The 72,089-nt window shown below is 36.2% G+C and overlaps 1 protein-coding gene and 1 pseudogene across 1 annotated transcript; both read right to left on the bottom strand.

The window, feature by feature from the left end:
- Positions 1–44,535: 44,535 nt before the first annotated feature.
- On the bottom strand, positions 44,536–61,045 carry LOC140754978 (odorant receptor Or2-like). The gene is made up of 6 exons (XM_073090138.1): positions 60,249–61,045; positions 46,511–46,572; positions 46,183–46,217; positions 45,539–45,643; positions 44,951–45,106; positions 44,536–44,589 (listed from the first exon to the last, which is right to left on the bottom strand). The coding sequence occupies exons 1-6, from the start codon at positions 61,043–61,045 to the stop codon at positions 44,536–44,538; spliced, it is 1,209 nt and encodes a 402-aa protein (XP_072946239.1).
- LOC140754952 (uncharacterized) lies at positions 55,130–55,918 on the bottom strand (annotated as a pseudogene).
- Positions 61,046–72,089: the final 11,044 nt, after the last annotated feature.

Genomic DNA, 72,089 nt, shown 5'->3' with positions numbered 1-72,089 from the left:
TGTATAGCTTTTTGAATATTGTTAATTTTTTACATTTTTTCCTAATAGCATTTTATAATATAACTATAAAATATTGTTTAGTATGTAGTTGCTCAAGCTGTTCGCACCTGTAATTGAGATGGCACTTAAAAATGTCTCAATGTTTTATCAAAATAATTTGTATGCATCAGTTCACCTTGTTGGTGCGACTTTTCAATAAATAAATAAATACCATCATTACGTGTACACGACAGTCCTGCATCGCTTGCACATAAGTCACCTGCATTACTTGCCCATCAGGAGCCTGCATCACTTGTCACAGCGACCTCTGCAGCGTTTTTGAACGTGGTATACGTGCTATCATATTGCAGAATGTAACAGATTACAGATACTAGTCGAGCGAAGTGTCAAAGTGTTCAAAGCCTACGAAGATCGCGTCGATTGCACCGCCTACCTATATTTCATAAGTTAACCAACTTTTACCATATGTTACTCGTACGTGCAATGGACACGAAGCCACGAGAACTGCGATCGTCGGAGCTGCCTGCCAGGGTTTCCGTACTTATTGAAAAAGTCAGGAGGGAAACAGTGAAACAAATAAAGATTAACAGTTATCCATTTATTTATTTTGAGAAGCGATAGTAGTAAACGAGTATGCTAATATGTCAGAAAATCCGACGCTATCTTATTATATTGCACAGTGAGAATTTCATACATCTACACTAATATTATAAAGAGGAAAACTTTGTTTGTTTGTTTGGTTGTAATGAATAGACTCAAAAACTGCTGGATCGATTTTAAAAATTATTTTACCATTCGAAAGCTACATTATCTACGATTAACATAGACTATATTTTATATGAAATAAATTGATAAATAGATTTTGATGCGGTACAAAGTTTGCCGGGTCAGCTAGTCATACGATAAAATTGAAAACACCAATGATAACGAAACAAACACTCGTGGATCGGAATGGCGAAATGAGTACAACACTTCATTTGTAGAACGCTCTCCCGACTGCGGCCAGAATAGCCACCACTGCCCCTGCTTGAGCCCACTGTGCTTCTCTTTGAGCTTTGGCGGCCCGTTGCTTGGCTGCCTCGAGTTGTTCCATAGCTTTTGATTCTTGTTTGCGACATTTAGCCGCATATTCTTGTATTTGTTCTTCTAGTCGGCGAAGCTCATAAACCCGACGCTCATCTTCTTTACGGAGCCTCTCTTCTCTACGAGCAGCTTGCAATTTCTCCTCCAAGGAGTCATGTGAATCCGTCATGATCAATGTGGTTGACGAAAATAGCAACTGGTATGTTAGGTAGCTTATTATTACGACAGTGTTTGAAACTAACCGAATTGTTTCACTCGTTATCGGAGTATGTATACGTGTGCCGGTGGAGGGAGTTTATGAACAAATGACGCAGGCATTACGACACGTGACCGCTCATGACGTCATCAATTCTCGGGAAACGCGTACTTTTGAGATAATTACATGTATATAAATATTTAAGGCATAGATATCATTCAGTTATCATTATTTTTATTGATTAGTCCTATTTTCTTATGTTAATTAAGTAGATTTGATTATTAAATTTGATTATTTCATATATGTCAGTGTTCTTAGTTTATTTAAACTATATTTATTAAGGAAAAATTAAAATATGAAGGTTATTTTAAAAAATATATTTTTTATCACTATGCTGTATAAAACTTAATACTAATCGATCTCTGTAGGCTCTTCCTCTTATTAAATCCGTTGCATACCTTCCACCTATACCTTCTATAACTTCAACTGGTTCATCTTCGGTAGTGTTATCTATAAAATAAAATATTTATAAAGTAATGTCAAAATTGTATTACTAACTACTTTTTACATGTAATTTATACATTTGGGAATAAATTTCAAAATCTTTTCAATTCTAAGGATATAGTAATAAGACAATAGAGGTTTCTTATAAAATAAATATATTTACCAATATTATCTGCTTCAGGTACAATGAAATCTATTGCCATATTATGGAGTGCTGTGTGCTTCAATTATTTGGGCACATTCTTTAGGCTTCTAGTGCAAAACTCTGTCTTTGCACAAGCACCGCCAACGATTTTTAGCCTTCCAAATGTATTTTCAATACACACTCGGGCTGTGCCATGTTTTTGATAATAGAGTGCCTGGGGTGTATTAGGCTGTACATTTAAAAATGGGGTCATCAGCCATGGGCGAAGCGGATCGCCAGAATCTCCTGTAATATTTAAAAATAGCATTATGTCAATACATTATTGGCGTAACATTTTACCATAAAATTGTTTAATTGAAATGCATCCAATTAACTATCAGTTTAAAGCAAATAAGAGAGTAATGTACAATAAAAAATTACATAATATCGACTTTTGTTTAAAAAAAATCGCTTAGACTAGACAAATATTCCAGACTTCCAGATACATTTATGTAAAGGAAACTGAACTTATTCCATACATTTCTGGGCCCGAACGTAACAAGATAAAAATGGTATTAATGGTAAATCCTTTTAACATATTGCGTGTTGTTGAGCATATCTTGAAGTAAAATTAAAAAATATAAACTAATGTAAAATTCAAAATGTTAAATATTATATGTCATAAAACTAATTCATTCTTAGGGTTCCGTACCCAAAGGGTAAAATCGGAACCCTATTACTAAGACTCCGCTTTCTGTCCATCGGTCACAGGGCTCTATCTCTGGAACCGTAACAGATAGACACTTGATTTTTTTTACAGAGAATATATAACGGTAGGCGCTATAACAACAAATACTAAAAATTAAAAATTAAAAAACAAAAAGGGGTCCCCATACAACAAAGTGGTATTTTTCAAACTGTTGAATCGTTATAGGTAGACAGTTCAAATTTTGACATTGTATGTACTTCAATGGCTCCTATAATAATAAATTCTAGAAATAACACACCAAAGACACCATGCACCCCACGCTTTTTTTACAATAAAAATATTTTTATCTTATTTACACTATTCTTAATTCAAATTTAAAAAAAAATATTTTCTATTTTCTAGTTGGATTTTATAAAAAGTGTATTTTTTTAGTTTTTTTAAACTATTATTTATTTTTCATTTTTTGGTTGAATTTTTTATAAAAGCGTATTTTTTAGTTTTTTTTTTAACTATTATTTATTTTTATTTTTTAGTGATTATTTTAGCGATTATTTTAACGATTATTACGTAGCGTATTATCAATTTTATCTTTCGAATCAGCATCAGCACCTTTGCTTAGCAGTGCAAAATTGAATATTGGGTCATTGTTTAACACAGCTGTATGAAGTGGTGTTTTACATTGGTGTTTATTTTTATTGTTAACGTGAAAATCCCAGAGGAGTTGTTGAATGACATCCGAATTGCCAATGCTAACTGCTTTCTTTCATAATTTATACCATATCCCAGGTCCTCTATCTTGGATAAAAGTAATCACGGAAAAAGGATGATAGAGCATCTTTTAAAAACAGGCGCTGATGGCAATACTCAAGAGAAAAACGGTCAACTGCTTTATATCTAGCCATTTCAAAAGGACGTCGTCCAATCATCGATTTAATATTACAGCATGATGATGTTAATATCAAAAATAATTCTAGAATTTCTTCTCTTTGTGTTGCTGCTGCCTGCAGAGATTTTAAAACTGTTAGTAGTTTAATTAATTTTACAGCTCGAGTTAATAATATAAGTTGTGACTATGACGATGAGCTGAAATCATATATTATGCCTTTACATTTGGCAGCAAGAAATGGGAACAATGAAATAGTGGAAATCTTGTTAAAGGAAGGTGCAGATGTTGAAGTGCTGAATGAATAAGGGTGATGAGACACCGCTTCATGATGCTATTAACAACGGACGCGTCGAAGTTGAGGTCAGGTCAGGTCAGGTCAGGTCAGGTCAGGTCAGGTAAGGCCAGGCCAGGTCAGGTCAGGTCAGGTCTTTTTTTTTTTTTTTTTTAATATTCTATACTACCTCTGGCATATCTATTTGTATTATATTACAGTTGTATATCTATTTCTATTCTATTACAGTTTGTATATCTATTTCTATTTCTATTATAGCTTCTATTTTTATTACAGTTATTTTTATTAGTATTATATTTCTATTACGTTTCTGTTTTATTGTTATTTCTATGCTTGTCACCTTTAATGTTGACACGTGTATAATTATTATACTCGTTCAACATTATTTCTTATCTTATATATTCCTATTGTTTACGGTTTTTATTATACTTTTGCAATATTCTAAGAAGTGCGTTCTTATGTGTTCGTTTTTTATTATTTTGTGTATGTTGTCTTTGTTAATGTTTGTCTGTAATTTATTTTCCGTTTCGTGTTTCAGGATCGCTGTTACTGGACACTCCGTTAAAACGTGCATCACTGTCTCCCCCATCCCGGGGTCACAGATGCACGACGGGCTCTCCTTACACTTGAATCGGTTCAAGTATTCGGAGAACCCGCCATGCCCCGTCAAGGTCTGGGCCAATGTGTTGTCCATTTCTAATTTCCGTATTATCCTGTACGCGCTTATGGCGTCGGGGAAGAAGACTTTTGTTACCGAGGCCGTGTCGCCGTTTCGGTACCTCCGGTCCCATTCGGCAAGAGACTCCGAGCGGATCTGTCTCTTGACGAACGAGACCGGCACGAGATCGTAGTCCGGTCTTCTTTTAATCCCCTTCGCCGCATTTTTGGCCAGCTGGTCGGCCCTCTCGTTTCCCTCCAACCCCGCATGAGCCTTTATCCAGAACAAGGAAATTTCCTTGTTCTGTGCCACACAGATCTTGATGTTGTGGCGCGCTGTAACTGCTAATGGGTGGAGGGAACGGGGATTTGCCAGCGTTTCTAGGGCCGACCGAGAGTCGCTGTAGAGCCCAAAGGTGGAGTGCCCGCCCTTCCTCATCTCCTCTGTAGCCCTGCATACAGCCAGGAGTTCCGCCTGGTAGACCGTACAGTATGACGGCAGCTTTAAACTTATCGACTTCGTCTCGGCCTCCCCATTCCAACAGGACAGGGCTGCCCCGACTCCATCGTCTGTCTTGCTGCCGTCGGTAAAAATACGGACTGCCTGGGTGTTATGCATGTCCACTTCGTGTCGGTCCACCAGGCTTACGAACTCCAGGCGCATATGGTCCTCGGGACGTGGGGTTCAGGTTCGGGGTCAGGTCAGGTCAGGTCAGGTCAGGTCAGGTCAGGTCAGGTCAGGTCAGGTCAGGTCAGGTCAGGTCAGGTCAGGTCACGTCAGGTCAGGTCAGGTCAGGTTAGGTAAGGTGATCGGCGCGCCTGGTAGATTCCTTTATTCGTCTTAACGCAGACCTTCCGGGTCTCAGGAAAACAAAAATCGCTGATCCTGATTATCCTAGTAAGGATAACTGGTCAGAATGTTTAAAATATTGAATTTTCATCGGTCCTTAATATGTATGCCAAATTTCGAGTTAATCCGACGTTTTGAAGGGGGTTAAAATCATGTTCAAAGATTCCGTTACATACTAACATACTAACATACCAACATACATACGTCTGAAGCTAATAAAAGCGTATTAAAAAGAATTAGACTTCGCTAATCTCTACAATGAATTAATACTTTTACCTGCGCATTCAGTAATTTTCTTTTTAAAGATTTTATTAAATAACTAGCAGACCCGGCAAAAGTGTTGCCATATAAATAAAAAAATGTTAAGGGTGAACAACCCTTATCACTTAGGGGTATGAAAAATAGATATATGATATAGAAAAGGATATCGATCTTATATATAAAATTTTCGTGTCACAATGTTAGTTACCAAATTTTATTTGCATATCCAGTAGGTATGAGAATCATACATCATCACTTAGGGGGTATGAAAAATAGAAATTCTCATACCTACTGGATTACAAAAAAAAATTGGTGAAAATCGGTAAAGCCGTTTCGGAGGAGTACGGTAACTAACATTGTGACACGAGAATTTTATATAAAAGATTGATTTGGACGAAACGCAAATGTAACCCTCTAAATATGCATAAATATTTTGACCTAAATACTAAGTGTAAACCAACCCTTAAGGGAAATGAAGCGTTATGTTAATGAATGTATTCACGCATTCGTTTTAATACAGCTTTGTATTGCAATGAGTTTGTTGATCTCGGAAAAAAGGAAAACTATTTTCAATTGGGTCAACAAACTCTTAAATGATATTGATTACGCAGTCAGGTTTAGTGACTCTGTTTTGGACCAGAATGCACGATTGGATGCACTAGTCATTATGCTCGTATCATCAACTTATTGCTGTCCCACTGCTGAGCACGGGTCTCCTCTCAGAATAAGAAGGATTAGGCCATAGTCCACCGCACTGGCTAAGTTAAAAAAAAGTTTTCAAAGGTATGTAAAGTCGTCACATACTTTGAAAACTTTTTTTTACATTTCACAGTTACGCTGGTTTCCTCAAGATATTTCCTTCACCGTTTTAAGCAAGCGATACTTAATTTCTAATACGCGCATAATTTTGAAAAATCAGAGGTGGGGCAAAAATTCATAGATGATGGACGATGACGCAGTAGGCTGTTTATTGGCCTTTTGATCCAGGACTCACGATCGAAGAGACTTTTGTTTAATTTGACATGCTCGTATATATAAGTAATATAATTATCTTCCAATATTCCTGATATTCAAATAAGCAGAAATTTTGCATACGCGTTTAGTTTGGATAATAATGTGTGAACTAAGTGACGTCATTCCAAATCTAATATGGCGGACTTTTTAAAATGGCGGTGAACTCAAATATCGATGCTTGTTAGGCTAAATGGAAAGATTGATTAATAATAACGGGCGATAGAAGATTTCTAGACAATTTATTATATTACTAGCTGACCCGGAAAACTTTGTACCGCCTCAAAATCTATTTACCAAATATATTTCATATAAAATATATAGCCTATGTTACTCGTGGATAATGTAGCTTTCGAATGGTGAAAGAATTTTTAAAATCGGTCCAGTAGTTTTTGAGCCTATTCATTACAATCAAACAAACAAACAAAGTTTTCCTCTTTATAATATTAGAATAGATTATAACGTACTACCCCAATAAAAAGTAAAATAGCGATGAGTACAAATGTTTTGACCTAAATACAACCCTCTGTTTATACAACCCCGAACAGTATGAATATGTATCACACATTCGTATTAATACTTACCCTTTTATGTATTGGAGTGTTTTGCTAAATCTTCGGGTAGGAAAAAACTACTCGAATAGTGAAAAGATTTGTCAAGTATTACTCAAGTGGGAACAGTATGTGTAGCTTGAAGAGGCTTCCCATTTCTATAATAGTAAGAAGAAACTTTCTTCACTTTTTCTGTCATAGTTCCACACTGAGATTTTCTGTGTCGTGGACACACACAAAGACGAATACATAAACACCCAGCCACAGAACAGATATCTAATTCATCATTCAGATGTTAATCTGACCCGAGATCGAACCCGTAACACTGCGCGTCAGACCGGTATGTTGACCCCATGAGTTGCAATTATCAGCTTCAGGTGACACTCTGTTCTACATTGAATTGGCAACAAATTGTTTTGTACTGAACTTAATCGATTTTTTTTATATTATATAGGAGTAGCAGACATGCGGCCCACCTTATTGTAAGTGGCTACTGCCCAAGGAGATTTGTAATCTACCTACCTGGGATAGGCACAGATGCGCCGTTACCCTTAGAGACTAAGCTGGAATGCCTCAGAAAAGTATGTCCTTACCACATCCTTCAATCCAGGACACAGCAGTTATTTGGCAGACATAGGTGTAACGGTGTCGCCGGAGTCTAACAAAAGATTCTACTTTCAAAACTATATAACTGTAGCTCATGTCTCACACTAAACGCGGATGAAACCGCGGAGCTTAACTAGTTCTTCAAAACACGTTAGAAGTCCCAGTCACGCGCCGGGCCGGTCCCCGACGCCGGGATATAAACTAGGATCTTGAGTTGCATATTTTGTTAGCCTAGCCTTAGTCGCCCTGCGGTTAAGTTAGCCTTAGAATAATAATACTTGGTGGACAATATTTTACAGCTCCCAGACCTCAAGTGTGCTTTAAATGTTAATAATCGAAACGAAACTTTGAGTCCTTCTCAGTATATGGAAAACGTTATCATTTTACAAAAGGAAACAACATCGATCATTTTTTATAACATTCTGGGATACCTGTAATTAATCCCAGATAAGATTAGTGTCCTATCCGGGATCGGTCACAGAAGCAACGCAACCCCTGACAACTGAGCTGGAATGCCTTGAAAAAATATGCCTCCCTTACCACACACTACAAACTAAAACAGAGCAGGGCTTAACACTTCTGTTATAACGCATAATTACGGAGGTGATGCCGCTAGAGTTTAAGAAAGGATTCTACCTTCAAAACTATATAACTGTAGCTCATGTCTCACACTAAACGCGGATGAAACCGCCGAGCTTAACTAGTTCTTCAAAACACGTTAGAAGTCCCAGTCACGCGCCGGGCCGGCCCCCGACGCCGGGATATAAACTAGGATCTTGAGTTGCATATTTTGTTAGTCTAGCCTTAGTCGCCCTGCGGTTAGGTTAGCCTTAGAATAATAATACTTGGTAGTAAATATTTCAAAGCTGCCGAATTCAAGTGTGCTTTAAATGTTAATAATCTAAACGAAACTTAGAGTTCTTGTAGAGTGAGTAGAGTAGAGTAGAGTGAAGTAATGTCGTACAGTTAGAAGTTTGATGGGCCAATGTCTTCAAATGCTCTTCTGTAGGACTACCATGAGTTTACAAAAGTATTACTCGCTAGCGACTGCGTAAAATAAATGTATGAAAAATTGTACAGCGCCTCTGGTGGTTACTCGTAGAACTAAAATCCGTAGTGACGTAACTCGATACGTAAAAAACCTATCGAAATCAAATCGCTAGCGAATGTCATTATGATCTATTGCCATACAAATTCGGTCCCATGAGTCATTAATTTGACAGACGTTGTCAAGAAATACCGTAACGATAGTAGTTATGTTATTCACTAGCAAAATGACAATAGTTTTCTATTTACCATTTCTATAGTGGCGTTTCTATGCCAACTCATGGTAATGCTACTGTACTTTGGATATTAAGCTGTCTAACGTCCGCTAGTTATAATCAATCTTAACCTATTTTTTCTTGCTATCATTTGAAAGTTAATTAGAATAAGAAAAAGTTGCCAAATTCGAACTTCGTTAGGCAAAAATTGGTTAAGAATTAAGATTGATTACTACGGGCGTAAGTTACGTTGTCAATTAAGGTATCCGCCACGTATTGCAGAAGTGTAGAAAAATATGCTCTAGTTCTTTCCCAGTAGTGATAAGAAACGCGTATACATACTTGCTGGAACTAAGAAATTTCTTCCAACAAAAAAGTAACAAACTTTGGAATGCAAAATATGAAAAATTATTAATACTTAACGTAATTCTAGCATATATTTTAAGGCAAACTTCGCATTCCTTTGAAAACTCTTTTTTTTGATTTCTCAAATATGCAGGTTTCCTCGGGATGTTTTCCTTTACCGTTTAAGCAAGTGATAATAAATTTCTAATACGCACATAACTTTGAAAAATCAGAGGTGCATGCCTGGGATTTGAACCTCGGACCCATCGATCAAGAAGCTGAGTTTCTTAAGCACTCAGCTATCACTACTTTTAAAACGACCACACTTTACACTATATTGTACGTCCAAGCTACTTCAAGAGCAAGTCACGTTCAGAATATACCAACGGGTTGCATATTTGTTGGTTGCATCCCGCATTATATTATATTGCATTATGAATTTTCTCATTATTTTTACCGACTTTTCATTCATCTTTTTCTAATTTTCAGTTAAAACAGCAGTGTTGAGTGCTGTGTTCAATTTTCATGTCGATAAAACAGATAATTTGACGGCGTCGTCTTATCATAAGTGCATTAACAATTATAAATATGAACCAATTTTTCCCTAAAACAATTTGAAATTTTATATTAATAACGTAATTCTTGCATAGATTTTAAGGTTAATTCATCTAACTAAAGCAAGTAGGTATACATTTCATTCTTTTAAAACGAACATACATACAATATATTGAACGTCCAAGCTACTTGAAGAGCGAGTCACGTTCAGAATATACCAACGGGTTGCATATTTGTTGGTTGCATCCCGATATTGCATTTTGAAATTTCTCATTAGTTTTACCGACTTTTCATTCATCTTTTTCTAATTTTCCGTTAAAACAGCAGTGTTGAGTGCTGTGTTCAATTTTCATGTCGATATAATTTGACGGCGTCGTCTTAACATACGAGTAAGTGCATTAACAATTATAAATATGAACCAATATTTCCCTAAAACAATTTGAAATTTTATATTAATAACGTAATTCTTGCATAGATTTTAAGGTTAATTCATCTAACTTTTTTTTTTTTTTTTTTTTTTTTTATGATGTAAGTTTTATTCATAATTTAATATACAATTATTATAATAATATAAACTAAAAATGGACTTATTTACAAAATATATACAAGAAAATTATAAATAAAATAAGCCATCTAAAATTGCCGTGTGAGGCATGGTTCCCAAAACGCTGGCGGCGTTTCCTTGCTGCACGGCAAGACTTAATCTTTGTGCAAAATAGCCGCCAGCTTTTTGGTCACCGGAAGCAGTGACAAGTTTGGTCGACATATCTGACATGAATTTTTTCATGTCAGATGACCATGGACCCATTGTCTCTAAAGCAAGCGCCGCAAACAAGTAATTGTCTAATAAATTACTATATTTACGACGCTTGAGAGTCTGGGCATGGTCGGCTGCAGCCCCCGCTTTCATCTAACTAAAGCAAGAAGGTATACATTTCATTCTTTTAAAACGAACATACATACAATATATTGAACGTCCAAGCTACTTGAACAGCAAGTCACGTTCAGAATATACCAACGGGTTGCATATTTGTTGGTTGCATCCCGATATTGCATTTTGAATTTTCTCATTATTTTTACCGACTTTTCATACATCCTTTTCTAATTTAGCGTTATAACAGCAGTGCTGAGTGCTGTGTTCATTTTTGATGTTGATAATGTAGACAAAACGACAGCGTAAGCGTGTTAAAAATAATCAATTTTAACCAATGTTTGCCTAACAGTTACAAAGCAAAACTTGTTAAATTCATTACAAAAAGTATTTATAATTAACCGGACAAAGTATTCTGATACTTTCATACCTTGATGACAGATGTTTTGGCAACAGTGACCATTTGTTATTAGGCGGATTGTACGCTTTGTCCCTGTAGTTCCGGTACCAGAGTAAGGCTACTAATAGGGTGCTTGCGGGGTTGAAGAGTTGGAGTTCGAACTGCCCGGCCAGCTCATCTGGGCGGAGCCCGATGGGGCTACGTGCTAAGAGGACCCAGTTGCGTTCTGTTGCAGATCCCGGAGTCCTCTACGCAGCGCCGAGGACGGCTACCGGCTCCCACGGTACCGGGTACCTTTTGAAGGTTTCCCCCTCGTTAAAAAAGGTGGATTGTATACTTAATCGCTACTATGATGTTACAAAAGAATCTTCCAATCAACCCCAAATAAGTTCAAGTCCTGAGGATGATCCCAGACGCGTTCTTACCCCTCAAGATTAAATTAAAACGTCTGGTACAATTGCCTCTTGCTTTCCACACACACATCAACCCATATATTACACATTTACATATCGTAATCGTAATTTAGCACATATATACACACACATTTACATACACACGTACATTTATAAAATGACTGTTGAATTACCAGTAGCAATATACCAGTACACATACACACTATGTTCACACATATAATAAGACCAAGCTGTTTGTCTCTCAAGTCACGTTCGGGATGTACGGGTTCCGCTAAGATGCATATTTGTTAGTTCTAGCTCTAAATATTGCTCTTTGAATTTTCTTGTCTGTGAAAATTGGAATTTTCCGTATTGAAGTCAACTGGGAGTAATACTGTGAGATATTGAAAATACTGGGTAGATTTTGATTGAACCGTGAAGGAAAACATCATGAGAAAATTTGGGAGATTTTTTTAAGAAAATAAGTACTCAAAAGTATGTGAAGTCTACCAATACGGACTTGGCCAGCGCTGTGGACTATGGCCTAATCCGTTTCATTCTGAGAGGAGACCAGAGCCCAGCAGCGGAACAGTAAAGGATTGACGACAAAACGTTTTATTCAATACCGTATGCTTTGACACAATGAAAACCGCTTACAAATCATACCCGCCCTCTTACCCCATACGCATATACCATCTCCATTATGTCGCGGGTAATAATGAAACTAGCAAGTAGTATTAAAACCTTGCTGCCTTAGGATAGCATATGGTTACTCCCATTATTTAGACGAATCCAAAGGAAAATTAAAATCCGCCAATCAGTTTGGGTAGTAAGGCCAAACGTGCCAAATAATGAGACATACATACATAGATACCTACATACATACACACGTACGGTTATACAAAAGGAACTGGAAGTAATGTGTACACACGGGAAGTAATACATACATACATACATAATGGATGTAATAAATACGGTCGAAAGACATTACCCTCTGTAGTTGCTAAAAATCGTTCATTCAGACAAATTCACATCCAAAACCTAATACATACAAATATGTTATATAAAAAGAAAATCGTGAAACTTTACAAACATTCCTCAAATCCAGGTAAAGATAAATAGGAAAATGGCCGAATAAAAACCTCAGCGGCCACTCGAGAGATGAAAATTCCTCCGTTAGAGTGACAGCCTCAAAGAGGAGGCTGGAGATTAAATTCATCTCCCTTTGACTTAGTAACGGCTAGGACTGAAACGAAAAAATGTTGGAAGTAAATGTTTGTGTAAAAATTTTAGATTCGTAGCTATAGTTTTTGGATATTTTGATTTGCCTTAAACAATACATATTTTTTCGATCATATTTATTTGTTTAGGAAACAGAAGATTTTATAATTAGCTTGAAATTACTTTTATTAAAATAAATAAGTGAAATTTCAACCAGTTAAAATCTATTATGATTAGTTTACAATTATGCTATATAATATATTAATAAGTAGATTCCACTATCTTTTTATTAAAGCAATGAATTTTGTTCATTAATCAATAAAATTAAATAAACATATTTTGTTAGTTACACTTATGATACATCTCATCAGAATAATATACGAGTACATAAAACATTTCTTAATAACGATTCAGTTTCTAAAGATCGTCATTAATGATAAATAATCCTCATATTATAATAAATTATTATGTTCTCTTTCAAACATTATTTCGAAAAACTATGTAATGTATCAGAAAAGACCATTCCGTTAAAGATAGTAGACACAAAAAAGGGTTTTTTTATCATGCGCTAAACACCTCCTTGAAAGAAGACGAAGTGTGGATAAAAAGATTTAAAAGTGTGAAAATGTGGGACCATTTTGAAATATTAGACAAAACAAACTGTGGAGCGGGCTAACACGTAAATCTCTTCGCAACTGAAAGATAACACGGAGTTTGGAACTGCGCACATTTGCATCGGATGGTATGGCGCGAGTGTTGGCGGATCGCTATTAATGCTTTGACAACCTTCTAAGCGAGAGCGTTTTAAAATATTAGATCAAAAGAAACTGTGAAGCGATAAACAAAGATAACAGCGAGTTTGGAACTGCGCACATTTGCATCGGATGGAGTGGCGCAAGTGTTAGCGGATCTCTTGTTAAATCCTTATGACTATCTATTCGGAAGCGTTAGAAATACTAGACAAAATATCCTAAGGAGCGGATTAATACGTAAATCTCTTCACAACTGGAAGATAACACGGAGTTTGGAACTGCGCACACTTGCATCGGATGATGTGGCGTGGTAGCGGAATAGTCCTACTTTTATGTAATTTTGGAGCATCAAAAGCTTTGCTGTTTAGCTGAAGGTAAGCGGTCACTGTCGCTCATGGACATCTGCGGGCAACTCCATATAAATATAAGAGAAGGTGGCTCTAGAATATTACGATTTTGTTAGAATGGAAATCTTGTCAGTGTGATGATCCTCTGTTCGATTTCTAGAACGGCACACATCTAAATCAATCTAGATCTAAATCATATTAAGAATACTTTTGTTCTGAGTACAGCATTAAATTATATTTGGAGCATTTTTTACTTTTTTTGTGGACAAAAAAGCCCCAGATAATAGAGTAAACATCTAACTTTTTGTGTATAAAAAATTCCGTTACTGCTATGTAATGACTTAATAAAGGCGTTAATAAATAATACACTTTTTTTTATAATATAAGAGTAGCAGACGAGCATGCTGTCCACCTAATGGTAAGTGGCTACTGCCGCCCATGGACATCTGTAATCAACCCCAGATAGGATTAGATATTCCTACCTGAGGTGGGCCACAGATGCGCCGCTACCCCTGAGGACTAAGCTGGAACGCCTCGGAAAAGTCTGTCTCCCTTACCACACCCTTCAAACCGGAACACAGCAGCGCTTAACACTGCTGTTATTAGGTAGAAATAGGTGTGGCGGTGGTGCCGCCGGAGTCGAACCACAAAGGGTTCTACCACCTTCAAACCACCATTTATTTAAGTCGCCAATAGTAACTTTAATTACCTCCCCGCTAGCAAAGGGAACAAATTTTTGAAATAGTGTCTGATAGTGTCACGTAGTGGGATAAAGGCGGGGCCATTTTGCATTACACAATTGCGCTTTATCTCCAGGCTTACTTGGTTTAACACCTCGAGAACCAATCTCGTTTAGTGCTTGGAATGTATCACTTTGTTGCTAAATTAGGGGGATAGATCTGCGAAGTAGACTAATCATCTTATCTTATGATTATTATAAACAGTCCACGGTTAAAAGCGTCAATACTCGGAAGATTTTATGGTCTTTTTAGGTTTCCGTGCCCATAATACATGTACCTATAAACCCTTTCTACACTCACAGCCCCACACTAGGATTCCCTGTATCGTGGGTGCCATGGACACACACAAAGACGAAGACACCAACACCCAGACTCAGAACAGATGCCTAAATTCATCATTCAGATATTTGGCTGACCGGGGATCGAACCCGGAACCCTTTGCGCGTCGGACCGGTCCTTCAGTGGCTATTATAATAATTAATACTAAAAATAAGAATAAAAAAATGTTGGAGGTACGGAATCCTCCGGGACTTCCACTAGGCCAATTTTTTTTGGGCGGAACCCTAATTGTTTTTTGATGCCGCGTTGGAGATTAGCGGGAACAAACAGACAAACAGACGGACATATTGCATTATAATATGTATTTTGTTTTGTATTTAGATATGAAAGTTCCATATTGCATTCAAAAATTACATAGACCTACAGTACCTATACACACCATCACGTGTGTTCCTGTACTTCGAAATACCCTTTAAACTATTTGATCTATGTCAGTCGTAATCATCGGAATAACAGTCGTTAAACCTAATCGGAGGCCTTATCGGCGCTTTGAAAGCTAACGTCACACGTTGGTTACAAACCTTAACCCCTCTCCAATTCACATTAGAAATTATTATAGTAACTTTTGATTAATGGGTCCGAGGTTCGAATCCCAGGCATCTAATTTTTTCAAAATTTGTGCGTATTAGAAATTAATAATCACTTTCCTTAACGGTGAAGAAAAACATCGCGAGGAAACCTGCATACCTTAGAGATCTTCAAAAAGTTTTGAATATTAAGTCAAATATACCAATACGCGCCAGCGCGGTGGATTATGGCCTAACCCTTCTCATTCTGAGAGGAGACCCGCGCCCAGCAGTGTGACAGTAATGGGTTGACAACAATTTAATAATTAATATTAAGCTCATTAAGTCAATTGTGTAGGTTGTGTGGTTAGCAGCTTTACCAAGAAAACCCCAAGGAAGCTTCAATAAATAATTCATGGTGACCTGAATTTCAAATTCCACTTCCGGATCTGACCTTTGAAATGGAACTATGCCATGACACACTCCATCTTAGTTTCTTAGAACGATGGGGGGTGATGCCATAGATTAGTTTGTAGTGGTTCAATTAGGCATGTTTAACAAATATATACGGATTTTTATAACATCCGAGGAATATAGGATAGGAATAGTATGAAAATGAGTTGCCACTCCTGAGGACTAGAATTATGGTCGCTTTTTATATAATATAGGTGTAGCAGACGAGCATGCAGTCCACCTGATGGTAAGTGGCTACCGCCGCCCATGAACATCTGTAATCAACGCCAGATAGGATTAGATAATGCTACCTGAAGTCGCCCACAGATGCACCGCTACCTCTGAGGTCTAAGCAGGAGCGCCTCGGAAAAGTATGTCTCCCTTACCACACCCTTCAAACCAGAACACAGCAGTGCTTAAGACTGCTGTTATGAGGCAGAAGTATGTGTGGCGGAGGTGCCGCCGGAGTCGAACCACAAAGGGTTCTACCACCTTTAATCAGAATCAGATTAACGTCGCCAGTCGCCAGCGACTGTTAGCAACTGCTGCTTCTATATGAGCTTACTATCGGTCATGTGTTGCTCTAGACACTGCAGTTATTGAAGAAATAGGTTTAACGGTGGGACCTCGGAGTCGAACCACAAAGATACCTTCATAAGTATGTAGTTGATTTTCTGTCTCCTATACTCTTTGTCTTATTGTGGGCACTACAATTTGTAGTTTCCCATAATTGCGATCGATGTCTCCCCAACTGAGTATGACAGTTTAAATTGCTTTCAAGTACGTGATTAAGGTCTTCATTACTGACATATTGAGAGCCCTCTGGAAACCAATATAATAAATTATTTACAACGATATTTCTAGATACGACGACATTGATAAGTTGTGTACACAATTTTAAGTGTACGTGTACACACATGTACAAACATGTGTAGACGTACACATGAGTGTTGTAATTTTATTGACAAATTAGAAGATAGAGCCATTTTGTGGTCTACGTCACTACTGCCACACCAACAGTACTGTTAAACGCTGTTGAGTTCTGGTTTGAAGGGTGTGGTGAGCGAGTCATGCTTTTCTGAGGTCCAGCTTAGTCTTCAGAGGTGTCAGCGCATTTGTGACCTAATCTGTATGTCCGAATGTCGCAGGGCTCTACCTCTTGTACTGTAATAGATTGACACTTTAAAGTTTCACAAAGCATGTATTTCTATTGCCACTATAATAACACATATTACAAAGATAGTGTAGAGATTTAAATTTTTTTAATTTTGAATTTACTCCTTTTATTTATAATCAGTATTTCGACCAGTTCTAAATACTGAACAGATAATAAATGAAAAATTCGTGGAACCCTCCATGCGCGGATTCGACTCGTGCTAAGCCAAATTATTATGTATTTGGCATGTATGTTCATTTTTAGAAGATTTTTACTTGTCATTTAATTGTCTTTAAAATAAATACTTCTGAATGATTTCTTCTTGATATTATATTAATCCTGTAGTATCCTATAAAATACAAACTACATATTAATCAGTATTGTAGTGAGTTATTTTCTTGATATCTCGTACATTTATAGTGTTAGCATAAAACGTAGACGTTGTAACTTGTTTAAATCGCCTGGGATTTCAAGTCAATTCAGGTAAGGCTCAAGATAAAACAGGTGTTATCGACTTTAGTACGAACCTGCAATATATCTGTCTGGTCTCTTTGAATATAACTTGCTATTATGATTAGGGGCTAAGGGAGATGATACATAGGCGACAGCCTACGAATATAGTCGCCGACGACCGACGATTTTTTTATATAATACTAGTTTTTGCCCGCGTCTTCGCCCGCGTTTAAAAGAAAATAATATGACATACTAACATATATAACATTGAAAATTCGTACGTTCATTGGAATGTAAGTGGCGCCATCTGGCGAAAATTGGTCGTACCAACTCTGATACCTTCGTGGGCTCATGGACAACAACTTTGCTAAAGATCATCACTTGATCAAATGCATAGTTTGCGATTCAATCCTTACTAATATTGATTAAAATAATCGACTTTGTGGTCCAAAAGATTCATTCTCCGATTAATCGATCTTAGATCGCCATCCCTAGTTCCCGTGGGATTTCCGGGAAAAAACTATCCTATGTCCTTTCTCGGGTTTCAAACTATCTTTGTACAAAATTTCATTAAAATCGGTTCAGTGGTTTAGGCGTGAAGAAGAGACAAACAGACAGACAGAGTTACTTTCGGATTTATAATATTAGTAAGGATAGAAGCAGCACACGAGCAAGTCATCCGTCTGATGATAAGTGTCCACTGTCACCCATAAAAATGTATCCGTAATAAATCCCAGATAATATTAGATTCCCAACAGAGGTCGGTCGCTACTCGGTTGGTCGTCGAGATGACTTGAAAAAGTGTGCAGGGGGCACACTTTACCGTACCTTTCAAACCAGAAAACAGCAGCGCTTAACACTGCTGTTATAAGACAGATATAGGTGTGGCCGTGGTACCGCCGGGGTTGAATCACATAGGGTTCTACCACCTTTAACTATATAGTATCCAGCGACTGTCGTCGACTCAAGTCGGCAGTCGCCATCGACTGCAACTGTCGCTTCTATATGAGCTCGTTGTCGCTCATGTGTTGCTTCCCTAAGGAATTAATGTAGTGAAAATATAAAATGGAGAGATTTTGAATTTGCTTACCATGCACCTAGAAATTTCAAAAAATATTCTTAAAAGAAATAGGCAAGCGTTTTAATAATATTAAAGCGTGTATTCAGTCCTGATGATAAGTGCTCAATGTCTTCTAAAGTGCCCCCAATATAGTCCTATCTCTAGTGTTAGGTTATTGTTGGCAAAGAATGCGGGTAAATAAATAATATTATAGTACGTTCCATTGAAAAATTGTGTAGTTGCGGGTAGATTGATCATCAGATTCCTATTTTAAACAGATTCCTACGGAACTAGTAACCTACTGATGGTATTGTGAGGATTAGGTTGGAACGTCCCATATGCTATAGGTACTTGCGTTACGACACCTTTCAAATAAAATAGTGTGATACAAATCACCTAAGACTTTTGTTTTTACATCTATAATAGAACGCTCTATAAGAATAAATGCGACTTAATTTTTTTTATTACTTTTTTTTAAATAATACTTAAATCAACTTAATAACAAAATTATTCAATAAGTCTTTATGTATTGATTTTCAAATTTCATTATTTTTTAGTCCTCTACCTAATATTTTATCAAAATATATCGCTTCAATTATAATTCCATTGTACACGTCATCCCGCTACATATTCCATTAACCGCCATTTAATTACGTAAGTCCATCCCTAACTCATCTATTAGATTATAAAGCCAAATATAATAGCCAGAACGCATAACTAATTAGGCTATTTGATGTGTCGCACTGCGGACTGGATAGTGATGTGAAAAAGTAATCGAATTTTATAAATAATATTTATTAAAATCGATTATTTTATTTAAATAACAATTATAGATTAAGAACTAAAAACCGCGCTAAAATCGCGCAAGGAGATTCGTTTATCCTGATTTCTGACGATCCTGTTAAGGAGAATGAGATAAAATTACTAAAATCGTGTATTGTCATCGGTTTTTGATAATTGTTTAAAATTTGAAATTAATCGGACCGTTCAAAGTACATAGAAAGTACATACACACATATAACCTAAGCTAATAAAAGCGTGGTAAAAAAGGCTTCGACTCTCACAGCCCTACACTATTTTCTGAGTTGTGGGTGTTATAATATATACATAGACGAATACATAAACACCCAGACCCAAAACAGAAATCTAAATATGTCATTTATTTATATCTGACTAGCCAGGGATCGAACCTGGAACCCTCTGAGCGTTAAACCGGAATGATAGACCGGTATGAATTTAGTTTCAAAAATCAATAATTTCTAAATAATAGGTTTATCTTTATATTGAAAAAAGAAAATCGATTACTAATTAATCGATGTTTTCACTCGTTGTCGCAGCCCTACTGTGAAATAGTAGAAATGAGGAAAAATACCGAACTCCTTGTGGTGACATTACATATTCTAGAACATACATGTGAGCTCGCATGTGGCCAAGTAAGTTTTTATTCGACTGTAAAGGGTTTTCGAGCGTATGTATGTAAGTCTCATTCTTTGTCCTGCAGCCCGAATGGCTTCACGGAACTTAACATATGCGGTGTCGTTGGATTCGTCTCATAACAGCAGCGACTAAGTTCAAAAGCAGTCGGGGTTTTTCTATTTTACCCGACTGCCAATGAAGGGATAAATACACATTTTCTAGTAACTTAATCTCATTTTCAAATGTTTTAACACCTTAATAACTCTATTTGGATTAATTACAGATGCTCAAAAAATAAGATTAGAGTCGTACCTGATGTCAGTTACGGATGTGAGAAGGTGGTAGAACCCTTTGTGGTTCGATGCCGGCCGCACCACCACCACACCTATTTCTGCCTTATAACAGCAGTGTTAGGCGCCGCTGTGTTCCATTTTGAAGAGTGTGGAAAGGGAGCCATACTTTTCCGAGGCGTTCCAGCTTAGTCCTCAGAGGGGCGCATCTGTGGCCGAACTCAGGTAGAAATATCTAATCCTATCTGGGGTTGATTATAGATGTCCATGGGCGACAGTAGCCACTTACCATCAGGTGAACTGCATGCTCGTCTGCTACTCCTATATGATAAAAACCCTGAGGATTTATTTGGTACACCTCGGATACCACACCCTTCAAATTGGAACGCAACAGCGCTTAACGTGGCTGTTAATGCAGCAATAGGTATGACGATGGAGTCCGATTTAATAGATAGTTCTCACTCAAACAGAAAGGTTTGCTAGTCCAATTTCTTAATAGATAAACTATTTGTGACTTCATTTCTTACTCGTGTAACCAAGACGTAAAAGTCTTAAAACAGCTAAAGTTATAGTTCAAACATAACATTCCAAATACGTGTACAGTAGATATTAAACTCAAATATTATACTCAAAATTATGTACAGACAATTTCATTTTAAAATACTTTACCAATTTATATTAATAAGAAACAATAATATTTATTCAACGAGTTACGTGTAAGCGACAGCCCTACACGTTAAGGCTGCATCGCGCCAGCCCTACACCGTTCTCACGCTGCATCGTGCTTGCGCTGCATCGGGCCTTCGCGGAACGGCCAACGCTGACGAGGCGCGCAGGTGGCCGTCCCACGCGCGGGTGGCCGTCCCACGTACAGGTGGCCGTCCACCATGGAATCAGTTCACCTCCATCGCGGAAAGTGACTCGACCTATCCCATCAATTTATTTTTTTAATTTCATTTTTGTTAAAACTTGTGTAAAATTTGTGTTAAATTTAAATAAAAATTTAATTTGTTCGCGAAATAGACTGCAATTATTTCCTCGACGCCCAGCTCCCATAACTAACGGCCTTCCAAATACTACTTTGAAATTTAATTATTTGTATACATATTAAATTACTATCTATGGCCCGCGGCATCAATTACTTAGAAAACCAAATTTGAAGAGCTGAAGACATTTATTACGATATAATCAAACCTTATTTAGTTTTCATCAAAGTAGTAGGTTTATTTAATAACTATATAATAGTTATTTTTATTTTATCTTATGTAACATAGATATTTTTATTATGTAACGGGTACTCACGATATGCGTTTTTTTATTGCCGATATTTCGACCCAGTTCTAGTTTGACAGGTATAGATGTCTTACTATACCTGTCAAACTAGAATAAAATGTTTTTTTTTTTATATAATATGGAAGTAGCAAACGTCCATATAGTCCATCTGATCATCATTAACCCATTATTGTCCCACTGCTGGGCACGGGTATCCTCTCAAAATAAGAAGGATTAGGCCACAGTCCACCGCGCTTGCCAAGTGCGTATTGATAGACTTCACATACCTTTGAGATTGAGTCCATCTAATAGTGAATGGCTATTACTACCCATGGACATCTGTAATTAGAGCCCTAGTTTGATCAGGTACAGGTGCTTTGCCGCTCTTAAGGACTAAGTTGGCACGCCTCGGATAATCATGACTCTTACCACACTCTCCAAACTGGAATACAACAGCGCTTAACACTCCTGTTATTAGGCAGAAATTGTTAAAGCGGTGGTATCTCCGGAATCGAACTACAAATGGATCTACCACCTTCAAGTTGTTTAAGTAGTCTATAGTATAGTATAATGACTGTTTTTATATTTGTTTACGTATTTTCCCATACATTTCCAATCAGAGCCCCTACCGGACTGTATCAGAACTGATTGTAAATGTATGGGAAATACGTAGGTATACAAAAACAAAAACAGCCATTTTTGTAAAAACGTAAAATCTCATACTAAGGGTACATATCAACAATTAACTCTGCTATAATTAGTCAAAATAGGTGTGGTAGTGATGCCTCTGGAATCGAACTATAAAATACCTTCAATACGTACAATTTAATAGATTGAGAACTCAAATAGAAAGGTTTGTAAGCGGAAGTCCATTATAATCTTCAATGTCATTAGACCCATTTGAAACAATCCAAATAGTGTTTCATAATCAAATATCAAGGAACTACGCACGCACCTACACTCACTGAAGAGGCATGTACACTTTACGATACTAATTTTGTACAGGAGTTTGTTCCTTTTACTTTTTATTTATACTTAGGAGTTTTTTTTTTTCAAATTTAAGTTGCAAACGGGTACGCAGTCCACCTATCATCAGGTAATTGCAGTCCATAGATATCTATATGTTTTTATCATATAAGAGTAGCAGACAAGCATGCAGTCCACCTGATGGGAAGTGGCTACTGCCGCCAATGGACATTTGTAATCAAACCCAAATAGGGTTAGATATTTCAACCTGAGGTCGGCCACAGATGCGCCGCTACCCCTGAGGAATAAGCTGGAACGCCTCGGAATAATATATCTCCCTTACCACACCCTTCAAATCAGAACACAGCAGCGCTTAACACTGTTGTTATGAGGCAGAAATAAGTATGACGGTGGTACCGCCAGAGTTCAACTACAAAGGGTTCTTCTACCTTCATCCTATCTATAGACTTAGAGTATCAGCTGCTACGGTAACACAAGTGGTATGTGTTAAAATAATGTTTAGAAATTTTTTTTTTCTCTGACACATTTAATATCTGTCTCTATAGACAGGCCCTAAGCCATTAAACAAATAGACAGTGTGTAAACTCCTTAACAACCCAAAATTAGTTTCAACTGTTGTTTAATTTGAGAAAATTATTCCTTTGTTGGATCTATTTGATTTGTAAGGGTTTACAGGTAGGCCTTAAATTTCAAATTAGCTAAATTGGTTACCTGGTATATTTTATTAACTATTAATATTAGTATCTAATGATGTATGTATGTGTATGAGATGTAGTGTGTGTGAACTCAATATATCTACAAAGATAGATCGTATAATTCCATACAATTCCTTAAATTATGACAAAGACGAGTACAATAATACTCAGATCTATAATATAAATTTATCTATATAAATTAATAAAATTGTGTCTCTGTTTGTAATGACAAAGTAAAAGCTTTTAAATAATTGCATATTATTGTAAAAATGTATTTATTTGTGTTGGCTTTTAATAATATTAATTTAGTTGTTTGATAACTTACTTATACTCGTATCTAATTAAATAATATTTCTATTTCTCCCTAGAGAGGAATGGGAACCTGTAACTGTCTGTCAATCCTTTATAGTATACGCTTCCTATACCCACAGCGCCACTAGGATTCCTTATGTCGTGGTTGTTATGGACACATACATAGACGTATGCTCACATATTCAGACCGTGAACAGAAATTAAAAAATCATCATTAAGATCTAGTTGGCCGGGAATTGAACCTGGAACTCACACGCGTCAGACAGGTAGGGTTACCGTTCCGCCACGCACGTCGACAGTCGTCGTTATTTGTCAAGTTAATCAAACAAAGTTACCTTTTGTTTACTCCCTAACTATTGGCCACGCGCGAGCAACTAATTTTCCGAGCGGCTCTTGTTGATGACTGGTGGCAGTCGTCTCGAAGTGGACGGCAGTATGCGATAGACTGGCATTCGTAAGAAATTTTTTTTTTCGTTTTTATGTAATGTTTATTCGTATTTGTATTGCATAAAAAAATAAAATCCACTTAAGTAATATCAAATAAGGTTATCAAATAAGTTCATAATATACATGGATGTAATTCAAATTCTAATTCAAATTTCCTTTATTTAAAATTAATTCATATTCTTCTTCGAACATCAACAATATACGCAGTAAACGAGTACGTAGTCCTCTTAAAGTAAGTGGCCACTACCACACATGGTTATCTATAACCAAACCCAGATAAAATAAATTTACAATATCTTTAATTTATTAATATTTATCAAGCTCTCTATATAAAACTCAGATTCATTTCACGAAATATTTTACTGTGTCCCTTTCGAATAACTCCCTCTTATAATATAACTTCCTACAGTTAATAAGATCCCCAAGGTAGACAGGTCACGCGCGGCCCTCCAATATAGGGATATAATTTCATATATGACCGAACCTTCGTAAGGACGTATGGTTTAACTATACTTTGTGTATGAAGATGTAGATATAATATAACTTTTCCCTGGAGTATAAGCCCTTAAGTTATCGTTTTAAGTGTGTTAAGCCTTGGTTCCGGTTTTATCATTGGATTTCTTAGGCATTAATCGATCACAGAAGATTTGAAAATTCTCTTACAGAAACCTTATAATATAGGATTAGCAGACGAGCATGCAGTCCATCCGATGGTAAGTGATTACTGCCGCCCACGGACATCTGCAATCAACCCCAGATAGGATTAGATATTCCTTTCTTATGTTGACCACAGATGTGCGGCCCCTGAGGACTGTTCGAACGGCTCCGAAAAATATGTCTCCCTTACCACACCCTTCGAACCAGAACACAATAGCATTTACCACAGCTGTTATTATGCAGAAATAGGTGTGACGGATACCTTTAGAGTCGATCTACAGTGGGTTTTACCGACTTGGATTACGAATGTTTGAGCGAATTTTTTTTGAGAAATTGAACCTTCATTGTTTGTGCGAATGGGCCGTGCAGGTAACAACCATTCGCTCAAACCATGAAGGTTTCTAGAAACTTAAGAAAGAAAATAAAATAAAATTATAGTTCCAAATGACATAATACTCATACTTCACTAGAAATTAACTAAATCAACGTGTAAATTGCTTAATTGCAGTCAGACATTTCTACTAAGTTCCTTAGGCAAGCTACACCTCACCAAATATTTGTCAAAGATTCACTCCGGTACATTTAAGGTATTAAATTAAATATCAAATTCAAATAGCAAAGATTTGAATAGCATTTATTCAATATTAATTCCCGAATAGCATTTAATCATCATTCCTGTAGAAATCATTTTGAAATGAAAGACTGGTTCGACTCTGGTGGCACCACCGCCACACCTATTTCTGATTAATAACAGCAGAGTTACGCTGCTATATCCCGATTTGAAGAGTGCAAGGAAGACATACTTATCAGACGCATTTCAAATTAATTCTCAGGTGCAGCAATGCGTCCGTGGCTAACCTCTGGTAGGAGTTTAAACTTATCTGGGATTGATCTTGAGCTCACTAAACTTACCTGGAGTTGATTACAGATGACCATAGAGCCATAGACTAATTAGCCTCGTAGCATAGTCGTCCGCTTCTTCTACATTATAAACAAGTGAAAAGCAAACAAACTATTTGAGAACTACTTCCTTGTAAGACGTACCTACAGTTTGAGAATTGTCGTGTACATCGACAATTAATTGTTGGCGTTCGTATATCATGTTCCCATAATCGTATTATGGGTAAACGTTCAACGTTGACACGTGGCATGTAATATTAAAGCATTTCCGTTGTCGGTTTGTATTCAAACTGCTTATACTTACCATAACATGTACTACGAGGCGTTCTAACAGGACGTTTTGAAGGTGGTAGAAACCTGTGTCGTTCGACTACAGCGATATTACCGCCACAATTATTTGTGGTTAATAACACCAGTGTTAAGCGCTGCTGTGTTGATTGAAAGGTATTTTAAGGAAGACATGCTTTTCTAAGCCTAGTGGTTAAGAAACGCGGCCTCTCGATCGAGGGATCCGAGGTTCAAATCCCAGGCATGCACCTCTGATTTTCAAATTTATGTGCATGTTAGAAATTAATTATCACTTGCTTAAACGGTAAAGGGAAACATCGTGAGGAAACCTGCATACCCGAGAGATTTATAAAAAAAAATCTTAAAGGTATGTGAAGTCTATACGCACAGGCCATAGTCCAGCGCGGTGGACTATGGCCTAATCCTTCTCGTTCTGATAGGAGACCCGTGCCCAGCAGTGGGACAGTAATGGGTTGATCATGATGATGATGCTTTTGTAAGGTATTCCAACTTAGTACTTAGTAGAGATAGCAACACATGGGTTACCATGTTGAGGATGAAGAGTTCTAACTCTTATTTTATAGGGTTGTATATAAATGACCATAGTCGGCAGTTGCCTCTTACCATCACGTGGTCTGCATTCTCCCTTGTTACTTCAATATTATAAAAAAAAAACACACTAAATTTAAAATAATAAAAAATACATAAAATACCAATGGAAAATTATTTTCCGTGACATCAATTGGACCCGGATGTGTCATCACAATAGCTCTCAAATTACTTGATTGATTGAGCCATTTTCAAATATTTTCCCTTTTTGCACAACATTTAGATTGAAGCCCAATAATCTATTATTTGATGTCGAATACATAAACTGTATTAAAATGGATTACACTTATAACCTCAACATGAAAGTGCTAGAACCCTCTGTGCTTCGACGCCGGCGGCACCACCGCCACAACTATGTATTTCTGTGTAATAACAGCAGTGGTGAGCGCTGCAGTGTTTTCTCTCAGAATCTAAGAATATAGGTAATTGACCACCGCGAGAAGCAAGTGTGATTGGTAGACTCCATACACCTGTAACAAGTTTTTTTTCCAAAATTATTGACAGTGTTTTTCATCCTCAATTTTATGCCTTAGGCAATGGTTTTTTTAAGAGTAGCAGACGAGCATGCAGTCCACCTGATGGTAAGTGGCTACTGCCACCCATGGACATCTGTAATCAACCCCAGATAGGATTAGATATTCCTACCTGAGGTCGGCCACAGATGCGCCGCTACCCCTGAGGACTAAGCTGGAACGCCTCGGAAAAGTCTGTCTCCCTTACCACACCCTTCAAACCGGAACACAGCAGCACCTTACACTGCTGTTATTAGGTAGAAATAGGTGTGGCGGTGGTGCCGCCGGAGTCCAACCACAAAGGGTTCTATCACCTTCAAATACAAATAATATCTAACACAAATGGGATATTCATATTATCCATCTACTACTATCCCACTGCTGGGTTCGAGTTTCCTCTCAAAGTGGAATATTAAGTTTAGTGTACACCACACTGGCCAAGCGCGAATTGGTAGACTTCGTACACCTCCGATGACGTTTTTTTCAAAATTTCTTAGGCATGTCCGTTTCCGCACTAAATTTTCCTGTAATATAATAATCAAACGAGTTATGATCAATTTCAAAAACGCTTCTGATCCTAGAAACTCTTATGTGAGACCGATAATCCTACTGAACTATCACCACTTTTATATGCTATGTATATAACTTTATGTCCAACAATCTAACAAAAAATGGATAAATTATCAACGTTCCACTGCTGGGAAAAGGTTTCCTCTCAGAATGTTATAATTTAGAAAATTGTTCACCGCGTGAGCCTTATACGATATGACAGACTCTACATACCTCTGAGAACTTTTTCAAAATTTCTTAAGCATTACTGTGCCTGACAAAATATCGTGAAGAATACTCTCTTCATGATATATTCCTTTACTGTTTAAACGAGTACCTAATGATCGATTTCTAACACGCGTCTGAACTTAGGACCGCCTACGTGAGAACGAATCCCACAAAACTATCACCACTTTTATAGACCAGAACATACCACGTACTCGTAACTGTATAACTTTATGTCCAACAATAGTAGTTTCGGACGAAAACAAACAATGGAGGAATGGGCTATCGCCGGACGAACGGTATTCAAAAACAATTACGTTGTAACTGTAGCTTTGACAAAAACTGTTGATAGTACCTATTTGTTTGTCGCACAGAAACTCCACAATTTTGAAAATATTTTAACTTTTCAAGCATTATACTAGTATTAGAATCGATATATTAATTGTTTATATTAAATTTATATATGCTGCAGATATGTATTTTTGTGACAAGAACTTCCTTTTTATTCCATTCTTTTTAAATATATTCTTGTTAAAACTGACAGAGGTCAATTTGAAATTGAAGAACGTTTTGTGTTTCAGCAAAAGGTATGGATGCAGTGTGTCATAAGGCACCACCATAGTCGTTAGGTGAAGTATCTGTGGTCGGTTTTAGGTTAAAACCCTGTTCTGCATGAGGGTGATAAGTAACTATGGACGGCAGTGACTACTTCTCATCAGGTGAACTGCATTCTATGTTTGACCTCAGATGGGAATCTAATTTATATAGAGTGGATTACTGATATCTATTGACAATAGATTGACAATAGATATCAGTAAAGACAACAATGCTGTGATAGCCTAGTGGTTAAGAAACTCGGCCGGGGGGTCCGAGGTTCAAATCCTAAGCACGCACCTCTGATTTTTCAAAGTTATGCGCGTATTAGAAATTAATTATCACTTGCTAAACGGTGAAGGAAAACATCGTGAGGAAACCTACATATCTGAGATATTTATAAAAAAAAAATCTCAAAGGTATGTGAAGTCTACAAATACGCACTTGGCCAGCGCGGTGGACTATGGCCTAATCCTTCTCATAATGAGAGGAAACCCGTGCCCAGCAGTGGGACAGTAATGGGTTGTTGATGATGATGAAGAAAGACAACAATAGCCACTGCAGTGGACTGCATGCTCGTATGCTACTTCACTTATACGTCACTGTACCATCAAGTGAACTGCATGTTCATTTTTTACTTTTATTTCATAAAATAGTTTTTAAAGCTAGTTTTTGCTAGGATCCACCCACATTTCTCATACTAATTATGAATTCCCTTCCACACTCGGTTTCCACTTGAATTGAGTAAAATATATTTCCGTTCTTATGTCTCGTACTGAGACAACGTGATGATTAAATTTATGGCCTTTAGCTGCAGTCGCACTTCTACTGTGCTACTTCGGTTGGAATTATGAAAAAGTTTCTATTTTTAAAATCTATTTGAACATATAATTACCGGGATTATTAGCGTTAAACAAATAATAACACCTTTTTTGTTTGTTTACGAGGGGGAAACCTTCAAAAGGTACCCGGTGCCGTGGGAGCGACACAGGGTTATGTGGGATTTTTACCGCACTAAAACCCCCCCGGTGGCTTTCCTCTACGTTGCCAAGAGGACTCCGGGATCTCCTACGGAACGCAACCGGAGTACTCTGAACGCGTCGCCCCTTCGGGCTCCACCCAGGTAAGCTCCAGGACTCGCCACACTGTCTGGTGTTTACGACGGTATGCGACCACACACACCGCCGTCCTTCCCGGACGGCTCGACCTCCCAATCTTGCCGCCCGCAACCTCGGAAGCCCCCGTTTAGTCGCCTCTTACGACAGGCAGGAGATACCGTAGCCCTATTCTAGTCCCGGGACTACAGGGACAAAACAAATAACACCTATTTCTACCAATAACAGCAGTGTTAAACGCTGCTATGTTCTGGTTCGGGTGGTGGTAAGGGAGTCATAGTTTCCGAGGCGTTCTAGCTTAGTCCTCAGAGGTAGCGGCGCATCTGCGGCCGATCTCTGGTTGGAATCTAATTCTATTTGGGGTTGATTACATATGTACATGGGCGGTAGTAGCCACTTATCATCAGGTGGGCTGCATGCTCGTCTGCTACTCCTATATTATTAAAAAATACATTTTGAGGCATTTAATATATTACATATTATGAAGCACCTACTTAATTTAAAGTCGCTTGTTCTTTCCTTCTTTTCCTTCCGTTCCTGTAGAAGGAAGTTTCCTTCGTTATTTTTTGATTTTCTTAAGAATTTATATTAACTAAGTTTTCCTTTGCCGTATTTTTCCAATACTTCGTCCTTATTTCTCTAATATATTCAGATAATTACGGGAGCAATATCTTCACTGATGATCACTCTAAAAGAGAACAGATCTATCTATTAGGCGTAGCAATTACCTGATGAAAGCAGAAAAAATATTGGATTTAGGACCGGTTTTAGCAGAGGCAATACCTATATTTAGCAACTTTTATTATAATATAGGAGTAGCACATGTGTATGCAGTCCACCGGATGGTAAATGGCTACTGCCGCCTATAGACATCTGTGATATACCCCAGACAAGACTTAATATGTACCTAAGATAAGATTGACGCGGAAAATTACAAATACGTCTCCCTTACCACACCCTTTAAGCCAAATGACAGCAGCGATTAACACTGCTGTTATAAGGCAGAAATAGGTGTGACGGTGATACCACCGAAGTCGAACCACAGCGGGTTCAACCAAAGACCTGTTGGGATCACAAGCAAAACAAAACATAAATTATCTTTACCGCCAGTACGCCAGAGAAAATCAAACACACGCTTCGCAACATTTTTAAACGCAAAAATATTTATTCACTGACCGCGAACGTTAAAATGTACAGATAAAACCGTTCAATTTGCATTTTATTGGAGTATCGCATGAATGTGTTTGCTCTGCTGTATTGACGGCATACAGTGCTGCAGGACGATAACGAGCTGTAAAGTAATGAAGATGAAGGGAAGGATGTTTGTAAATAAATATCAGGGGTGTGACACACAAGCGACAGTCGTAGCGAGAGTCAGCGGCAGTCGCGGAGGTATTCGGGGACAGTCGGCGGCAGTCGCGGAGGTATTTGGGGACAGTCGGCGGCAGTCGCGGAGGTATTCGGGGACAGTCGGCGGCAGTCGCGGAGGTATTCGGGGACAGTTGGCGGCAGTCGCGGAGGTATTCGGGGACAGTCGGCGGCAGTCGCGGAGGTATTCGGGGACAGTCGGCGGCAGTCGCGGAGGTATTCGGGGACAGTCGGCGGCAGTCGCGGAGGTATTCGGGGACAGTCGGCGCCAATCGCGGCGACTATCTGCGTCGTCGTCGGCGACAGTCGGCGATCGACGGTGTCTGTCGCAAACTGTTGTCGACTTTCGTTAACGATTACTGTCGCCCGTCGATGACCTTCGCCGGTGCGAGCTGTCGTTCATCTGTATCATAAAGAGCCTTCGCAACGTAGCAAATTAGAATGCAGTCAATCTGATGGTAAGCACCACTGCCGCCCATAGACATATTTAATAAATAATTATTAGGCAGAAATCGGAAAGGTAGTGCCTCTCGAGTCGCACCACAAATAGTATCAAGTATTTGTAACTACGTGGTTATTACCACAAATTGTCTAACCAAACTAGAAATCATAATATATTTACAAACAACTATTTATTAGTCAAAGTCCATAAACCTAGACGCACGCTCCAATATCTGTCGACTCGAAACTAGTTATTTGACTGGAGTGTACGTCTCTACTTGAGCAGACAGCCACTTATTTGAAACTAGTGATGCGATAACGTAAATGTTTACAGTCATGTCAATCTACGAATCTGTTTGTAATTTTGTAATAAATGCTAAAATGTACTCATATTTGTTGTAATCTATACTAATATTATAAAGAGGAAAACTTTGTTTGTTTGTTTGGTTGTAATGAATAGGCTCAAAAAGTACAGGACCGATTTTAAAAATTCTTTCACCATTCGAAAGCTACATTATCCACGAGTAACATAGGCTATATTTTATATGAAATATATTTGATATTTTGTACAAAGTTTGCCGGCTCAGCTAGTTTCGTAATAAATGTAAAACATTAAAAAATGTTGTTTTTTTTTTCTTTTGTCAATTTGGTTTAGAGAGCAATGGAATATGTATTCGAAGATGGTAAAACCCATAGTATGAGGAAAATTTGTATTGTTCCCCATAGGCACCACTGTCACATCTATGTGTGCCTAATAACAACAGTGTTAAGCGCTGTGTTCTGGATCGAAGGGTGTAGGAAGGAAGACGTACTTGTTTGAGGTGTTCCAACTCAATCCTCACTGTGGCAACACATTTGCAGTGGACTTCATGGAAGACAAGGTTACGTTTTGTCAAATTAATTTCAGATGTCAATGGGTAACTTGCCTTCAGTACCCTTACCATGAGTTTTTACGTTTTGACAAATATGACTGTTTTGCTATTTGTTTACGTATTTGCCCAAACAATTCCCAATCAGCGCTCCTAGCGGATTGTATCAGAACTATAGTGTCCATAACGTAACATTAAATTTCTAAATTGACAAAATGGCGCTTTATGTTTGGTCTCTCTTTTTTGCGAAAAGACTTGAGCACTTACTTACTGTTACGTTTACTCAGTCTACTGAGCAAACGGAACAGAATAATGGATTGAATAAACATAACGTATAATTGTGGGATGTTTTGAAAACTCATGGTAAGGGTACAGGTGAACTGCATGCTTGTCTACAACTTCAATTTTATAAAAAAGCTCCAAGCATTCCTTAGTCCTGGAAAAGTTCCCGCACATAGAAGGGACGTAAAAAGACAGCCAGTTATATTATAAAAGAAAGTCTCTTCGTTTGTTCTGTTTTCACGGCTCAATGAATCGAACGTTTTTCATGAAAATTGGGAAATGTGTAGTTTGTGTCATGGAGACGGATATAGGTTACTTTTGATCCCGGAAAATTGTATAGATCCCAAGGGAGTCATGTAGAACTGTACATATATTGATATAATGTAATATGTGACATAATTACCTATGTTATTGGTAAAACTAACAACATCTTAAAAAACATAAATGAAGCTGCAAGCGAAGCTTTTTTCTTTAATTAAATACCAGTTCCTTAAAAAATATCGTCATACATATATTGTTTAATATTTATGTTTCGTTTCTGTGTAGTTTGAAAGTCGAATAACCTTTGTGGTAGCCATAGAATTTGGAGACTTCAACTCCACATCTAATTCTGCTTAATAACAGCAGTGTTACGCGTTGCTGTGTACTGTTTTGAGAGGAGACATATTTACCCCAGGCGTTCTCATTTAGTCTTCAAGTATAACAGCTCATCTGGCTGACTCATGGCCGACCTCAGGTAGGCATTTAATCTTGTCTGGATTTGATAACAGATGTCCATGACTAACTATTCCTAAATATTTAAAAATATTTAATTTATTGTATCTAATTATATTTCGTAAATATTTAAATAGAAAAAATATGAATTTTGAAAATTCGTCCCCTAAGGGTCTAAACAGGGTATTAAAGGACGTAATAAAATACAACATGTCCATTTATACCTATGTGAATTAATTAAAATTCTGGAGCGGGTCCAAAGCCACGAATGCTACGGTACAGGATTTGCAAACTGTATTGCATGCATTATAACTTCGGGTTACGCCGGTCATATAATTTAAATGTTTCATGTGTGCTCTTTGGTCTCCAGCTGGAATTTAGATGCGACCATATATGGCTACAGTCGGTTGTATATATTTACCAACATGAGTTATTCCAAATGTTATGAAGTCATACTTTGAAAGTCACGAAAGTTTTAATGAATTTGAAGTTGTAAAGAATATGAAGTCAATCTGATGGGAGGTCAGTGTCACCAAAGCAGATTACGTCAAACTTCTTGAACCACATAGATGAAGATTTTTATGACTTTAAATTGGCAAACGAGGATGCAATCTTCATCATCATATATGGATATACGGTTGGATATATGTGCCGACATACGTTATTCGAAATATGACGTCATACTTTCAACCACGCCAATATTGGACGAATAGAAGATGAATGCCGTCTGATGGCGAGTCACTGTTTGTTATAAAATATGACGTCACACATTTTCTGAATATGCCGCTGCACATTTTTATACATTTGCAATAGTAAACGAGTATGTACTCCATTTGATTGTATATCGCTGCCACATAAAGGCATAAAAAATCTAAATTAGAATCAAACAAGCTTACAATCTGCTCTTAATAACATCAGAAAATGGTTTTAATGTTCGTGTTACAATCTACGAGTATCGTACTACCAGTAGCAATAGAAACAATATTTAATTTTATTTCAAAGATTTTTAAAAGGGAAAATAAAAATTGCACGTTCAATTAACATTAAAATAAATATCAGCACTAGAATATCACTAGATGCGGTACCCACTTCTAATAAAACAAGGTGATATTAGAAGCACCTCGATTGCAAATTTCCGGAAATTGGAAGTTGCGAATTAATATTTCCATTTGCGTTTTGGCGTTAGCACAAAACTGATTAACGTTCAAATTAGTTTTATGATGATTATTTGATAGTGGAATTTTGTAATTAAGTTAATAATTGGTGACGTGTGTCACAGCTAGTTCTGGGTTGAGACCGTTATTGTAAAAACATTTTTTATTTTAGTTTCTTTCCATCAGGAAGTAAGTAAGTTGTGGTAAGGAAAGTAAGTAAAGTATCAACTTTACTTACTTTCCTTACCACACCCTTAAAACCGGAACACAGCGCTTAACATTGCTGTTATTCGGCAGAAATATGTGACGCCGGAGTCGAACCATTGAGTGTTCTACCATATTCAAAATTCTTGTAGAATGTTCTAGATCTATTGTTTGCTTGTAGCTAGATTAAATTTAAAAATATGTATAATGATACAAACGTCGGTAAACTTAATAACATAATTAAATAAATCTACGTGTTTAGTTTTTAATAATGGAGAAAAACTTTGAGAATTTTGAGAATTTTCCAAAATTTTTAAAAGTATAAAGTCTACCAACAAGTTATCTAACATTGCACCAAAACAAAAAAATCTACAAGTTTGTCTTAAAATCTAGCACAAATAGTAACTTAAAAGCGTTCCAGACCGAACGAGTCTTTAAATTTCTCAAACAAGAATTTCTCCGAGCAAAAAAGAGCAATTAACATAATTTGTGAAACACGTTCTAGCTGTTAGGTCAAGGAAACATTCTAGCTCCGTTAATGTGGAACTTTGTGCTTTTCCTTTGAATAAGGGATACGATCTACCACATTTCTGTCTTATAAGCAATGTCAAGTACTATGTACTGCTTTAAATATTAGAGAAGATTATCTTTCTGTCTAATAACAACAGTTTTAGGCGCTATTGTGTATTTCGGTCAAAATTTAGACATACTCAGCCGAAGCGTTCCAATTTAGTCCTCTGGGGAACCAACACATCTGTAGCCAATTTTAAGAATCTAATCTTATGTGGGTTGTCTACAGATGTCGGCGTTGATGGGCGGTAGTAGCCTTACCATCAAATCAAATCTCGTTTATTCAAAATATATTCATATAGAATACTTTTTGAAAGTCAACAAACTGGTACCGCTTCGGAAGGTGTATCGCTATGAAGAAGAAGCGGCACAAGAAACCATACGTGGGCAAATTTGCATCTTTTAAAGAGTAAACATAGTGGTACATATAATTAATTATTGATGTTGCTGCTGATGGAGCTGGAGGTGTCATACCATGCGGAATCCATCACTACACTGTCCGTACACGTACAGTGTACACGTTATGGCTAAGACTTACAATGATCACTTGATATCCCTACCATATGTGAATGGATTGAAAAAATCCTTGTACGTGTCTCTTACCTTACTACGTACGTAAGTGCATAAGTGTGAGTGTACATGTATGTATATGAAAGTGTGAGTGGACATGTATGTACTAAGAATCAGACTTTTCAAATTTTTATTTTTTGAAAATTACATTAACCTTTTGCCTTTGAATCATTATTCATGGCCCATAACACCAGCTTTTAACGTAAAAAGGCAATAGTGGTTAATTTAATGACTACTTCAGTTTTTGGATCCGCTAATTGGCATAATTTATTAACGAAGTAAAGCCTCAGGAAGCCATTTGTCTCGTTTTATGGGTTCTTTACTTTTTACCACCTATTAAATTATTTGAAACACCTGAGGTCTCTTGGCATGAAGCTTAAAGGTTTTGAAAGAGGACCTTGAAGTTTGCTTATGAAAACACCACTATACTTGACTGCAATCCTTTTTCAATCTGTCTGCTGGGCGCGAGTTCTTATGACAGTTGAAGGTCCGATATATATTTTTTAATATTGAAGTGGTCAACAAGTTCTGCCGCACATGGACTACCATGGAAACGCAAGAATTAGAAAGAAGTGTGATGGATGTATCTCCCCATAGAGACACGTAAAATTTTTGTTCTGAATCGTCAATTAGTGCAAATGTTTGAAACGAGGGTAGAGATATCTTAGTGGTTCTAATTCAGTCTCTCAAGCGACGGGTCCGAAGGTCGAACCCTGGTGTATCCTTTAATTTTTCAATAGTGTCTTTTAGAAAATTATTATTAATTGCTACAAGGATGTAGGGAAACATTGTGAGAAACCCTACAGTTCTTAACCCAGAATTCTTTAAATAAAAAGTTCGTAAAGGTAAAGGTGAACTCCACTTCACACTTGACCAGCGCGGTTGACTATGTCTCAACCGTCAATGATTATATTTTATGATTCATTATTATTTTCTTATTTACGTTGACAATTTCAAACTCATAATATTTTTATTGACATTATTAAAATTTCAATTCATTCAAACTAACTTTTTTCCATTGTACTTGACTTATTAATTATTATTAGCTTAAGACATTTAATTTTCTGTATCTATTGTAATATTTTAAAAATGTGTAACATGTATCTAATAATGCATGTTGTGATTACTCGTAATAGTAAGAACAGTTGGAATGTATTTAACGAACGTATTTAAAATTTAGTCATTGTAAACACTCTTTCTTATGTGTGTGTATTGGCCTTAACTACCATAGTTAGGCATTTGCCTTGAACAAAATTATGAAGAAGACATTCGATCCTGCACTGCCGCCGGAACGCTGACTCCGCACCACCGCTCCGTTTCCACTGTATAGTCCCGAACATGGGAATTCACTCTGGGCGCTAACATTGCCCCAGCAAGAAACCACTTAGGATAGTTAGTTTTAATTTAGGTTAGATTTAATCCAAAACATGTAATATTCTGTTTTGATTAAATACATATACATACATAAGTAATTCGGTCTTTCTGTATCCTGGCTGCTGCATCCCGACGCATTATATAACTTGTGGGTAATCCATTAAATAAATAAATAAACTCTTAAACACTTAACTCTGAGCGGAGATCATGCCTAGAAGAAGGACAGTAATGGGTTGATGACGTTAGTATAAACACATTTTTGTGTGTTTCACAGAATTCGCTAGTAGGGCAACGGGTATGCAAGCTTTGTTTTATTCATTTACGAATCCTGTATCTAAATAATTCCTTCTCAGAGCTCATTAAAGATACATTCCGATTATACTAAATCCACAAACCCGTAGTTATTCGGGAACATTGATAAATATTTAGTGGTTTGATAATAATACTTAATTATTATATACTATTAATATTTTATAAGTCTTAATCGAAATATGTATTCCGCCTTAGGTCAAATATTCAGCCCCTGGTGGGATCCCCTACGGGATGAGTATTTGTTACCTTTTTTTGTTACGTAAGCAGACGAGCATGCAATTCATTTAATAATAAGTGGCTGCTGCCAATAGACATCTGTAATCAATCCCACATAAGATTAGGTTCATACCTGCAGTGAGCCATGATATGCGACGGAAGACCTCGGGAATATATGTCACGCTTACCACATCCTTCAAACCAAAACACAGCAGCGCTTAACATGTTCCATCTGAAAGTAGTGCTGCTAATGTTGTTGATGATTGCAGTCACATTAGAGTATGCAGCCAACCACACCGCAGAACAGTTTCACGGTAGAAATGGGCGTGACGGTGAAAGAGTCCGCGCCATACATCTAGTCCGCTCTGAATTTAGAAGTGAGTCGCATCGCAACAACAAATTGTAGATATTAGCGGGACGAAGAGCGCGGGTCCCTCCCCGGCACCCGTCCGCTGCCCGCTCTCGCCCGCGGGTACATAGCTGTGTTAGTATGCCTTTACTGTTACTACGGAGTATATGCTTTTAGTTGTGTTCGACCGGATTGGCTCTCTGACTATGCCTGCGCGCAACAACTTCAGAGTGGACTAGAAGTTTTGCGCGGACTGTACCTCCCCTAATCGAGCCATACTGTCTTGACCATATTTTGTAATTACACGCATACATCATTTTAATTAACAGCTTTTTAGGCCGACAACACGGAAAATACCGTACCGATCCGAAAGCCGCGCGCAAACAATAAATTTTGGAAATCGGCTTATATATAAATATGCTTTAAACAGAGAATATTCAAATACTTTGCAAACTTTTGACACGTGACGAAAGGCTGTCGCCAACAAACTGTAAGTCTAATGGCGCAAACCTAAAATGCGGAGATAGGGCCTTGTCCGACAACGAGCCTTAAGCGATGAACGATTTTAAAATAAATTAAGTAGTTATTGGTATTTAATATGTTACGCGACCACGCTCAATGAAGATGCCGGTAAAGAATTTTGTTTAAATTCCGAAATTTGTATAAATTTCTGCTTAATAAGAGAAGTGTTTAGCGCTGCCGTATTTCGGTTGAAGGATGTGGTGAAGGAGACATGCGTATCGGAGGCGGTGCACTTAGTCCTCATTGGTAGCAACGTATTTGTGACTAACCTCAGGTAGTAATCTAATCTTATCTAGATTTGATTTTTTTTCCCCTAGGGTTACAGATTTCCATAAGCGGCAGTAGCCACTTACCATCAGATGGACTGCATGCTCGTCTGCTACCTCTATATTATAAAAAGTAGTAACTTGCGGCTGACGTCACAGCAAATTTGTATGAGCGTCGACTTACAAGTAACTAGTAGAATGAACATAATTATAAATCACAAGTCGTTTGCTAATAGCCTCATATAAGGGCTTTAATATCTTCGCTTATCGGCATAGTTTTTCGAGCCGTTCCAGCTTAGTCCTCAGGGGTAGCGGCGCATCTGTGGCCGACCTCAGATAGGAATATCTAATCCTATCTGGGGTTGATCACAGATGTCAATGGGCGGCAGTAGCCATTTATCATCAGGTGGACTGTATGCTCATCTGCTACTCCTAAATTTAAAAAAATCTATGTATTATCTACCAGCTGGCGTCCCCGCGATTTTGTATGATGGCTACTTTCAAGGAACTAGTAGAATAGACATAATTATAAAACGTGAGTCGGTTGCTAATACCCTCGTGAGATAAGGGCGTTAGTCTCTTCGCTTATCGCCACTCGCTTGCAACACAACAAGTGAAACAAAAAGGCAAACTGTGTCAACATCTGCTTACGTGTGACGGAACGTGACAACACACTTTGGCGGGAGTTTAACAAAAATAATTCTGATACGAATTTAGATTTAATTTTATAACAAAACATTTTTGTAGGATGTTTTCGAAAGCGAAGTAGAGTAGAAAAATGTTGGTAAGTGGTTCATGTCTGGAAACAAATTTAATTTTGAATGTATTTTCCATTTTTAAAGGAATCGTTTTTAATGACGAGAGGGAAACCTTCAAAAGGTACCCGACGCAATGTGAGCGACGAATGGTTATGTTGGACTTACCGCACTAAACAAAAAGTGTGGGTAAACTGTTGCCCTATCACTTTTAAAACTAACAACTTTTATGGAAAACATGTGCGCTTATTTTGCCATATTTTGCCATACATTTGCTAAGTGGTGGTAAGTTTTTGGCTTTTAAAACGCAATAACAAATGTATTTTAAATCTTATATATAAAATTCTCGTGTCACAATATTAGTTACCGTACTCCTCCGAAACGGCTTTACTGATTTTCACCAAATTTTATACGCATTTTCAGTAGGTCTGAGAATTGGCTACTATCTATCTTTCATACCCCTAAGTGATAAGGGTTGTTCACCCTTAACATTTTTTTATTTATACGGCAACACAACGTTTGCCGGGTCAGCTAGTAACGATATAAATATCTCGTTGTTTTAATAAATATCGAATGATATGCGGTAATTACGTTCATATCCTGCTTTAAAATTAATGCATAAAATAAATTAATATATCCAAATATCAGGTAAAATATATAAAATTGTTTTAATATTAATATATACTGAGGAATTGAAGTGGAAACACGAATCGAGAACGCATTCTGTATTTTAATTCTCACTTCCATGTACATTGAAGTGTTAATAATTATTAAATTTATTGAATTGGTTCAGCGAATCGTAAGACGTGTTACGGATGAGATTGCGGAAAGGAAATATCAATTATAGCATGACATCTTTGTTTTTTTTTAGAAGAAACAAAAGAGCAGGTAGCACATCTGTACCCTCAGTATGAGTTTTTACAAAAATGTCTGTTTTTGTATTTGTTTACGTATTTGCTCATACATTTCCAATCAGCCCCCTAGCGGACAGTATGAAACTGAAGTAAAGAAGAAGTTAAATACTCATACTGAGGGTACTGGTAATTAAAAAGCTTTCTACACTCACAGGCCCCTAATAGGATTCCCTGTGTCGTTGAAGTCATGGACACATACATAGACATTGTTTTCTAAATATATATAACTCAAAGGTGACTGACTGACATAGTGATCTATCAACGCACAACCCAAACCACTGGACGGATCGGGCTGAAATTTGGCATGCAGGTAGATGTTATGACGTAGGCATTCGCTAAGAAAGTATTTTGATCAATTCTAACCAAGGGGTTAAAATAGGGGATGAAAGTTTGTGTAAATCTTCTTAGTTAATAATATTACTTCGTAACGCGAAGCCGCGGGCAAAAGCTCTTTATAATATAAGAGTTGGAGACGAGCATGCAGTCCAGTTGATGGTAAGTGACTACTGTTGCTTATGGACATCTGTAATCAATCCCAGATAAGATTAGATTTCTACTTCAGATCGGCCACAGATACTCCGGTGCATCAGTGGACTAAGCTGGAACGTCTCGGAAAAGTATGTCTATCACACCCTTGAAACCTCAGCACAGCAGCGCTTAACACTGTTTATTAGGTAGAAATAGGTGTGGCGTTGGTACCGCTGGAGTCAAACCACAAAGATTTCTACCAATTCCAAAAATATTATCTAAAGCCTGTCACAGGTATGTTCCTACTCCAAACATAGATAAGTAAAAATACCTCGCCGCCTTGAAATTGAATGAAGGCACAAACGGCTTACTAGTAAGTTATTTTTTTTAATTCTTGACAAATAAAAACATTTTTAGAGAAAATTTACGAATAAATAACTAATACTGCGTAATTTACATAATAAATAAATAATTATTTCAAATATTTTAGGGACGTTTTAGCACGGAGACGTGGCAAAACTTTTTTACGCAACTATTTCAATTCTCAAAACTGAGTACATTTTCTTGTTAGGAGTGAGTAATCATTACTAATCTATGACTCCAAACTAAAACGATGGTTTCATATGTAAGTCAGCCAGCATGCACACCCTTTCACCAAAACGCGCTACTTTACGCTAAAAAAATATGTGGCAATGGTACCTCGGTAGAACCATAAAAATATAGATTATCAAAGGTAATGCGCTACTTAAACATCAAAAAACTTTTATAAGCGACACATTTGGTATAACGAAATAACTTATTAAACTCGAGGATTACGCAGGTTTTTCCACACTGCTCCAACGGAAGAGGCAATGGAAATAAATTATTTATATCGAGTTTACGAGTTAACGGGTCCAGACAAGCTGAGCTGATTGAATCGGCGCAAATTGGCAGAGACCTTTCGGTGTTTCTCAATGTCTGAGCCAATATCGCTCCACTGCGCCAGAACTGTATATATTTCCCTCGTTTTCGGAAATAAAATGTTTGTTACTTTATTTCTTAGGTACCTACTACTTGAAAATAATATTTCAAAATATGTGGTTTCTCTTTTTGAAGTGAAAACTTCTTTAGCGGCGTTGTGCACTTTTTATGATGGGTAAAAATGTTAAACGCGTCAGGACACGTGACCTGATCGAAAATTCGTAAGATGGCACAGGACACTGCAAAAGTCAAGATGTCATCCGGTATCAGCATTGAAAATATAAATCAATGGGGTCAGTTTAATTTTTTATTTATTATATTTTATTATTCAGGTTTGGTTTCGAAAGTTTTCACGTCTACCGGCCCTCTCGGAATGCAACGTGTTGATTTTTTTTAGCAACAGATACTTTGCTACCTCTGAGCTCTAAGCTGGAACACCTTAGCAAAGTATGTCTCTCTTACCATACCCTTTAAACCAGAAAACAACAATTGTGGGAGAGCAAAAGAAATGTGGGATTATTAAATCTATAACCAATACGTTTGTCTAGGAACCAGAGTAACTCTTCAGCATCATAAGGCAGAAACAGACAGTACATTAATTCTACCTTAACGGAACCCAATGCAATTTATACCTGCCAAATAATTGCGACTACCCATTATCCGTAAATATATCAATCAGAATAATCCAAGAGCTGTCTTCTTGATAGACAGGAGAATACGACAGGTCTTTAGCTGATTACGTGTTACCTGACTTTGATACGTTAAGACTGTGCTTGTTTTGCGTTACGGAATAATCACATGAACGTAGGCCGTGACCATGTTAATGCTTTAACTTCAAAGTAATTTGTGAGTCTTAGGCTGGGTACTGACCATGTGCGGTTTGTAATGTAACAGGTTTAAAGTCATTTGTAAGTGACAAATCTTTTGTGAAATTTATGTAGCATTACCCCGAAAGGGTAGTACATAACAGACCAAAATTAAGCAACGTTGGATAGATGACCATTAGTGACTAAATTTCATGTACGCTTTCTGTATTTTTACCCGACTGCCAAGGAAGGGTTATGTTTTTCGCGCGTATCTTGTATGTTTGTCTTTCTTTATTTGATCCGATCTAACAAACGGCTGGATGAATTTCGACAGATAAGGTGTCATTATATACGTCTCAATGACCCGAGTGTCCTTAGATAGGTGTTAGAAAAAAATAAATAAAATGGCGGATTTTTGGCGCGAAATAGTAACACATTTAAAAAAAAAAGCTAACCGAACCTATCGAATAGGGCATCAAATGAAAGGAAATTAAACGGAGATTATAAAAACAATATTTGTATATATATAAAGCAGCAAGGTGACTGACTGACTGACTAACTAAATGACTTTTTAATTTTTTTGAAATTAAAGTACAGCCAAAACCGCTCAACTTAGAGTTCTGAAAATTTGCACAAAGGTTCGCTATATAGCGTAAATAAGTACTAAGAAAGGCTTTTTGGAAATTCTACTCCTAAGAGGGTAAAATAGGGGAAAACAGTTTTTTTGAAATCCTTTAATTTTGAAGTAACTGCTTCAAAATTTAGTGTTTGGCTTTCTGGACAGGAACGAGGACACACCTGTTTATCCCCATCCGAAAAATTAACCCCATAGAGGGTAAAATAAGGGTTAAAAGTTCATTTCAATCATCAATATTGAAGCAAACACTATGAATTTTTTTATTTGGCTTGTTGGATAAAAATAATGAAATTCTACCCATTACGAGGTAAAATAATGACCGGAACTTTGAATTACTGAAGTTATATATTTTATGGATCGTAAATGGTGGATTGTTTTTGCAAAATAGTAACACGGTTTAAAAAAAGTTAACCAAACCTATCGAGTAGGATATCAAAATAAAGGAACTTAAAAGAGATTACACATATATTATATAATATATACATATATATAACTCATCGAGATGACTGTCTGACTTAATGAGTAGTGTTGCTGTGATAAAGATCAACGCGAAGACAAACCGCTGAACTTTAGAGTGCTGGAATTTTATTCATAGGTTCTTTATATAGCGTAATGGGGATAAAATAGGATAATATTGTTTGAACGTCTTTTGATTTTGAAGCAGATACCTACTATGAAACTTTGTATTTGGCTTTCTGGATAAAAATAATGAAATGCCTATTTCACCGTTTTTGGAAATTCTACTTCAGCTTTTATAGTGCAGTCGGGTTTTTTGATTTTTTAATTAATTACTTGTTTAGGTCATGTTAAGACGTCAATACTAGTTGTGACGTTGGATAGCAGTTAAGTTGAAGATACGAAATGTGATAGTCTGAATGCTTCAACCGGGACACCACCACCATCACTAATTTTAGTTTGAATCTATAATGAGTTCAGATGTTCATAGACGACTGTGACTATTCGTCATTGAACTGCATGCTAGTTTGCTACTTCAATCGTAATTCGAAAAAGTTTAGTTAAAAGTTCGTTTTTCCAGCAATCCGTATTAGACATCTGATTAATTTTGATATTTGATCGACTCTTTTAGGTCTCGGTGTCAGTGTACCTACTAAAGTCAGTCCACGGTACCCACCATATGGATATCTGTTCTGGGTCTGGGTGTTTCTGTATTAGGTTTGTGTGTGTTTGACACAGGGAATCCTAGTTTGAAGTTTTAAGTGTAGAAAGCGCCTTTATTAAACTACATAAGCTCACACTTAACATTAACAAAAGCTCACAAGAACACTTCAACCACATTATTCAGGACCGACCAAAAGTTTATTTGCTGAAACAGTTCAAGCTTGCGACTGACTCAGCAACGTGTAGTAGCTGTAAGCGCCTTTCAGGATCTGAAAACAAATTAATTCAGCAATCAAAAACGATTTTGGTTTGTGTTTTAGTTTAAATGTGTTGACTTTTTTGTCATTTTTGTTTTGTGTACACGAAAAACGATTTGGCAGGATAGTGCCATGTTCATTTTCAAACAAAGGGTCCATTATTCGAGTCCCAAGTATGCTCTGACTTTTTGGATTATGTGTGTTGTAGGTGTATTATCACGTGCCTTTAAAATATCTTAAAATATTGTGTAGAAACTTACACTATCTGAAGAGATCTCAAAATAATAATAATAAAAAAATTAACGTGCCATTTCAAATGACAGAGGTATATAATCGTGCCCAGCTTAACAATATTAATAAAAAGGCATCTTACGCTTATAAATGTAGCAACAGTGAGATCAGTGAAAGGCCCAGCCGTGAAGACGATGGTCTTCTTGAACTGATCAACCAGTATGTTCACATCTTTCTGCCGGTGCACATTCTGCTTCCACCAGGTACTCTCGTATGGGCCTAACATGAGGTCCTTACTCTGAAAAATATTAATCATATAAACGAAAATGCAAATGCAAGCCTTTGGTAAGATTAAAAAAGATATATCAGATTGAAGACTATATTTTTTCTTGTTCAGCTCTGCCTGAGCATGGGTCTTCTTAAAGTATAAGATAAGTAAAGAATACGATAAGTTTATGAGGCTTTCAACATTAATAGCCCCAAACTAAGATTATACTTGTGTCGTGGATGCCATGCCACACAATCAGACATCAAAATTAATCGTTAAAATATTTGACTTTCTGGGGAACGAACCTGAACCGAAAATGGTGACATCGGCTCCGCTGGTCATCAGAATTACATAGATTTGTTTAAAGGTGGAATAGAATGTATTGTCAAGTTTTCTAAGAGCATGTTTTTGGTTAAGAAGAATAGATAGTACATATATTGTAGTAAATAAAATTATACATACCACATACAGCACTTCGTTGCTATGCCAGCAATACATAAAGAGTTGCGCTATTCCGAATATCAAGTATTCCGCTGTGAGGAACTGCTGCATTGCACTTGTTTCGATCTGAGAAAAGTTTTTATAGGATTGAAGTAGCAAAGGAGCATGTGATCAACCAAGCAAGTGGTTTTTTGCCGCTTATGGACATCTGTAACCATCGTTATGTAAAACCACTGTTTTAAGTTTGTTCTTTAAAGTCGATCAGAGATGATTTGATTTTGATATCAGCGAGTAGTAAAATGGTTGCCTCATAAGTAGTCAGGCTAGAAATAGGTTGACGGTGGTACCTCCTTGATCGAAACAACCTCGTTCTACCACCTTTCTTTTTTTTCAAAATAAAAAGGCACTTTTTTCACTTACATCGTGGGCCAACAAGTACGTAGTCGTATACACAAACATCCAGACTCAGAACAAAAATCTAAATTCATCATTCTGCCGGGACGGGGATCGAACCCGGAACCCTCTGGGTATCAGACCGGTATGTTGACGCTTGGCACTCTTGAAAATATTATCATCTTCAGCTATTTGTAAGCATATATATTTTTATAATAATTATTATAGGGTATCTATTATATTTTACGCCATAAAATTGTTTTGAAACTTACAGTTATCTGGTAGACCGTAGCGCAAAGCATCACAGTAGGACTACCATGAGTTTACAAAAGTATTACTCGCTAGCGACTGCGTAAAATAAATGTATGAAAAATTGTACAGCGCCTCTGGTTACTCGTAGAACTAAAATCAGTAGTGACGTAACTCGATACGTAAAAAACCTATCGAAATCAAATCGCTAGCGAATGTCATTATGATCTATTGCCATACAAATTCGGTCCCATGAGTCATTAATTTGACAGACGTTGTCAAAATGACAATAGTTTTCTATTTACCATTTCTATAGTGGCGTTTCTATGCCAACTCATGGTAATGCTACTGAACATACGAACATGTACAGGAGCATTATTGGTGAAAGGCATGAATCGAATAGTCGGGAATACCTGGAATTTAGGAACAACAAATATAAATTTAGTTCAATCTTTTAAAAAACGCTATGCATACTTAAATCTATAAATACATAATTTGGTTGTTTTAATCTGAAATCGAAGTTGTAACTATTTTTACCCGACTGCCAAGGAAGGGTTATGTTTTTCGCGCGTATCTTGTATGTTTGTCTTTCTTTATTTGATCCGATCTAACAAACGGCTCGATGAATTTCAACAGTTAAGGTGTCATTATATTTGTCTCTATAACCCGAGTGTCCTTAGATAGGTGTTAGTAAAAAAAAGTCAAAATGGCGGATTTTTGGCGCGAAATTGTAACACATTTAAAAAAAAAAAGTTAACCGAACCTATCGAGTAGGGTATCAAATGAAAAAAAATTAAACGGAGATTGTAAAAACATATTTGTATATATATAAAACAGCAAGGTGACTGACTGACTGACTAACTAAATGACTTTTTCATTTTTCAGAAATCAACGTAAAGCCTAAACCAAGGACCTTACAGTTCTGAAATTTTGCACATAGGTTCTCTATATAGCGTGAATAAGTACTAAGAAAGGCCTTTTGGAAATTCGACCCTTAAGAGGGTAAAATAGGGGAAAACTGTTTTTTTGAAATCCTTTAATTTTGAAGCAACTACTATAAAATTTTGTATTTGGCTTTCTGTATAGGAACAAGGACGCACTTATTTATCCTCATCCGAAAAATCAACCCCGTAGAGGGTAAAATAAGGGTTAAAAGTTCATTTGAATAATCGTCAAGTGATAAGGGTTGTTCACCCTTAACATTTTTTATATATATGGCAACACAACGTTTGCCGGGTCAGCTAGTACATATACACTCGTATATGCACATCGAGATGACTGTCTGACTAAATGAGTGAGTTGCTGTGCCAGAGATCAACCCAAAGGGAAACCGCAGAACTTAAGCGTGCTGGAATTTTACACATAGGTTCTTTATATAGCGTAAATGAGCACTACGAGGATAAAATAGGTTAATATTTTTTGAACATCTTTTGTTTTTGAAGCAGACACCTACTTTAAAACTTTGTATTTGGCTTTCTGGATAAAAATAATTAAATGCCTATTTCACTGCTTTTGGAAATTCTACTTCAGCCGTTTTGGTGCAGTCGGGTTTTTGATTTTTTAAATTAATTACTTGTTTATATTGTAGATAGGGTTTCTATAGTATCTTTACTGTGCTATACGCTTTGCTACATACTTTGACCTACTGCTGGGCACGGGTCTCCTAATAACAGTTCATATATTTTTTTTATAATATAGGAGTAGCATACGAGCATGCAGTCCACCTGATGGTAAGTGGCTACTGCCGCCCATGGACATCTGTAATCAACCCCAGATAGGATTACATATTCCTACCTGAGGTCGGCCACAGATGCGCCGCTACCCCTGAGGACTAAGCTGGAACGCCTCGGAAAAGTCTGTCTCCCTTACCACACCCTTCAAAACAGAATACAGCAACACTTAAACGCCCAACACTGTTGTTATTAGAAATATAGCTCCACCACCACTGCCACCCTCTAATACTTTCATAAACAATGTATAATTATAACAACTTACTCCATACGCTGCTATAAGGGAAAATAAATTGACAATTGCACCTTCAACTTCAAACTTGACCCATACATTTCGCCACTAACAAAACACAAATAGTCAGAAAGTTCCCAGGATATTAGTGCCTGCAGATATGCCTTACATGCAAATGAGTTTCCTGACCTATTTCCAGCGCAATGATATGATCAATACATTGGCGACTGTTGCATTGGCGATAACACTGGTATTGAAATTGCTTGGCGACTTGTACCAGCTGTTTCAATATGGATTGGTTGGTAGTACGAGATGCTAGCCAATCCGTTGTCAATATATTGATATTGGTCATAAAACGTGACATGGCTATGGCGGAGCGATCACCGTACCGGTCTGACGCCAATGGGTTCCGGATTCAATCATAGGCCTGATAATCTGAATGACGAATTTGGATCTATGTTCTGGATCTGGGAGTTGGTGTATTCGGTAATTTACGGCTAGGTACTGCATCTCTCAAAGTGAGAATTTAGGCCTTAGTCTAACACGCTAACCAAGTGCAAATTGGTAGGCACCACACATTTCTTAAAATATTTTTATAGCATTTCTCAGCGTTGAAATCTTTTTTCGACCCTCTGTCGAAAGTCTAAGTTTTAGACACTAGCCATTTATAAATCCAAAGCGCCGTTCAACTATTCTACCAATGTTTATTTAATGTGCGTTGGATTGGTATCCGGAACTCCGAAGAACAAGCAGATAGCTGATAATAATATGGTCTGACGCGCAGAGGGACCCGGGTTCGATCCCCGGCCAGACAGATATCTAAATGATGAATTTAGATGTCTGTTTCTGGGTCTGGGTGTTTGTGTATTTGTTCATGTGTGTGTCCATGACACTCACAATACAGAGAATCCTAATGTGCGAATGTGAATGTAAAAAGCGTTTTTAACAAGCTTTTATTAGCTTGGGTTGTATGTATGGGAAAAAGTGTGGGGCGCTTTTCGAAAAATGATGAATGGAGCGGAGCACACACGCTTTTTTCACAATTATACTATTTACTGTTCCTTAATTGATTCCTAGATGATTTTTTTTTACTTTTTAGTTGATTTTATCATAAAGGCGTGTTTTTTAGTTTTTTAAATTATACTTATTATTTTTATTCACATTAATTAACAACAGTACCAAAGATGTACCAGCGCATACTTTGGCAAAAACAAATAAGCACCATTTTAAGACCTATTTGGTGGAATACTTGTTTACAAATAAAAAATATATGGCAGAAAAAAGTGGATGTTTTAGGGGAAACTCATTTAATATTCGGTGTCAATAGCCTTCACGATGTATGAAACCGTAAACCATGTCTTTTGTCTCTTTCTCTCCTATAATAAGTACTGGCATGTCGTACATTCGACGAGTAAGCTAAAAGTAAACGAAAAAATAATTATCCGAAAACGAAATATATTATTGACGTAAAAAAGACTACAGAAAAATATCTGGACTGAAAATACCACAGAAATATTTAAAGAAAAATCCATGGAACTCTGAAGTATTTTTAAAACATCTTTTTTGCTGCCTATTTCGTCACCAATAAACCGTAATCCAAATTGTGGACAATGAACACACCAGGTTTTTTTCTGTTTTGGGCGTGGTTGTTTTTATGAGGATCTTTATGGTTTCTAGATTAAAGACATAGTAAGGTAGAGTAACCAGGCGTTATTACAGTTATTAATTTATTGATAACAGATCAACAAAAAAGACTCAAAATCTACCATTGCCACTTGATACCTATGACCTATCCCTCACTCAAAGGGAAGCCCCGGCAGTGGGACGATGAATTGTCATTGTCCGACTGCCGGGTCTTCCCTTTGAGTGAGGCTTTGTCATAATAAACATTGGTTTATTATGACGAAATTTTCAAATATCGATATTTGGTAGGCAAAACATTGGATAGATTGAATATTAATACCAGAAAACATAAACCAGATAAACCAGAAAACATCCGATGAGATTAACTATGAAAAACTACGGAAATCTCTTCGCTTAAAAAACAACTTCAAAAACTCACACAGTACACAAATCAAAAATATTTTAATTCAATGTAGATTAGCTCCTTTTGGACGTCAATATCTACCAATTCGCAAGGTGTTTCTTTACGAAGAAGAAGCGGCGATTTAAACTTCATACCACACTCAATAAGACACATGGTTTACCCATCTCGTAAAACCAGCCCATTGGTTGGCGAAAATCATAAATTATCTGAATCCTACATATTCCTTGCGTCATAAAACATCTTGAAATGGCCGCGCGCTTTATTGTTTTACTTTACATGTTCTGTGTGACTGTGTTTTCATCAACAGTTGTTTTAATATGGCATAAATTTCCTTCAAATATACCCAGGAGTTGTGCGCCTTACGTTTTATCATCCTACTTCATTACAGTTTTTAATAACTTTGTAATAGCAAACATGTAGTCCATTCGATGAAAAGTATCTACTGCCACCCATTCAATTACTGGACTTATTCAATTAGATTCCTGCCTGAGGCTGGCAAGATGTTGCCCCTAAAAACTAAGTTGGTAATACTCAGATTACTACGTACACATACTACAGTACTTTACATTACAATACATAGTCGTCTTTGTGTCCTTTAAAACCAAAAAATAGTAGCGCTTAACACTGATTCGCTTAACAAATTGACGCTTGACTGCAAATCCAGTAAGTTTTGCAGTAGATTAACATTCAGCTCCCGGATAAGATTTTATAATTATAAAAAAAAATATCTTTAAATAAAATAATTTCTTTAGGACATAATTTAGGTACCTTTTTTAACGAGGGGGAAACCTTTATAAGGTACCCGACACCGTGGAGGCGACACAGGGTTATATGGGATTGTTACGGCACTAAAACCGCCTCGCCACACTCGCAAGAGGACTCCGGAATCTCCAACGAAACACAACCGGAGTTCTCTGAACGTCCCTACGCTTCTTAAGCTATTCCGTTATAGAGAAGACGACGTTCCGATCAAATCAGACCAGTAATTCTTCTAGCAGTAAATTCACAAAAGCCGCTAAGTCCGCGACAGTCCGCCCGCCAGATAAATCAAGATAATTTCGCTCCTATTCCAAACTGTGTTACAGCTAGTTCATTGAAATGTTCGGTCGTAACTCTTAACTTAGTGATCGCAAAAACGAGGCAGCCGTCGATTCGTCTGAATTGTTCTATTACGAGCGATAAGCGACACGTGATATTGAATAAAATGCCGAAACTGAAATCAAATATCGCAAAATCTGAGCTGCTTATTCTATAGCGTGCGAGTAGCGACGTGCGATTTGCTCGAAATATATTTTGCTATGAATTTTAAACACAACAAATAGTTTAATGTAAAAACGAGGCAGGTACTGATTCGTGAGCATTAACCGATAATCTAATATTTCATAAAGGCAACAAATAACAAATGTGATTCGTTTAAAAAATACACAACACAACTGAACGATAATTCATCGCAATTTTACAAATGAAAACCATTGGCAATAATGCGCTCACAAAACAAAATACTATCATTTTTGCTTTCTTATATGCAAAGCCATTTGTGTACTTAAATTTCAATTACTTCTCCTACATACCTACTAGATGACATAAGTATAGTATTTTATTCATATATTTTTATAATAATAAAATGTGTCAATTCCGCGATAATTTTAGTCTAAAATCATATAAGTATAAATGTTGTATGTACTAAAATGTAATTGCCATTAATGTCATCTATATAGGTCTGTGGTCATCTACATAACTTTGTTTGTAATTTATTTGGTCGCTTCATTATGTATAAGTACATTATGTATGTATTGGAGTGTTCATTATTTATAGAAATCGCATCAGAATTTTTGGGTCAGATTATTAATCATAATATTTATATCAGATTTTACTTTACGTATTCATGGAATCATTATCGATACGAGTAGTATAGTTTTAGTCTTACATAATTCCATACTCGCTTATCGTTGACAATCAAACAAGTAAACCACTAATCGCAAAAACGGTTACGGGCAGTCAATTTATAACTGGTTGCTGGAAATTAGTTTGAGAAATAAAATACCGTTTAGTTTATACAGCATTTAACGAAATGATTTTATTAGATTTGCATAAAATAATATTAAGATAAATAATTTTCAACTAAGTGTAAAAGTTAATATAAAATTGTCTTTTGGAATTATTAAAGTTATTAAGTCTCGAGGCATTTTGTTATAAAAGTATTAATTAACCAATGAAGAAGTAGTAAATTGATGATCAACCGGTAAATCTGATGATCATTACCTCTGAAACGAATCCTAACAGAAATCTATTTCAGGTTAATGACTGCTACATGCAAATATATTAACGAATTAAAAAAGTGGTCATAAACAATGAAACGTAAAGTGAATACAAAAAACTGTAAAAAAACAAACTGAAAAAGTGGAGTTGGCTGATTTGCGAATTAAGGTATCGATATGTCATTTTTGAACAACAAAGACAGCCAGCCTGTGTACGGGTGTAACTGGTGAGCGTGAAAACCTGTTCCAATGTAGATTACTAGAAGATATTTTAGCGAGCAATTAATTTTGGATATTTCCATAAGGATGGACCATACTTTCGACAAGGCTTAACGATAATTATCCAATAATAACCTTCAGAGACGGCTAAGCGTATCCTTCGCATCTATCCAAAATTTTGCCTCCAAGGACTGACATTTGGCAATTTCTGCGTAATATAATTTTTCAAATATCTTTGTTTAGTAGGCAAATATTAGATAGATGATAGATAGATGAATTATTCAGAATTGATTCATACATAAAATTAATTACAATCGTCAAGTAGTACCATTGCCAGAAGGAATTTTTGGTAGACAGATAGAAAATACTATCACAATACGCCTATAAATCTTATTAATTTACTGCTATAAATCTAATTCCCGAAGTTTGCAAACTCAGAAAGCAATATCTAGGGAAGGGCTGAATTCCCACGATTCATATCTCGATTGTCCTTGAACTTGATCTTGGATAGAGGCAGGTAGAATTAATAGCGATCTCCCGAAGAGATGGGAATTTCAATTGAAGGTAAATGGTCCAAAAAGGTTCATGTAAGTTTGTTTTTTTTCATTTGAAAACGTGTTTCTGAACCGTCTAAGAATAGACTGAAAAGGTACTTTCAAAGGTTCAAGTCGCAAGTGCGAAATGTACTAGATCTAGATTGTTAAAATCAGTTAGGTAAATACTTTCAGCATTCTACTTATATTTATTTTGTTCTAAAAAGAGGTACTTGAGGTGTGGAGCTATTGATGCATGCTATCTATAAGCTGGATACCAAAGATAGCCAATGGCGAGATTCTAAGACTAATTGAGTCGTTAACTCTTGTTTACTACTAGGAAAAGGAATCTAACTTGCAACAAGTTCGTCGACATCCGCGTTACTAACTTCCCCAGTTCATCATAATGACCATAATTGCCGGAAAAGAAGAGCAGGGAGGAACTCTTGACTACCAAACTTTTAAGAGTATCCACCCACTCACAACAATAGTTAGCGAAGCTAAACTGTTCCGTTTCTCGAAGAACTCGAGGGATTGAAGAAGCTGACAACTAATCTTCACTGCTTGGAAAAGCTCCCAATAAAGAATTGATTCAAGAACAACACATAATATGTAATTAATAAAATTAAACAAACTTAAAATTGAGTCTCCCTAAGAATAAAAATGGCTGTTCATACTTACTTCACCAGTTCAACATGCCTCGAATGATATTCTCTGATTCTAGCGAACATTTCTTCATCATTGAGTGGAGATTTTTCACTGCCAAACATAGTTGTGCAATCTCGACATAACAATTTCAATTCTGCTTTAAAGAAAACCATTACCACAATAATAACAGTATCAAAGGAAGTTATCCACCCCGATGCATATACTGTGGCGTATGACTGAATCAATGTTGCGAATATATACCCAGGCATGACGTTTTTGTCAAATGGAACCCAGGCACTGATTATTTGAAGGTATGCTTCAGTACTATTTCTTACATTGTATCGATATGGAGGCGATGCTATATACTTGACAAATGGTTGCAGAATAACTATCAATCCAGTGGAATAAGTCAAAAACCAATAAGTATATGTGATAGTTCTGCAGTATTTGGTAAATTTTCGGATGTAGTATTGATTTCCATTGTCTTCTGTAGTTCGCTGATTAAAATCAGCTCTAGTTACATACTCAAATATTGTTTTCCAATGCCTTTGCCATATAAGAAAAGTCGAGACTTTACAAATGCTCACAGTGCTAAGCATTGAAATCTTAAAATTTTGCAGTAATTGGTTAACATCAGACTTGATGAACCAGATATCAGTGAATTGCGTGACAACGAATAACATGATCGATAAGTGCATCATTATGTACACGTTTCTTTTCATTTTGCTTTTTGGTAGCAAGAGTCCCCAAAACTCAAGGGCTTTCACGTTAGGTCCAAGCAAGGGTCTGTTCGGATTTTCGAGTTTACCAAACAATCTTTTCAGCATATTGAATTTAACCGATACTAATATGCAAATGGAAGCAATCGTGTGAGCTTCCCTTTCAAGGAAATGTAAGTGTTTCAATTTTAATTTCAGAGGCGATATTTCAGTAGTGATGGGACATACGTATTCATTTTTGATTTTTTTCGGAAAGAGTTCACCGTCTTTAAAAAAATTTCGATCATTGATGAAAAACAATAGTAGTTTTATTAGAAATTATGGCAAGATAAGAATGAAATGAATCCAAGATCGAAATTTACTTTTTGTAACTGCTACTATTAATCCACAAAGAGATATTGTATTGAAAATTAATTTGTGAAAAATATCTTTTAAGAACCTTGTCTAAATTGCGAGAAAGAGATTTACTGACACAGCTGAAATAAATATAAAACCACACGATTTTTTTCAATTAAACAGGTTGTAAGATTTTGCGAACTACAAAATTGAGTACTGGTATTTTCGAATATTATAATGTTTGATACTTACGTCACAAGTTTAATATGTCTCGTTTGACATTCTTTGATTCTATCAGTCACGTTTTCATCGCTAATTGAAGATTTCTCTCTGCCAAATATATTTTTGGAATTATGTCCTAGTCATTTCAATTCGGCTTTGAAGAAAACCATTATAACAATAACTAAGGTGTCAAAGGAAGCCATCCAACCCGCTGCATATACGGTGACGTAAGATTGAATTAATGATGCAAATAGATATCCAGGCATAGTTCTTTTCTCAAATGGGAGCCAGGCGTCGATAATTTGTAAATAACCTTCAGTGCCATTCTTGACGTTATATCTATACGTAGATGATACTACATATTTGACAAATGGTTGCAGTATAATACCATAGTAGTTGAATAAGTCAAAAACCAATAGAAATACGAGATCTTCCTGCAGTATTTGGTAATATTTTTGATTATGATTTGATTTCTGTCATGTTTAGCTCGTAGATTCAAATCAGATTTCGTTACATATTCAATGATCTCTTTCCAATACTTTTGCCATACGAGAAACGTTGTAACTTTGCACACGTTAACAATACTAAGCATTGATATCTTGAAATTTTGCAGTAATTTGTTAACATCAGATTTTGTGAACCAAATGTCAGCGAATTGTGTGGCGACGAATAGAATGACTTATAAATGCATCATAATGTACACGTATTATTTTGATTGCTGGAAGCAAAAGTCCCCAAAACTCTAGGAACTTCACGTTAGGCCCAAGCAAGGGTCTATTCGGATCTTCCAGTTTACGGAATAATCGATTTAGCATATTGGATTTTGTATCGCGAATCTAATACGCATATGGTATAACAACCGTATTATCTTGAAATGGAATGCAAGTATTTCGATTTTAATTTCAAGGGTGAATTTTCAGTAGTGACGCGACACTGTTAACTTTTCTTTCACATTTTGAGTTTTGTTTACAAAGGTTTAACTGCTGTTCAATAAGTTCAAGTATTCGTGCGAAACGACGTATATAAAGCAAATTGATAACACAAGTCATCGTATCGTATCGTACGTATGTATGTATGTATGTGTATATTTTATTCCTATTCGATAATTTAATAAGCATACAACTGAAATAAATAATACAAACACAAAAGTCTGTAATTAAAATCAGTAATTTGGTTTACATACAAGACAGAATATAAATGTCATGCAGCAAAATTCAAATCTGAGTACCGGTAATTTCAAATTATTGCAATCTTTGATCAACAATCGATCGAGGATTGCAATGACAATGTGTTATGCTTATGTTTCCAGTTCAACATGCCTCGAGTGACACTCTTTGACTCTAGGTATCACTTCTTTAACACTTCTTTTGTGAAGATTCTTCACTACACAATATATTTTTGCAAGCTTGCCATAGCAATGTCCGTTCTCCTTCGAAAAAAACCGGTAATACATTAGTTACAATATCGAAAGAAGTTATTATAGTTGGGTCGTAGAGTCAAATAAGAATTTAGCTATATATTCAATAATCATTTTAATAATTTTGCTACGTAAGAAACGACGTGATTTTACAGACGCTGATGAATCTAACCATTGATATCTATCTAGAAGTTTTGAGGTAATTTTATACCATCAAATTTGATGAACCAAGCATGAACGAACAGTGAATAGCGTGACAAAGAACTTCATCGATAAATAAATCAATATGTAGACGTTTCTTTGTATTTCGCGTTGTGGAAGCAAAAGTTCCCAAAAGGGACTTCACGTTAGGCCCAAGCAAGGGTCTATTCGGATTTTACCGAATAGTCGTTTCAGTGTATTGGATTTTGTAAAACCGATACGAATATGCAAATGGAATAGCGATCGTGTGAACTTTCCTTAATAGAATGCAAGTGTTTCGCTTTTAATTTTAGAGGTGGATTCCAGTAGTGACGCGACACCGCTTTTCACCTTTGAGTTATTTACAAAAGATGAACTTTCATTCAAAGAGTTGACGCGTTGATACGAAACGATTTGAGGTGAAAATTATAAAAATAAAATGTGACTAAGACCATGATTTTTTATGATATTATAATTAAGCCTATGGTAAGACAGACTGGGTACCTGATAAAAAACAGTCACCGTATAACATGATGATAGATGATACGTTTAATAACAGTACCAAGTGATATAATTTAACTAAAAATAAGGATAAAAGTGTAATAAACAATATACTGTAAATTCCAATTTATTTTTTATTTAAATCTATAATTCTGTAACATCACTACATAAAAACGTATAATTAACGAACATTTCACAAGAAAGGTGTCATTAAATTTGCCTTAATATTAAAGTATTCAGCAATTGTTAATTGCGCCGCAATTATATGTAATTGTTCTGCATCGTAGTCTTTTATTAAAGATGAATTTTCCACAAAATGTACCAGCGCTTCTTCTTTATCGAAACTTAAAAAAAACTGAAATGGTACTATCAGAATTGGTACTATAACTGAAATATTTTTGAAATTGTTAAATGGGTTTCAAATCAATAACATTCAATCAACTATTAAGTATTAAAAATACAAAATAAATTATGTTTTCACTGTCTCTGTGAATTTATTGCGCACTATTTATTTGTTATTACTTTTATCACTTTCATATCTTGATGCTTTGGTGTTTATGTTATTTTTGGATGAAGCAAGCAGTCAACTTGTAAGTGCTCAGTGCCACCTATCTGCAACCAACTCCATTTAGAGAACAGGGATTCTTTCTAAAGCCAGATGCGATGCAACTCCTGGAGGACCAAGATGGTCGTATGTAAGTCCATTGTCATTCCCATCCCTCCACGCAAGTACTGTTTCACCCTTGAAATAGCAGTGGCAGTGGCAACGCTCCGTTTGGACCACATTTGTTCTACCTTGAAAATTATTTCTATCAAAATTTTAATTTTCTACATTTTTTCCTATGTACGTTCTAAGTAAATTATTTGGTCCTGAGACTATGTATTGTGGAGATTAGAGTGAATATAGCCTCACGAACAAATTGTTAATACCTAATACTTCCCTACAGTTACAAAACATCTTTGTAATACACAATCTGGCCGTTCACAGCAAAATAAGTCATTTTCTGCGGATTTGTTACTAAGCCTTATTTGTTGGGAGGCTTTTTAGGAATTAACTGCGGAGTAAAAACACAGGGGATGAAGCTCGCGATCAAAGCGAGCTTACAGGTTCTGTTTCACGAAATTATTGCTACGGATTATCCCATGTTTTTTCAGTTTCAGAACATTAAGAGCTCGAATATTGACTTTGTGATTTGATAAAATCTGTTAATTCACTGTTTTTAAAACAATGAAATAAAATGAAATCGTTTTATTTTTGTGGATGATTTTTTTTATACAGATTTTGTTTATTTTTCATGTAAGTGAAGAGGTTTTTGTGAGAATATAGTATTTTATGCTGATACTCAGACATTTTAAATAATAGGATTAAAAACTAAAACTGATGATATTTCAGAAAGACTTAATTTTAACAAGATTGAGGAATATATGATTTTAGATAAAAAATATCGCGGAATTGATACATTTTACTATGTAACGGGTACTCTGTATATCGTAAGTATCAAAGTGAGTAAGCAAAGGAGCATGTACACCTGTTGGCCAATGGCCACTACCGCTCATAACATTTGAATACCAGGTTCCAATCTAGTGCCCATATAATTATACCGATCAAATATAGATATACGATATATTTAAGGACGAATCGCCTTAAAGATCAGTTGAAGCTATTCTGATTATAAATGTGGTCTAACTATTTTACAAAGTTAAGCAACATTAGGATGTAAAGTATTGCTTTTACATGCGGTTATTAATATCGGAAAGCAGTTAAACTTTGTCGAAGGCCTTATAAATGGTTAAAAGGGTATAACGCGGTGTATTCAAAAGGAATAAAGAGCAATAAAACGTGATTAAACTCGGAAAGCTATTTTAAATATTACAACAAATATTTTGTTTAATCTACAGGCATATTGGGTCAATGGATTTTTAATGGCCTTAAAGGTACGAGTATATGATTGATTCTGATGTATTAATATGTAGTGTATTTATTTGTATGAATCGTGTAATTAGTTGTTTGTTTTGTGAAACGATGAGTATTTCGAAACTAATGACAATTTTCATTAAATTGGAACCGGGTTTAAAGCGATAAACATAGATATTTATGAACGGTTTTACCTACATATATGTGCTGGTGTATAATATTTGATGAATGTTTAAAATATTTCAAATGAAATTTCGTTCAATTCTTCGTAGCACTTGGGAGTGACACCATGAACATTTCAAAAAATGAAAATATCGTCTTTGCTATTTTTGACTAACGAATTCAGGTCACTCAATTTCGAAAACAAGTGACTTGTTTTCTCAACATCGACAAAATTTTACCTGCGGTAAGTATCTCATTTGAAAATAATAAAATTTTTAAGGCACCCTTCGTCAAATCGCCAATTCATTCGTTCCGTCTGGGTAACTTGCGTTTAACGTAAAAACGTTCTTATTACAAGGAATAAGGGTGGTTATTTGTGGGAGTAAAACATACGTGTAAAATCGAAATTAAGGGAAAGTCAATCTAACTTGTACAATTAGCGGGGAAATGTACTTTTGAGTGATAAATTTCCTTTGGTTAGGGTTATGAGCTTGGATATATCAAGAAATGTGTTTAGGGAAGCGATTTCGGAAAGGAAAAGCGTAGAAGATTAGAATTTTAGAATACAATTTAATCATCATCATCAATAATAATTTATAACTATTTCACCGCTGGACACGATTATGTGTCTATGTTTCTAAGTAGTCTGCTATGCGATTACGAAAGGCTTAGACCACAGTCCCCCATACATATATCCTTGACTACATATATGACTTTACACAACATTTAAAAATTTACTTTTTACAAAACTCACAAGGAAACTAACATTCCTCATGATGTTTCGCCATTCAAACAATGTAATTATACATTTTTATAGTAATACCCTCACATCTTGAAAACATAAAGATGCCTGAAACTCGAATCCCCAACTTGAGAAGCCAAAAATTATATTTTATTATCATCTAAAATTAGTGTCAAAAGATGACCTTTATAAAACTAAGATATAATGATTGAAATTAAATTAACTTACTTCATCAACTGTACATGTCTTCTTTGACAGTCTTTCAATCTTCTCAGAGCTTCTGCATCAGAAACTGGGCTCTTTTCCCCAAAAATATTAGCTGAATCAACTCTCAACAATTCCAGTTCACCTCGCAAAAACACCATGATTACGATAGCGTTTGTATCGTATGACGTGATCCAGCCACTTCCATACGTTGCCGCGTATATCTGGTACGCTGATGTCATCAAAAATCCTGGAATAGTAGTCTTGCTGAATGGAACCCAGGAACTAATTACTTGAACATACTTCAAGGTCCCATTGGAAATGTTTTCTCCATAGCTAGTGAAAATAAACTTGTAGACTTGAATAAGAATTTGGATGTTAACGATAGTAACAGTGGTGTACATGAGGGCCCAATGGAAATAGGTAATCTTTCGGCTGTATTTCGTGTATCTGTTGATGATAGACTTTCGTTTGATCGTCATAAAGTCTCTGCGGTTCAAATCTGATTCAGATACGTAATTAATAATGTCCTTCCAATACTTCTGCCACGCTAACATCGTCGAAACTTTACAAACGCTTATCGCCGCTAGTAAGGTGATCTTCAAATTATTTAACAAGAGGTTCATATCGTCTCTTAAGAACCAGACTTCCGCAAGTTCACTCGCTGTGAAAACGGTTACATTTATATGCATAAAGATATAGAAATATCGTTTAAAAGGCCTTTCGGGTAAGAGCAGCCCCCAAAACTCGAGAGCTTTTATATTCGGACCCAGCAACGGTCGTTTAGGATTTTCCAACTTGCGCACAATATTTTTGAGCATTGTCTCTTTATTCAAGAGAGTGATTTGTGTTGTGTGGTGTTGTGTTATTTTATTTGGAATCACGACACTTTAATTACATTAATTTACTACGACACCTTTGTTTTCTGTAATTACGTGAAAACGAGTGATGTGGCATTTTTCCAGAAAATATTTTCAGTTGAATAAAATATTTTATTTTCAGAATAAGTCATATTTTAAAATAATTTAGCACTCTTGGGTGTGTGACATTTGTAATCAACCCAGATCATATATGTGTACCTCGCTTATCTTTAAAACTAGAATATAGCATAGCTTAACATTGTTATTAAAAGGCAGAAATAGGTGTAGCGGTGGTACCTCCTACTCGTGTCACAAAGAGTTCTACCACCTCTAATTACGTAATAATAAACAAATTTATTTATTTATTCATAACTTTATTATAACCCTAGAAATTGGTACAGAGGTGGTTTAATGATAGTCTACCAGTCGACCTTGAGGTTAGGCAGAAAAATAAGCAAGGCGGCATTTACATATAAAATAATAATGAATACATTCTACAATACAAAAAATAAACCAATAAAAATAAAACTTAACCAAAGTAACAGTAAAATAGAATGCTAATATCAATTTCTCTTTAAAGCACTTGCTTCTTGAGTTACCATCAAAATATTCTTACCGAATACGTTAAAAACTTCATGTCGCTGGTGTGAACTTTTCGTGAAATATTCAGTGTTCATTTTAATATTATATCGTCGGAAAAGTATTCTACTTTAGCTTCAAAATATTGAAATTTTGAGAGTTAAAGGATGTATGTAAACATTAGCTCCATTTACCCAAAAAGAAATGGATACCAAGTCTAAAATCGAATTCTCATAAAGGTTCAAAGAAAATATTATACTATTTTCGTACATGATTTGAGGTTGAGCAACACAATTAGACATCTTATAGTACGTGTAATCAATGTTCTTTAATATAAGTATAACTTTTTATCCAAACGGTTCTAATGATACTTATTATTCGGAAAATGCCACAATTTTTGTTTTTCATCATAATGTTAGTTCATTTTTGGACACAATTAATGATCATTTTCTTCGAAGTATGTGTGTATTAGAAATAATTGTCGTACACTTTAGACTTTAAGGAACAACATTAAGACAATTTATGATTCACTTCACTTCTGTTGAACCTATCTGTATCCCCTTGAGGACTGTCATTCCCTTTTACTCTTAGACCCCCAAACGTGAGATTCATTCTTATATTTCATATAAAATATAGCCTATGTTACTCGTGGATAATGTAGCTTTCGAATGGTGAAAGAATTTTTACAATCGGTCCAGTAGTTTTTGAGCCTATTCATTACAATCAAACAAACAACAAAGTTTTCCTCTTTATAATATTAGTATAGATAGGCAATAAACTCGTTTAAATTTACAAGTATTATTAAATTTCCACACACAGACATTCTTTGTCAAAAATATTTTCCTTATTTACTCACTTTCCTTATACATTTATTAAAGTCGTTTATTAAATTCTACATCTAATCATTTTATCGACTATCCTCTGACATATTATAACGTCACTAAAATGGTCCAAAATAATTGGGACATAATATAATTATCGCCTAATCAAAATAAACCTAATAAGGCACAGTGTAGACTCAAATAGAGAAAACAAACTTTTATTATACGTATTAGGTAGGTTATAAATGGATAGATCGATTATTAATAATGAGCGTAGAGAAGTTCTCGAATGTTAATCTTAGGTAGGCAAAACATAGGATTCATTATTGATAACGGCATAAGCGGTTATTTGTCCAGTAGAAAATTTATTATTGGACCCGGTTAAGAAAAAATCTCTGTACCTATCCATCTTTTAAAATCATGCTATTACCTAGACCATAATTATGCTTATCTTCTGCTTAGATGAGTAAAATACATAGATTGATCACTGTTCAAGAACGTGTAACCAGTTTTGAGAATTGAAATTGTTGCGTAAATAAAGTGTTGCCGCGTCTCTGGTATAAAATGTCCCTTATATGTCAGAAATACGTTTTTATTTATTACATAAATTTCGTAGTATTAGTTATTTATACGTAAATTATATCTAATTTTTTTTTTTTATTTCTCAAGAATGAAAGAATAAATTTTAAAATCTTTCTGTGGCTTCATTAAATTTCAAGGCGGTGAAGTATCTTTCTACTTTACTTATCAACGAAATGTGAAAGTCTTACAAAATCAACACAACAAGACTCAATCAAATTGCGTGTGTTAATTAACGGCGTAAAATTGTTTTGTAAACTCCTGGCAAGAACCTTCTTGTTTACATTGTATTAATTTAATCAAGCAGACGACCCAGTTGTAACCACCACTCAATTGTGAGCACAATTCTGAAACTGTTTGATTTAGTTCGTGGTGTACTCGTTTGTACTCTAGAATGGATTTCATCGTAAACCCATTATTAGAAGTAGAATTCTTTCTAGTTCGACCGAGGCAATACCGGCACATATATCTGCCTAATATCAGCAGTGTTAAGCACTTTTTACTACAATATTGTTGGAACTTCGTGGTGCGTTAACTTTTGGTTTGAAGGTATGGTAAAGGACATACTTATCCGCGTTCCTACTTAGTCCTCTGGGGTAATGCAACTTTAGATAGGAATCAATCCTTGTTGATTTTGATTATTGTTGATTACGGTTGATTACAGATGTCCATGAACGGCAATAGCCACTTACCATCAGGTAGACTACATGCTTTTAATATTATTACGCAGCTGGGTACGAGTCTCCTCTCAGAGTTATCGCACTAGCCACGAGTGAACTAGTAAATTCAGATACATTGAAAAAGTTTTTTGAGGATTCCTTATGATGTTTTCTTCTGCTGTTAGATCATGTCATAATTAATTTTAAAAAGCCGGAGATTAAGATGCCGATTCATGGTCACAATCACTACATACATTCACAATAGTATAAATTAGAAAAATCAGAGCTCGAGATACCGAGATAAAACCCATGCTTAATATCAATATAGTAGTAAAAATCAAGTTTATCTCTATTATGTGTATACTCTGTATATATTAATAATGAAAATTCAGTCGAAGCTGATCTAATTAGACATTTTCATACACAAATTATAAAAACAACATTCACACCATAGAATATTCAATTCAAAACTTGGTAAAAACATATGGGTTGAGAAGGTACCTCCACACCTATTTCTAGCGTAAAACAATTCTTCAAATGGAAGGATGTGGAAGGCAACTGACTTATATATTTACGAGGTGACCGGGAAAGGAATCTTTGATCGGCTGTAGATAAAACTTCTGTTCTATATGGAGTTTATTACAGAATATGTCCATAGACGGCAGTGACCACTTATCATCAGGTGGTCTGTATGCTTCTTTGCTATTTCAATTTTGAGCAGTAGCAGATGAGTATGCAGTCCACCTGATGATCAGTGGTTACTGCCACCCATGGACATTAGTAATCAACCCCAGATAGGATGATATACTACCTGAGGTCGGCCAAAGATGCGCCGCTACTCCTGAGGACTAAGCTGGAACACATCGGAAAAGTATATCTTTCTTACTGCACCCTTCAAACCAGAACACAGCAGCGCTTAACACTGTTGTTATTAGGCAGAAATAAGCGTGGCGGTGGTGCCGTCGGAGTCGAACCACAAAGGATTTTACCATATGTATGACCCTATAGCTAACATGTTTCATATTATTTCCTCTTCATTATAATATATTCCGAGTTTTGCAAATTGAATATGTCAACGCGGATTTGATATTGACATACCAATTTCCTTGTAAACGACTTCAAAGGCGGTATTTTTAACATAAAATGGCTTCTAAACAATATTATTGGCAAGTCAATATTTTTCCTAGAATTTTATTTTTGGTCGTTGAACCAACTGAAGTCGGTTTTGAAGGTTTATACTTTCTGTTTGTATTGGTGAAAGAGCCAAAAATATCGCGCGTATCTTGTATGTTTTGTTTTTCTTTATTTCGTCGGATCTAACAAACGGCTGGATGAATGTCGACAATTAAGGTGTCATTATATTCGTCTCAATGACTCGAGTGTCCTTAGATAGTTACTTTTATGGAGTTTTCATAGGTTTTTTAAGCTATTGCATAGCTTTTATCGCGGGCTTTGAGCGCGGCGACCGAATCGAGAAATTCCGTAACGAAAATTCCTAACACCTTAATTCGTCAACTTGAAAACAGATGGCAGTAATACACATTTTTTTTTAATTTTATTTTTTAACAACAATGTTGATTAAGACTGATGTTTAATATGTTTATGCCACTAGCGGTCACCCATCTAACATCTGACCTCGACAAACGTTGCTTAACTTACGTTTTAGTAATTTGAATGTTGATTACAACTGTTATTTTAATATATTTTTGTCACTAGCGGTCACCCATCCGACTTTCGACCGAGCCCACCATTGCTTAACGTACGTTTTAATAATTTTAATGTACATTACGACTGATAGTTTCATATGTTTTTGCCACTTGCGGTCACCCATCCAATTTTCGTCCGCACCCACCGTTGCTTAACTAACGTTTAAGGGATTTAAATGTTGATGTTTTTAAGCTATTGCATAGCTTCTATCGCGGGCCTTGAGCGTGGAGACACAGCGGTGATACTTTTTATTAGCGATCTGTGCGCCCCGGGGCGCACACGCCAGTTGACGGGTTAATGACTTTTGGAAATATCACGCTTGCAATTTGCATAAGTTGATAAAAAATGCTATGCAATAGCTTTACCGCGGCAGTCTCCGAGTGCCACACGTATTTTTTTTTTTGCATGGAACCCTAAGGAAGACCGGTGTCGAGCAATAAAATTATTTTGCGCAAGTTAATAAAAAAAAAGTTGTAAAATTGTTAAATATTGATCTTTTTTAAGCAAAACAATAGATAGACTGATTATTAATAACGAGCGTTAAACGATAAAACTTACAAATGAACTATCTGTTCTTTACTTGTAATTCGATAAAAATATTTGTTATTTATTATATGTCATTAATAAATAATTTAAGCTCATTTGAAAGTTCTGAATTTTCCTGTAAATATTATTCAGATTTTCAGCGAAAATAAGTTATTTTTGATCTAATAATCCGTACACTTAATTCCGAGTTTCCACGAAAATAAGTTATTTTTGATCTAATAATTAGTACACTTCATTCCGAGTTTCAACGAAAATAAGTTATTTTTCTCAAGGTGGTAGAACCCTTTGTGGTTCGACTCCGGCGGCACCACCGCCACACCTATTTCTACCTAATAACAGCAGTGTTAAGCGCTGCTGTGTTCCGGTTTGAAGGGTGTGGTAAGGGAGACAGACTTTTCCGAGGCGTTCCAGCTTAGTCCTCAGGGGTAGCGGCGCATCTGTGGCCGACCTCAGGTAGGAATATCTAATCCTATCTGGGGTTGATTACAGATATCCATGGGCGGCAGTAGCCACTTACCATCAGGTGGACTGCATGCTCGTCTGCTACTCTTATATTATAAAAAAAAAAAAAAAAAAAAAAATTTTTGATCTAATACTCCGTACACTTAGTTCCGAGTTTCAACGAAAATAAGTTATTTTTCATCAAATAATCCATACTAAACTTAATTCCGATTTTATGCGAAAATAAGTGATGTTTCACAAAATCGACTACAAACTGGATCGAAAATTTGAAATCTGCGTCTATATAAACGGACCTCGAACCACAACAGCAAGTCGAAGCCACAACACTACAACAAAACCTGTGTAATCTGAGCAAGCAACATCTTGAAATATGAATTGAATAGTGCTTAGTAAGACTTAACAAGAACTAGAAAGTTTCTGTACACTTTGAACCGTATTTTAGTGTTAGTAGGTAGGAAATTCAATGTAGCGGTGTAGTAAGACTCTTTGGGTCTTAGAGTGTTAAAAATAGAGTGCTAATATTTTGAAGTTGGTATAGCTTTTTCCAATACGCACTTGACCAGCGCGGTGGACTATGGCCTAATCCTTCTCATGATGAGAGGAGACCCGTGCCCAGCAGTGGGACGTTAATGGGTTGATGATGATGATGATAGCCTTTTTTAACCGACTTCCCAAAGGAAGAGAGGTTATGGTTTGACTCAGGTAGCACAAACACACACCTTTTCCCAAATAACAGCAGTGTTAAGCGCTGGTGTGTTCTGGTTGAAGTTTGTGCAATGGGAGACATAGTTTCCGAGGGGTAAAAGGCACTTGCCGCCAACTTTAGTTAACTCTAGACGTAAATAATAAATAAATAATAAAACCGATTTCTGCACTCACAGCCCCACACTACGATTCCCTGTGCCGTGGGTGCCATGGACACACACATAGACACATACACAAATACCCAGACCCAGCAACAGAAATCTTAATTCATCTTTTAGATATCTGTCTGGCCGGGGATCGAACCCGGGACCCTTTGCGCGTCCGCCACGCGGGTAAATATATTTTTCATATGAATTTATTAAAATTTTAAATTCTTCTGTGTCTTCGTGTTGTAAACACCAATATAGCTTAATTTAATTAAGACAACATTAAATTATAATAAAAATAAAAGTAGTTCTCTTAAAATTGTCATAAGTTGCAGTCTAAATGTATTCGTACTCAATGGTCTGGCCTAATGCCAACCTCTGAAAATCTGAAATTAAACCACGCATTTTAATCTAAATTATCAGAGGCTAAATAATTTTGCTCATAAAGTTTATGGCGTGGAAATATATACAAATTGCTGGGCGTTTTAGGGTATTTACACATGATCCGAGTTTCAGTACCAACAATTTCATTCAATATTTAGATGCAAGCCATTTGGCCATTTTTCCCGGGGTCGCTTACTGGACGGTTCGAGCTCCCACTCTTGCTGCCCGCAACCCCGGAAGCCCCCATTTAGTCGCCTCTTACGACAGGCAGAGGATACCGTAGCTCTATTCTAGTCCCGGAACTATAGGGACAACCTAATGAAACCTAGTCACTGCTGCATATTTCCATCTGTGATGTACTCAATATTAACACACGTTTAATTTGAAACTATTCGCAAATACGTAGCTACCCCTGAGAACGAAGTCACCTAGTAGCAATTATTAGCTATTAGCTATACAAGTTACAGGCATTACAGACAGACTGATATGACAAATAAGACTAAGATTGAAGGTGGTAGAACACTTTGTGGTTCGACTCCGGCGGCACCACCGCCACACCTATTTCTACCTCATAACAGCAGTGTTAGGCGCTGCTGTGTTCCGTTTTGAAGGGTGTGGTTAGGGAGACAGACTTTTCCGAGGCGTTCCAGCTTAGTCCTCAAGGGTAGCGGCGCATCTGTGGCTAACCTCAGGTAGGAATATTTAATCCTATCTGGAGTTGATTACAGATGTCCATGGGCGGCAGTAGCCACTTACCATCAGGTGGACTGCATGCTTGTCTGCTACTCCTATATTATATAAAAAAAGACGGATAGTGTGTACAGCGTTTAACGTTTTGGACGAAACTATCCCGAAAATGTTAATATGTGGCCTGTAATTTTGATGATGGACATCATAGTCGTTTTGTTTGGCACGCCCAACTTATATGTCATGTATGTTCAACTTATATGTGTAGATAGTACTTTGTGGTTCGACTTTGAGGGCACCACCGCTACACATACTTCCTAATAACAGCATTGTTAAGCGCTGCTGTGTTCTGGTTTGATTGGTGTGGTAAGAGGGTCATACTATAGTTAAATTTAGTCGACCATAGATGTGGGAGAATGCTTCATTTTATATATAAACTAGTTTTTGCCCGCGGCTCCGCCCGCGTTAATAAATATAACATACTAATATACATAAAACTGAAAATTCGTACCTTCAACTTTGCTAAAGATCATCACTTGATCAAATGCATAGTTTACGATTCAATCCTTACTAATATCGATTAAAATAATCGATATTTTAGGTCCAAAAGATCGATTCTCCGATTAATCGAACTTAGATCGCTATCCCTGGTTCCTGTGGGATTTCCGGGATAAAACTATCCTATGTCCTTTCCCGGGTCTCAGATTATCATTGTACAAAATTTCATCGGTTCAGTGGTTTAGGCGTGAAGAAGAGACAACCAGACAGATAGACAGATAGAGTTACTTTCGGTTTTTAAAATCACATTGTATTTATTTCGAACTACCGCTCTGTATTTAATAACTGGCTTACCTGAACCATGGTATTAAAAAGGGGCGCGCAACAGTCGACAGATCAGAAGTTGTCCAATAGTGGGCACGGCATGGTGGTGCTCTGGACTGTTTGGTATTTTGCTTATGTGTTATTGTTACTATGGTGGCATTAACGCTTATTTATTGCATTATTTTAACTATATTTTTATAAATATTGGTTAAATTAATTAAATCAAAGTACCTTAATATAAATCTTCAATAAAATTCTAGCACCTTGAAATTAAAAGACCAATATCGCGTCGGTTATAATATCGAAGCTCTAAAGACCTAGGTTTAATTCACGTGTAATTTATCTTAGACTTTTGCTCAAGCTTTGGGTGTTTTATTAACCGATTTCAAAAAGGAGGTCGTTATCAATTCGGCGCTCAAATTAGACACGCTGTTTACATCGTTATCCAACGAAATATATTGAGCGCCGACTTCAGAAATATGTACTAAACCAACATTTATTTGAATTATTTTTACCCGACTGCCAAGGAAGGGTTATGTTTTTCGCGCGTATCTTGTATGTTTGTCTTTCTTTATTTGATCCGATCTAACAAACGGCTGGATGAATTTCAACAGTTAAGGTGTCATTATATTTGTCTCAATGACCCGAGTGTCCTTAGATAGGTGTTAGTAAAAAAAAATCAAAATGGCGGATTTTTGGCGCGAAATAGTAACACATTTTAAAAAAAAAGTTAACCGAACCTATCGAGTAGGGTATCAAATGAAAGGAAATTAAACGGAGATTATAAAAACATATTTGTATATATATAAAACAGCAAGGTGACTGACTGACTGACTAACTAAATGAAATTTTCATTTTTCAGAAATCAACGTACAGCCTAAACTAAGGACCTTACAGTTCTGAAATTTTGCACATAGGTTCTCTATATAGCGTGAATAAGTACTAAGAAAGGCCTTTTGGAAATTCTACCCTTAAGAGGGTAAAATAGGGAAAAACTGTTTTTTTGAAATCCTTTAATTTTGAAGCAACTGCTATAAAATTTTGTATTTGGCTTTCTGGATAGGAACAAGTACGCACTTATTTATCCCCCTCTAAAAAATCAACCCCGTAGAGGGTTAAATAAGGGTTAAAAGTTCATTTGAACAACCGTCAATTTTGAAGCAAACACTATGAAATTTTGTATCAGGATTGTTGGGTAAAAATAATGAGATTTCTACCTCTAACGAGGTAAAATAATGACCGAAACTTTGAATTACTGAAGTTATATATTTTATAGACCGCAAATGGTGAATTTTTCTCGCGAAATAGTAACACGTTTAAAAAAAGATTAACCAAACCTATCGAGTAGGGTGTCGAAATAAAGAAAATTAAGAGTAGATTACTCATACATTATATAATATATCTTATATATAAAATTCTCGTGTTAGTTACCGTACTCCTCCGAAACGGTTTCACCGATTTTCACCAAATTTTATATACATAATCAGTAGGTCTGAAAATCGGCCACTATCTATTTTTTACCCCTAAGTGATAAGGGTTGTTCGCCCTTAACATTTTTTTATTTATATGGCAACACAACGTTTGCCGGGTCAGCTAGTACATATATACACATCGAGATGACTGTCTGACTAAATGAGTGAGTTGCTGTGCCAGAGATCAACGCAAATGGAAACCGCTGAACTTAAGCGTGCTGGAATTTTACACATAGGTTCTTTATATAGCGTAAATGAGCACTAGGATAAATAAAATAGGATAATATCGTTTGAACATCTTTTGTTTTTGAAGCAGACACCTACTATGAAACTTTGTATTGGCTTTCTGGATAAAAATAATGAAATACGTATTTCACTGCTTTTGGAAATTCTGCCTTTTTGGTGCAGTCGGGTTTTTGATTTTTTAAATTAATTACTTGTTTACTTTGTAGTGACATAGAAGTCGGTTGTATTTTTTGTTAATTTTTTTTTATTGGTATTTGTGTTTCAATACCAGTCACAATCAATTCATTACTGACCGCTGCCGGGATCGAGACTCCTCTCAGAATTAGAAGGATTAGGTCACCGCGCGGGTCAAGTGGGAATTGGTAGACTTCACATACCTTTGACATGTTTTTTTAATACTTCTCTGATATGCAGGTTTTGTCCCGATGTTTCCTTTCACCATTTAAGCAAGTGAAAATTTCTATCACACACATAATTTTGAAAAATCAGAGGTTTCGCCTGGGTTTCAAACCTCGGACCCCTCGACCAAGAAGTCGAGTTTTTAAGCACTAAGCTATCACTTCTTTGTCAATAATACTCACAACACAGACAATGTAGAGTTGTGTGTGTAGAAATCGTTATTTATTCCAAAATTAGATGAACCAGAAGTTGCATAACCAAACGATGGAACCGTTGCGTGCGTGCAAAACATCCATTGAAAAATTTCACGACAAAAAACAAGCAATAAAAATTCCTACCTTACTGCCAAATAAGGGAATAAACAAGTGAGCGGTGATTCTGAGGCACGATATGTGAGCGATAATAAACCGAGAATAAGTTGTTCTGTTGAGTATCGGTAAAATTTGTTTGAAATTGTTAAATGTACTCTTTAAATTGTTTACGTAGTCGAATAGTTCAATTTTTTAATTTTTTTAACTATAAAGCGCGGATCTTAACGATACACTGTTTCCACGACCAATTCTCAAGCACGAAAAAGTAATGTGTTAAAACTATGTAAAAGGATTGATAAATGGATGATTAAATTAAAGAACTTTTGTAATATGGTATTTTAAACATATTGTATTGTCACCGTGTTGAATTATCTATTTTTTATAATTTGGGCAAAAATATGTTGGTCTATTGAAAGCACACACATAAATGTATAATTTATATAATAGGACAATATAATTTTATTCAAATGTATGTGACTA

This window comes from Epargyreus clarus, unplaced genomic scaffold, assembly GCF_041222505.1.
Source record: "Epargyreus clarus isolate Ecla_fem2 unplaced genomic scaffold, WU_Ecla_fem_2.2 ptg000032l, whole genome shotgun sequence".
In the NCBI taxonomy this organism is placed as follows: Eukaryota; Metazoa; Arthropoda; class Insecta; order Lepidoptera; family Hesperiidae; genus Epargyreus; species Epargyreus clarus.
This window is presented reverse-complemented; position numbering and strand designations above follow the sequence as displayed.

Bases quoted from the DNA above. Each gene is read 5' to 3' on its own strand.
- LOC140754978 (XM_073090138.1), bottom strand. From the start codon at position 61,045: ATGCTCAAAAATATTGTGCGCAAGTTGGAAAATCCTAAACGACCGTTG. The intron at 46,218-46,510 runs CAGTAGCATTAC...ATGGTAGTCCTA, and splicing joins CCTGTACATGTTCGTATGTT to CTGTGATGCTTTGCGCTACG. The intron at 45,644-46,182 runs GTAAGTTTCAAA...AACTTTTCTCAG, and splicing joins CTACGGTCTACCAGATAACT to ATCGAAACAAGTGCAATGCA.